The sequence below is a fragment of the Argentina silus genome (genome assembly GCF_951799395.1).
Source record: "Argentina silus genome assembly, chromosome: 3".
NCBI lineage: Eukaryota > Metazoa > Chordata > Actinopteri > Argentiniformes > Argentinidae > Argentina > Argentina silus.
The window spans coordinates 11848934-11919532 of record NC_139657.1 but is presented as its reverse complement, the minus strand read 5'-3'; the positions used below and the strand labels follow the sequence as shown (position 1 = coordinate 11919532).

The 70599-nt window shown below is 44.6% G+C and overlaps 7 protein-coding genes across 10 annotated transcripts in view; 6 read left to right on the top strand and 1 right to left on the bottom strand.

The window, feature by feature from the left end:
- Nucleotides 1-2375, top strand: part of ppcdc (phosphopantothenoylcysteine decarboxylase) — a 4696-nt gene extending 2321 nt beyond the window's left edge. The window contains exon 5 of the mRNA XM_083665869.1: nt 1-2375. This exon is cut by the window's left edge and continues 480 nt beyond it. The gene's annotated coding sequence lies outside the window, so the exon portion shown is untranslated.
- Nucleotides 2376-15177: 12802 nt separating this feature from the next.
- Nucleotides 15178-20361, top strand: cUnh15orf39 (chromosome Un C15orf39 homolog). Of its 2 annotated transcripts, XM_083666968.1 has the most exons (3): nt 15178-15227; nt 16673-16710; nt 18086-20361. In XM_083666968.1, the coding sequence occupies exon 3, from the start codon at nt 18094-18096 to the stop codon at nt 19225-19227; it is 1134 nt and encodes a 377-aa protein (XP_083523094.1). In that variant the 5' UTR covers nt 15178-15227; nt 16673-16710; nt 18086-18093; the 3' UTR covers nt 19228-20361. The 2 variants fall into 2 exon arrangements, with proteins under 2 accessions (XP_083523094.1, XP_083523095.1); XM_083666969.1 differs by lacking the exon at nt 15178-15227 and having other exon boundaries at nt 16588-16710.
- Nucleotides 20362-23488: 3127 nt separating this feature from the next.
- On the bottom strand, nt 23489-32787 carry arih1 (ariadne ubiquitin-conjugating enzyme E2 binding protein homolog 1). The gene is made up of 14 exons (XM_083665944.1): nt 32377-32787; nt 30619-30686; nt 30338-30482; nt 28910-29002; nt 28709-28764; nt 27448-27514; nt 27164-27270; nt 26479-26521; nt 25727-25798; nt 25469-25599; nt 25006-25063; nt 24485-24745; nt 24222-24334; nt 23489-24116 (listed from the first exon to the last, which is right to left on the bottom strand). Exons 1-14 carry the CDS (start codon nt 32659-32661, stop codon nt 24032-24034), a joined length of 1584 nt encoding a protein of 527 aa, XP_083522070.1. The 5' UTR covers nt 32662-32787; the 3' UTR covers nt 23489-24031.
- A 689-nt stretch (nt 32788-33476) lies between these two features.
- hexa (hexosaminidase A (alpha polypeptide)) lies at nt 33477-40323 on the top strand. Of its 3 annotated transcripts, XM_083666114.1 has the most exons (15): nt 33477-33491; nt 33765-33953; nt 35132-35248; nt 35830-35895; nt 36069-36115; nt 36261-36371; nt 36480-36581; nt 36712-36844; nt 37131-37311; nt 37442-37528; nt 37746-37818; nt 38826-39006; nt 39369-39459; nt 39586-39693; nt 39840-40323. In XM_083666114.1, the coding sequence occupies exons 2-15, from the start codon at nt 33794-33796 to the stop codon at nt 39901-39903; spliced, it is 1521 nt and encodes a 506-aa protein (XP_083522240.1). In that variant the 5' UTR covers nt 33477-33491; nt 33765-33793; the 3' UTR covers nt 39904-40323. The 3 variants fall into 3 exon arrangements, with proteins under 3 accessions (XP_083522240.1, XP_083522239.1, XP_083522241.1); XM_083666113.1 differs by lacking the exon at nt 33477-33491 and having other exon boundaries at nt 33623-33953; XM_083666115.1 differs by lacking the exon at nt 33477-33491 and having other exon boundaries at nt 33722-33953; nt 35170-35248.
- A 6013-nt stretch (nt 40324-46336) lies between these two features.
- LOC310802143 (photoreceptor-specific nuclear receptor-like) lies at nt 46337-48917 on the top strand (the record flags this gene model as incomplete). Its single annotated transcript, XM_083666434.1, has 8 exons — nt 46337-46427; nt 46726-46876; nt 47015-47118; nt 47278-47550; nt 47751-47938; nt 48156-48399; nt 48528-48633; nt 48785-48917. 8 exons carry the CDS (start codon nt 46337-46339, stop codon nt 48915-48917), a joined length of 1290 nt encoding a protein of 429 aa, XP_083522560.1.
- A 559-nt stretch (nt 48918-49476) lies between these two features.
- On the top strand, nt 49477-57932 carry stoml1 (stomatin (EPB72)-like 1). Its single transcript, XM_083667388.1, has 7 exons — nt 49477-49789; nt 50119-50225; nt 50367-50516; nt 50980-51183; nt 51491-51701; nt 51941-52144; nt 57250-57932. Exons 1-7 carry the CDS (start codon nt 49621-49623, stop codon nt 57441-57443), a joined length of 1239 nt encoding a protein of 412 aa, XP_083523514.1. The 5' UTR covers nt 49477-49620; the 3' UTR covers nt 57444-57932.
- A 1651-nt stretch (nt 57933-59583) lies between these two features.
- On the top strand, nt 59584-63634 carry cyp11a1.2 (cytochrome P450 family 11 subfamily A member 1, tandem duplicate 2; the record flags this gene model as incomplete). Its single annotated transcript, XM_083666139.1, has 9 exons — nt 59584-59861; nt 60449-60604; nt 60823-61022; nt 61183-61386; nt 61723-61883; nt 62086-62252; nt 62539-62617; nt 63199-63390; nt 63512-63634. 9 exons carry the CDS (start codon nt 59584-59586, stop codon nt 63632-63634), a joined length of 1560 nt encoding a protein of 519 aa, XP_083522265.1.
- Nucleotides 63635-70599: the final 6965 nt, after the last annotated feature.

Genomic DNA, 70599 nt, shown 5'->3' with positions numbered 1-70599 from the left:
TGTCCCAATAACAACATCTGGATCCTATCAGCCATCATTTATCAAGCAGGAATTAACATCGGCGATTTCTTAGAAAGGCTATCACTGTCACATCATTCTGGGAATTTCCACCAAACTGTAAATAGCTGTTGGCAGGTTACAACATTAACATTTGTGCCTGAGGTACAATTCTATCCTTGGCAATATGGATTTGCACAAGAGCTGCAATACAAAGAACAGTGTTGTGTTTTCCCATAAGGTCTTATGTAATGTCATCTTTTTAAAGGTTTAAACCCATTGAAGTTGTTTTTGGGGTGGTAATGCAAAATACCACAAACTCTAAGGGAAGCATGTGTCTTTGAGTCTGGAGAAGCCATCATGGTTCCCAAAGGGGTAATTAAGGCAGATAAAGCAGCGGAACATGTTTCTTACACAAGGGATTTTTTGACTGACTGGCTCAAGTGCGGCAATAGATACCATTGTAATAAAGCTGTCAGCCAAGGGAGCTGTTGACAGCCATGGTGTAGAACATCTCTGTGCCTCAGAGACCATTGTTGTCTGGTGTGTAGTGTATCCTTCCACCCCAGGTTATGCTTTTTGTGGATGTGTCTTGAACAATAAGAGAGTATTCCTCTTTAAAAAGGTCAATGTAGTGAAGATCACATCATTAGTTACCAGCTCTCTGACATGTTTGTGAAAAAGCTGGTGAGTTAAGTGCACTCTCAAAGCTTGTCAGGTCAACAGTCTCTAGTGAGCTTTTCCACATGGTTCTAAGTTTGAAGCTAATGCCTGACTGGTGTAACGTGTGTTTGATTCACCTCTTCTAACCCATTAACTGAGGAAGTTAATGGCATGTTTGCAGAGAGGAGAGTAGTTTGGAATGTCTCTGATACTTGTTGGCAGTCACCTGAACTTGTGATTTGCATGTTTTCAGCCAAGCCTATTGATTCACTCCAGGGGAGATTGGTGGAGGTAGAAATCAGAGAACGGGCTCATTGTAATGCATGGAATGGAATGAGGAATGGTGTTTGTTATCATTCCTCATTCCAACCCATGCATTACAATGAGCCAGTCCTCTGATTTCTACCTCCACCAGCCTCGCCTGACTCACTCACTCCAGGGAAAGTGCAGATGAACACAAGTCACTATTGGGCAAATTCCTAGTGCACATTACCTGATATTGAACCTTTAAATAAAGACATACTACAATATATAAAGATATACCACTTTTACTTATCAAGCACTCAAATGTACTGGACAGTTAATATAATTCTATGCGAAGTGAAGGTTGGGGAAAAGTGGTCATCGGTCAATTTAAGACTTTGGTGCCCCCGCAGCCAAGTAAATAACAGCCCAGACTAATCATACTATTGCTCTGTTTGCCATATTTTGCTTCAACAATGTAGTTAACTTTTGAGAATAGAACAGAGCCTCTTTGTCTGTGAGGGTGAAGTCATATGCAGGTGTCCAGCATTAATTAGAGAAGAGTTTTACTCCTTAATGTTATCTCGTGGGACCCGGAGAGTGTGTTGTCCACAGAGCCTGGCATAGGCCAAGATAAGATGGGGTGAAGACGTAGCTCATTATTTGGTCAAGGTCTCACGTCTGCACCCTGCAAGAAATTGATGTAAACAACTCATTGTTGATATGAAACCCAAACCCTTTTACAGCGGTCTTATATGTTAGGCTGATTTTGATTCCTCCCATAAGAAAAGACCCATCAGTGCAAAGCTAAATCTGATATAGAACCAGGTATAACTGTGAATTCACAGGAGAATTATACTTTGAGAAATGGCTGATCCTTTCTCCCAGGCATCTGTCTTGTCTGCTGCTTTTGTGCCTGTTTTGTCTGCACCTGTCTTGTGTGGACATCTTTTCCTCTTTTGCACACAACATTAGCATTGTAGAATCGTCCGCGTGCTTTAGCATGTGATATTTTTGATTAAAGGCAAAGTGAGGACGAGGAGTACAGATCTTGAAAATACTTAGAATCAGCTTATTAAAATGCTACTGAAAGGATTTGCATGTATAATTTGATGTTTGACCATATATTTGACTAAACGAGTATAGTTCCTAGTTCCAAATAAAATCATTGGTTCCTCTTTAGGTGAAGAGAAGTAGGATTAATGATTTGGCTTGCAAAGAGACTGGGGTATTATTACTGTTGAGATTATAGTGCGTGCTGCCTTGTGTTTGGTTCCCCTGAAGCAGAGCTTCCTGCCCTGGTTGTAACTTGTCCAGCTGCCATTGGCTGCTCAAGCTTCTGTTCTGAGGATAGAGCAACATTACATCAGCAAGATTGTGGTGGGGAGTGACATCATGGCCCTGATAGGGCTGTGGAGGAGTCTGCAGCCTGCAGGTGCATCAACAGGTAGAACGTTTGTCATGAAAAGGTCACATAGCCAGAGGGGAAGTGGGAGTATTTATTTATTTATTTTGCCAACTTAAAATGAACTACTGTACTTTGTCAACCAACTTTTACCCAAAAACACAAAAAAAAAAACTAAAAACATCTACCATTTGACAAACAATGCAAATAGATCTGTTAAACCTGGGGATGCAATCAAAAGAAGCATTTATTTTGTCTCACATAATGAAATACTTTTTGTACCTTATACAATATGGTAAAACATGTGAGGACATAATACAACTTCATAGCAATATATCACCTCTCAGTGTGTGATCACAATTCATAAGTAAATAATTCATAAAATAATTCTTGTGAAATTGAGAAACCAGTATGGTGCACACAAAGAACATGGCTTGTATAATGTTTAACTATAGCATATACATGGATTAATAAGGAGATATTATGGATATACAAGTATAGTGACACCATGGCATAAGGAAAAACATCCCCAGAGTAGACTAATGAAGTAGTAGACATTGACACCTCTGTAAATCATTAGGGGGTTTGTGTGTGTGTGTGTGTGTGTGTGTGTGTGTGTGTGTGTGTGTGTGTGTGTGTGTGTGTGTGTGTGTGTGTGTGTGTGTGTGTGTGTGTGTGTGTGTGTGTGTGTGTGTGTGTGTGTGTGTGTGTGTGTGTGTGTGTGTGTGTATGGCGAGGCGATGGCATGGCTGATGTAACTCTGGAGCAGTGTTAGTTCATGTCAGGCAGCTCCTGGCACCTGGGAGCATTTTGCTTTGGTTCAGAAACTACAGTATCCTGAGAGATCACCTGCTCAGCTCCTATGTCAACACAGCGTATCTAATTACCTCTCACTCTATTAAAGGTAGTAAACAGAAAAAATACAGCTGGGGAGTCAATCAAATTTCAATCAAATTTATTTGTATAGCACTTTTTACATAGACAAATGTCACAAAGTGCTTCACAGCAAAAACAATACTAGACAATATAAACAATAAATAGAATACAACCAATATGATCTAACACCAAACCATAGAAAAAAAAAGGTAAGCCAAGGAAAAAACTCCCCATAGGGCACAGTGGCAAGGAAAACCTCCCTGGGAGGAAGAAACCTTGAGAGGAACCAGACTCCAGAGGGGACCCATCCTACTCGGGCTGATCAGGTGCTGAACCGTAAACTAATGTGGAATGTGGTGTGGTGCAAGAGTTCAGGGGTCCATAGTGAAGGGCAGCTTTCTGGTGGGACCCGGGTGGGATGGCACCACATCCTCACGCACGCACGCACACACACACGCACGCACATGCACACACACAAATCAATTGAACACACCTTCCTTCTTGGCAATAAAAAAACAAACGGTGATAACTTATCTGGGAACAACACACCACCAGGTCATCTATCAAATAAAAAGCCTTTGAAGTGACAGAAGCTAGTCTATATACTACTGAGGGGCCAACACCAAACACCCAGGCCAAACCAGCCTCGACCCGTCCACCGGCACAGGGCACCCCCCACCCACAGACAATGACTGCAGCCAGACCCGGATAACACCTGGGGCAACCACCACCGCCCCCAATCTGTGTAGCCCATGCCACACACCTGCATGGAGACGGATGCAGCCCTTAAAAGTGTGTCCCTTAGAGTGTGTCTAAAAACAATTATTTTAAGGCATCTCTCTTTCTTGGTGGCTCCAACAGGCATCATCTCCTTTTGCATTACATTCTAATATTTCCTGTTGAATAACTCTGTAAAGGGATTAGGTATAATTGGATTGACAGCTCTGTGGCACTCCCCATTTCAAGAGAGTTTTGCAGCCTCCTAATTATAATGAATTTATTGTTTCCTTGACCATATATATATTTTTTTTTATCACAAATGAGAACCTCCCCTCAGGCAATAAATGACTGCTTTGGAAAATCCCACTCTCCTCATTATTAACCAGCTTCAAACACTACCTCTTATCTGCAATTCAAGGTTGTAACCTCACATGACTCAAAGACCAGACTACTCCCAGAAATGATTTTATAAAAATAGATTTATATTCTGTTTACTTTAGAGAATGTTAGCACATTCTCAGAGAAACCCCCCTATAGAGTATTCTATAGAGTAGGATCAGCATGTAAGGCAATATATCTGTTATGGTCAGAGCTAAAGAACCCAAGCGCAGGACACAGAGTCAGTACACGTATATAAAGGAACCAGGTTTTAATGAAGGAACGGGGGGAACAGGAGGAACAGGAAGGCAGGGTAAAATGATAAGCATGGCTGGGTGGCAGGGTAGGCAGGGCAGGCAGGCAAGGAAGACAGGCAGACAGGCAGGCAGACAGGCAGAAACCGGACAGTGGTAGTAAAGCACAGAAAGAGCACGGTTAGACAAAGGCTAGACACAGGAAACTTCTGAGAGACAATTGCTACTAAGCAGCTGAGAGCGAGACTGACATGTAAGAACAACAAACAATCTGGCGATGAGTGGATGGGAAGCCGGGGTTTAAATACAGCAAGTTGATGAGATGATGAACCACGGGTGTGTGGACCGAGCAGGTAGAGATGATGACGAAACTGGATAGCTGGAGCCTGGGCCACGCCCACACACAAACACACACAGACAGACAGACAGACAGACAGAGACAGACAGGGGAGAGAGAGACTGGCACAGGCTAGATGGAAGTGGAGGGCGTGGCAATATCACTGCAATATCACTGATCAGGAAACCATCTAAAAACACTGTATGTCTTTGTACCTGTAGATTTTAGTGTCTCTCACTTTGGAGAAAACATTGACACAAATAACTTCATGCTGTAATGTTGATACTTGTTGAAATGTGTATGGTGATGATGATATGATTCGGGCAGTAGAAGGCTTAACAAGAGACTTGTAATGGAGATATACTGTAAATAAAGGACATCTATGGATAAACAAGGATAAACAACAAGTATAATCAAGTTCTAGAATTAAAAAAGTGTGAATTTTAATGGGTGAGATACTGTACTGTATATCCCACATGTATCACATACATGTATGCTTCACTAAACTGGAATGAGGAGAAATATGACTTTGGACAAAATCGGCACATCACAACAACAATCAATATTTAAAATTACCCTGGCATCAAATGTTACCAGCAAATAGATATCGATCATAGTGTTTTAATCAGGAATGAGGAAAGAGGAGGTAATCATCATCTATAAGCCTTCATTGCTCTAAATCACTGTATTATTACCCTTCTTGAGGCTTTATACAACCATGCTCAAAGCATTTGCTTGTAATGACATCAATAAATAATTCAGTAATGTTGGGCTCTGACTTAAATACTTAGCCTTTTGGAAGAAAATGTTGTTGTCTCAGTAAATTGTGAAGACTATGACAATATAGGTGCATATGGGTTATATGTTACTGATGATGAAGATCTATCAATATCTCCTGATGGATTGACAATGATATTCAACGGCACTTTTGGCCCGTGAGTCTTTCGGTACAATACATCATGCTATACATATTTCTGTTCTTCCTTTCTGAGGTATTGTGGGGTTATACTGTAGGTTTAATATTGTGGCACACAGTGAATCCCTTGATGCATTGTGTTGGTTAGCCTTAGGATGGGATGCCATGGTAACTGGAAATGGATAAGACACAACGGCACACTTTTGGGAGCCAGCTTTCCAGTGTCATTCCTCAGTGTGTAGCCCCCCTTTACCCAGGGGGCCATAGGGATTGATGGAAAACTGCAACAATCCCTCTGGATAGACAATTAGCCAGCGCTAAGATGCACATTGACTAGCATGATGCAACAATGACAAGAAATTAACTCATTTGAGAGGGGTGTATCAAGCGACTACCAAGAGTGTAACCAGCTAAGCTTCTATTTCGTTGGTTTTAACACATAGCTCAATCTTATCAGAAAACACTATCAGCGTTCCGGATCACACTTTGTCCTTTTACAACTAGACAGCTGGTCACCTCCACATATTAAAGTTTGGACACCAGACATCTGAAACATTATATACAGTAAGAACAGTCCAGTATGATTTAACAGCCCCCAGCCTGACTCTGATCACCCCCATCAAGCCAGCCGGAGGAGGAGTTGTATTGCACCAGGCAGAAAAGATAGAGTTTGGTCCTCCTACCAAACCAGGAGTTTGGTCCTCATCCTCCTATTGGCCACCTCCTCCACAGTGTCACCGAGGACAGAACCAGCTTTCCTAATAAGCTTGTTCAGCTTCTTGGTTAGTTAACCCTAGTCCTCCTAAAGTCCACCACCATCTCTTTTGTCTTGCTGATATTGAGTAGCAGGTGGTTCTGCTCACACCACTCAACAAAACTGACAACCAGTCCTCTGTACTTGGTCTCCTGGCCTCCACTGACACATCCCACAATAGCAGAATCGTCCGAGAACTTCTGCAGATGGCAAGTATCTGTATTGTGAAGTCCGAGGTATAGAGGGTGAAGAGGAAGGGAGCCAGAACTGTCCCCTGGGGGGCGCCAGTGCTACTCACCACCCAGTCCAACGGTCATCCCTGCAGCCGTACAAACTGTGGCCTGTTGGTCAGGTAGTTTGTAATCCAGGAAACAATGGGGGAGTCCACCTGCATCCTCAGCAGCTTATCCGCAAGTAGTAAGGGCTGTATGGTGTTAAATGCACTGGAGAAGTCAAAGAACATGATCTTCACAGTGCTGCCAGCCTTATCTAAATGGGAGTGAGCTCTGTGTAGCAGGTAGATAATGGCATCATCCACACCAATGTCTGCCTGATAGGCAAACTGCAGGGGGTCCAAGGATGTCTTCACCAAGGGCCTCATGTGTGCTAGCACCAGTCTTTCCATGGTCTTCATGATATGGGATGTCAAGGCTGAAGTAATTTTTGAAGGAAGTAACTTATTTAAAAAAAAAAAAAAAAAATTCACTTCAGTTACATCTCAGCTCCAGAGTGCAAATGGGTGTGTATGTAATGTTTAGTATGTAATGTGATTGATTGTGTCTGTTTCTGTATTTGTTTGTAAAGAGTTCTAAGATGCCTATTATTTTTTTCTATTGAATGATGTGACCAAATTTTGGAGCAACCAAATTATGTGCTGATGCCACCAACTGAATTTACTATTACAAAACCATTTATTTTAATTATTTCTAGTAATAGTTACTGTGTGTAACAGTGCTTTTACTTCAGTACAGATGTCCAGTACTCTACCCACTTCTGTTGGATACCTGAACAGGCTGATACAGTTTATTAACAATGTTACTGATAGTGATATGCATCCTGCCCAGTCAACGTTTCCTCAAAGTCAACAGTGTGTGTTTATACAAGTGTACTTCAGTGAAGGCTGATGGAGGTAGATGTAATGCATGGAATGGAATGAGCTATGAGCTTCCACTGGTTTACTTAGTTACGATCAGAGTATAAATTATATAATTATACAAAGTATAAATGTACAACACACATAACTTACTTATCTAAGATCAGCAATATAGATCACATTTTTCTGCCCTCATATTCAGATCAATATATGGACATTGTTGCATGTTGTGTGCCATTCCACATCCCAGACTTACTTAAGCACCAGTACAGGACTCTGCTAATGAATGACCTGGTTCTAACTTTCCTCACCCACCATGGTCAACCATTAACTGAATTAGAATAGACGCACCAGATTAGCGTACTATAAGTACTATGACCTGCCAATACTAGCAGTGTGCTCAACTTTAGAGCTGGAGGTGGTGTGGAGGAAAAACCCTCCAAACTTGAGTTCTTCTTGGTTAGTCACAATCTAGCATACTACATATTCTGTAATCAAGAAACCAAAGTTAATTGTGAGCTCATTTTATTATGCCAAGTTGACAGGAACTTTTCAATACACCGAAATCATATGCATAGAGAGAGATGCTCTACACACGACACAGGGCAGACAAAAATTCCAAGATCTCCTCTGTAGGCAGCCTTCTTATTCCCAAATCACCTCTCTATTCGCAACTTTTCACCTCTTTTCACCTCAGATGTAACCTTTCGCCTCTCCATATACTCAGAGGATGTAACTTTTCACCTCTCCATATACAAATCATAGGTACCTTTCACCCCTACATATGCTCAGAAATGTGTTATTGCAGCAACAGTAGCCAGAAAAATTAGTCTTAAATCAAAAGTTCACTATACATATGTATGTATAAAATTCAAATGATCAGTATCCAATATATCCTATTATTAATTGATTTTATGAATATAGCATTAATAATCAGATGATCAATTATCACAATCTTCCACAGTGGAATCCAAATTTCTCTTCTGGTCAGTTTACTCAAACACAACATGGGAATACCTTGAGTCACATGATCAAGCTGAACATTACAGTATGAACATTAATCTTCTCATATCTTCTACAACCCCTCCACCTCAGTTAGGTTGGTACCTAGATAGCTGTTGTTGCTTTGCTTTTATAATGAATCATCTAAAAGTAAAAAGACTGGCAAGTCATGTGGAATTCTGATGCACTCTTTAGAGGCCCACCTCAACAGGGCAGGTCACTGCTCCCTTTCCATCTTGGTTCCTTCTTGTCAGCTTTATTACTTTATTGACCCTGTATTTACTATACAAGTGTAACATTCCACTTATTACCATGAGTAAATTACCTTCGTCTTCCTGTTTGTTTAAGGATACGTCATAAAAGTGTACTCTGGTCGATAAACATTCCATGGATTGTTTTTACCCCATAAGATGCTATATCTCAAAGATCTGAGACCAGCATTGGTGAGCTCAGGCTGATAGCCTGTGTCCCTACCTTCCTATATGCCTGTCTGTAGGAAGAACAATTCTTTCTGGACAGGGGTGAGATTATTATTTGAGTGTTTATGGTGTGTATGGTGCAAACAGTCTCCACCAATTCAATAGAACGTTTTGCCCTACATCTCTTCTTGTAATGTTGTAATCTTTTCTTGTAATGTTTTTTTTCCACAGGCCACTTTTGAAGTTTCCCAATCACATAATTTCTTACTTTAAGTATTGAACAACGAATGTATTGTACAAATAATGGATTAAATTATAACATATCGTAGCGTATTACAAAGCATATCATGTCATAACATAACAAATAAGTGCATAGAGGGCAGAATGTTCAGTGAAGTACATAATTTAAAGTTATTATCAAATAAACAAAGGCTACATAATTCAGCTTTTAACTCCGCCTATTGATCAAAGACCGTCCTCCTCCCTCCTGTCTTCACCCAATTGGTTGACTTCCCTCCAGCCTCAATGGACTTCGTGCAGGATGATGAAAACATTTTAAGGGATTTTGGCTCCCGAAAGTGCGCTCGATTTCCTCTCTGATGTGGCACGTGAATGACTTCATTTGAAAGCCCGCATTGGATTGTCTCGTGAAAAGTTTATTTAAATTGTATTTACAGTTTAATTGTCTTTCATGGATTCTTTGCGGAAACTCTGGATAGTGTTCAGAATACAGAGGTAAGTTTGAATATTTTGTAGTCAATGTTATGGAGATTTTTCAATTCGAATATTTTGGTATGAATGAATCATGTAATGCACTCGTAGTCACATTAAATCCGGATTTTGTTAATTTGTATGTGCTGTCACGAATTACTATTAGTATTGGTGTTCAAACAGCCACGTAAGAACGCGGTTACATTTATTTAACTCGGGAAGCGGTGAAAACACTGTCTCAAATCCGTTGACTTTAGATTAAGAAACAATTTAACTTGATTAATCACACTGTGCATGACCTCAGTATTATCATCATTTCATCACACGCAAATTAATGTCATAAAACATTAGAAATAGCCTACATCTCGCAAGGACACATTCTAGGCAACTTGTTCTAGTTTCCAGCACAAATTTGCTTTCCCGAACATGCATGGTTCATGGTAGGCTAGTGCATATCGTTTTTTTTTTTTGATTGAATCATAAACCTGTGAATACATTTCCATACTGAAATTTGCATGCATGCCTTAAGAGCATATTCATGCAAATTCATGCCTTTTTATCTGTGTCATGGTTGCCTACTTATTTGCAAATGTGTTTGAGTTGCATTCACTTTTTTGTTGTGCAGGCAAAGTTGTGCACGCTTTATGTTTGCAAAGGGCAACGCTTAAGTGACGTTTCAATGTGATTTGTCGTGTTGATCATTCAATGGTAAATTCTTGAATTAGTGGCCCAAATCCTATGAGACAACCATGATTCCTCCATCTTTGGTATGTTTACACCCACATTGGATTTATGTTTTATGAAGTATGTTTATTTCTTATTTATTAAACATGACCTCAATTCAGAGGACATTTCAATCAGGAATGTCTAATTGACACACATACTACAGTAAGCTCCTGAGATCACTGAAAAGTTGTATTGTCACAAATGGATGTCAATTGATGTATAACTACCTCTTCAGTAGATTCACAGTAATTTACATCTCTCTCACTCACTCACACACACACACCACACACACACACACACACACACACACACACACACACACACACACACACACACACAGAGCTCAGTTATACCTATGTGCATCTAACCACAAATGCAGTCCTCCCTTAGGTGTGCAGGAAAGATAAGCCAATGATCGGTTTTCAGCATCTTTATTTTCTACTGAAAGGTATAGACAGGATGACCTGATAACATCTGTGAACAAGGGACTTAAAGGCCAGGTTGTTGTAACTGAAACAGGCTTTGGTGTAAACAAGGCTTGTGAGATCTGGTCTACCAGTGTGTTTTGCACAAGGTCTTCCATGGTTCATACTAGGGGAGGCTGGTGGAGGTAGAAATCGGGGGACGGGCTCATTGTAATGCATTGAATGGAATGAGGAATGGTATCAAACAAGTGTTTGATGCCATTTCTCATTTGATACCATTTCTTCATTCCATTCCATGCATTACATTGAGCCCGTCCTCCGTTTTCCACCTCCATCAGCGTTCCTTATTTCATACAGGACACTCAGGAAGTGATACCCTTACCTCACAGTGAAGAACAAAAGTTGGGTGGTGTGCATGCCAGGCCTAAAAATATCATATGTATGTGATGGTTTGCATCTAGAGGGTATGTCTGTCCTTATAGTGTGCAGGCAACAACAATGGTTAGACCATTTGCATAAAGTTTACTACTGTAGAACTACCCCTGTGCAAAAAAACGAAAAACTAATAATCTGAGATAAAGCAAAATAGCCAACTTCCTTAGCTTTCTTGTGAAAGAGATGAAGGACAAATGCCAAATTCTGAATAAATATTTGAGATGTTTATCACTGTACTCAGATTACAGTTCTCTGGTATTTGATCATTTCATCATGTCCTTTAGTGCATAAAGCAATGATGACAGACAGTACACTCATACAACATTCCAATCTCACCACAGCAAATGACCTGCTATGTGGAATGAGTCATAAATGTTGCCTTATAAGGAGACAGCACACAAGGAGACAACCACAGGATGGGAATGGGTAGGAGGAATACAGTACCATTTAGAGATGCACAACACATGGAATTGTAGTTTAGTAGTCTACTGATTAAAGTACTATAAATTCACAGATTTCTCAATTATTGTCTTTTGGTGTATAACAGTGATGTGAGTAGATGGGAATGTGTGTATCATCCAGTATATCCCCTATAGTTTTCCTTAGACAGACAAAATAAGGGAGGATTGGGGGCTAATTAGTACTGTATGTATCCTCTTTTTGTAGAACTGAGTGACACCAAGGTTGATACATATTTGTTTCATTTGTTACAGATCTAGCTTTATAATATTGGATCACCACAAAACCAACACATGATGAGTAGCAAAGGGGTTCAGAGCTTCGTTGACCCAGTGACTCAAAGCAAGATGCCGAGGCTTGAGAGGACCATTGGGAGCATGGCACCCGCAGAGCTCTCAAAACCAGGAAACCTGCCTAAATACCCCCATAACCAGGCTCTACAATACAGCGGGGCCTACTTCACCTATGATCTCAGAGGGCAAGATGGATCAGACCTTCCACCACCATGGAGTCCCACAAAAAACGCTTTGCTAAATGGCAGGAATCTGGTGATCCACCCCTCAAGTGCAGAGGGGTCCTTACGAAACCACATAGTTTACAAGCCAGAAAACATGGCATTCTCTGCTGAGGCTAGCCCTTCCTCTGCAGCAATGAAACTTACTGAAAAGCAGGGCTTCACATACTACCATAGGAGTCCAGGAATGGGCACTCCTAAGGCGCCAGGGATTGCTACGCCGGTGGAAGTTAGAAGTAACACTGTTGGAGGCATGAGCATATCTCCCCCATCAGAGAACTCTGTTTGTTTGGCTATTCCCAAACCAGTTTATGGGCATAGCCCTTGCTGCAGTGAGCTTGGCTGTACTGTAGGGCACAGATACAGTATGGATCGTGGAACACAGAAGATGCACCCCAATGTCTATGATCATGATGAATGGATGTATAGTCCCCATTATAGTCACCGCTCACTCATGCAAGGAAAGGTACCTCAGGCATTCATGAAGCAGAGAGCTATGCAGCTTGAGCACACTGCAGAGAGATTACCTCTGAAGGATATGATGGTAGAGGAATACCATGGTTTGAGCCCAAATAGAGCAGGGAGATTACCTGCTTTCATTGAGCCAAACTATAGCGGTTACTCCTGTACCCCTGCTCGCTCACTATTAGTCCCCTCCACTGAGCAGTGCCAACGTTTACAGATTCCCTCCAAATGCTATCATGGCCTGTACCCCTCCCATCCTCCCACATATGAGCACATGACCTCAGCGCACCATGGAATTCCATCACAAGTTTATCATGACCGTGCTCCCATGTCCAAATATGGTCAGCTAACACAGCGGCCTATATTTTACTACCCTCAGGCAAATGTGGAGTTAGAGAGCGGTGCAACATATAAAGATGTGGATCACAGGGAAGATGCTGTTCCCACTGTTCACAAACATACTCCTCCTGCACCCCCAGGACATTACCTTGTCTCCCCGCCTTTGTTTAGTGATGTTCCAATTCACAGCCCCGTGGCTGCACCAAGCCATCAATTCCTGAGGAGTTTTGACCACCCATCTTATCCACTTTACAGAATGCATCTGAATGCTGTCCAAATTAGTTCCCCCCCAGAAAGGCCTTGTGCCCCCCCACCCAGCCTGCACCCTGACAGACCGCTGGACTACTCTCAGCACAGACCTGAGGTGATGTCTCCAAGGCAGCCTCGGGCCCACTCTGACACCCCAGGGGCCTCACCCATCTCACCAACTGACTATGTGAGCCACAACCACACAACTGCAGCCAAATGCACTGTCACTGCTCCCTATCTGGGAATTACTAGCTCTCCTGGCTTGACTAGTAAAGAGTGCTCTGCCCTTCTGCCTAATGTAGATGTTACTGATAGTAAAGGAATTAAGAGATGCAAATCTGACAGAACCCTCAATGCTGAGTCACCATCCTCAAAGCATAAAGAGGATAGTAGAGATGCTGAAGTTGAAATCGAGACATTTAAGAAACGACCAAAGAGGGAAATGGACCATGAAAGAGCATATAGCTATCAGTCTTCTCCCTCCCCTCCACTGCCAGTCATCAACAGTGTCTTTAGCTTGGCCCCTTACAAAGCCTACCTGGAGGCTGCAGGAATGTTCCCTCCTCCAGGAAGGCCTCAGAGGACTGAACAGCCCTTTGAATATTGTGTGGTCAAATCTGAGCCTCAATTGTGTGGGCAAAGTCCAAAACCAGATAGAGATAAGCCTGTTGTCTTCCCCGTAGAGAAGAGGCATGTAGTCCTATCAGACACTCATAAGGAGAAGCCTGCTGTGGAAATGTTAGAACCCAGGAAAGTAAAAATTGAGAAGTTTGAACCAGAGGATACAGAGACTGCTTTAGAAAGTCATGAGAGTAATTTGAAGGAAGTGAAGCTTGAGGACAGCATTGAGACAAGTGTCAAGGAGGAGGTGGCAGAGACCGGTTCATCTGACAATGGACTCATGTTGGTGGTTAAGATATGTGAACCTGATGAATTAGGAAGCAAACCTTTAACATTAGCTAAAGACATATCCTCGTTGGAATGTAAAGCAGACCCACTGACAGCACATGTGATGGTGGGATCTTTGACTCTCAATAGTATCTATCAGCACTATGAACAGACAGCCATTCCATGCCCCAAAACAGCAACTCTACCACAACCACCTGAGGGCAAAATTTACCTCCAAAAGATCCCTCCCCAATGTCTTAAACTGTCGACCTACAAAATCAACCTCCCAGATGTGCTCCGGGTTCCTCCTCCCCATCCCCCACCTCCAACCCCTCCCCTTCCCCGCACCACAGAGGTGCCACAGCAGCCTGTTGAGGCCGAGGCCAAGCTTAGTGATGTGGTCCTCAGACCGGCCCGCCAACACTTCATGGAGCTACACCAGTCCCTGTGCATGCTGATCTCCAGCTGTGTGTCCCGGTCCCCTAAGCAGGAACTCAGAGCCTGGCTGTCACAGCTGGAGCTGCCTGAGCCTCCCTCCCCTTCTACCAAAGCCCTGAAAGTGTCATGTCTGCTGGGCACCAAGGCCAGGGAGGTGTGGCTGAGCGGGGAGGGGACAAGCACTGCGCTCCGTAAGATTTTGCAAAGGTTGAGTGAGTACGAGTCCCTGCACCACTGTCCTTTTCCTCATGTGATGCGAACGGGGGCGGTCTTCATCCCCATGTTGGTGGTGAAGGAGATCCTGTTCCCTCAGGTTCAGGGTCCCTATGTTGACCAGGTGCTGCAGGAGCACAAGGTGCAGCTGCGGCCCACCACCCTCTCTGAGGAGAGGCACCTGACCGAGCTGCAGAGACGCCCCTTTTCCTCCAAGCATAGGAGACTCATGTCACTCAAACATCTGCCAGACATCTACGCTGATGTGCTCAACCTGTTCTACCACACCTGTGTCTGCAAGCACCTGGGTGAGTTAACCTCTGACATAGGCTTATCTGAATCACTGATGGGCTGTAGAACAGTGGGCTGTAGAACAATAGTGTCTTTTTACTGACGCACAACCCAAGAATGCTTTAAGTGGTGGAAATGTCATTTGACCTAGTTATCCTTTCCTAACAGGGTTTTTTAAATTTGTTTTTAAACATTTTGCATTGGACCATAATGACTAGCAGGAAAATAACAGCTTTTGGCTACTTTACTGACCAAATACACTCCAGCCCATGTCAACTGTGGCCTGCTGCTAGCATTTTATTTTAACCAGAGTGAAAGCAGAAGTGAGTGACTTTGTATAATGTTGCCATGGGACAACCATATCACACCACCAACTTTCTTACATTGAGCAATAGCAAGGGAGAGAGAAAACACACTCAACTGTTTTGTATGTGAACAAAAGATGTATTTCTCAAAAACCAAAAAACCTTGCAGGGGAACTGTGTAATAAAAGTAATGGCAATATGAAAAAGGAGTGTTTCACAAAAGTGGTGTGCATGAGAGTTTATCTGCTGTTTGCTCATTCTTCCTGTTTGGCAACAGACATAACATTTTCAGTTCAATGAGTGCAATGTCCCCAAAGTTTGTGTGCAATGTCCCCAACACCCCTCAGGATATATGAGGATTAAAGGACAGTTTTTGAAAATCGGGGGGAAAAAACAGCTTTATGATTGTCCATTTGATTAGCCCACATTTGTTAGTTGAGAAACATGTTTTTATGTAGTGACTGGATGGAATGTCATGTTCCTCAGGAGGATCATACTCAGCACTCTGTCTAGACTGAGATCAATAATTATGTCATTTCAAACCACCCTCTTGAAAACAAAATTCTGATTGGTTTAGAAAAGTTGAATACATAGTGCTGTTATTCCGGTGAAATCTATGATCTTGGTCCACCTCTTTGTTGAATATTCACAAATCACTCCACTGTTGAATTAGGCCTACATTAAAGAATTTGTGAAAGAACTTCACATTAGGGTGTGAGTCATTTTAAAGGGATTGTGCTATGAGTGTTACAATATGATGGTCCCCACCTGACATGTGCTCCTGTCAAAGGAACATGAAGTAGACTTATTCACAGTTCCAGTGATTATGTTGCTGCACTCTCACCATGTCACCCTAGCAATTGGCAGATTTTTGGAAATCTCCTCTTTTAAGCTGTACTGACTTCTTCCCTTACAATGAGAACAGATCCATTATGTTGAATGTACAGTATACCTGTCCTCATTCCTATCAAATGTTTGGCATGTAACAATCTCACAGATTTTAGGATGGTAACCATGTCACATAGTCATAGGAGACAAACTAATACAACGTTTGATGAATAATCTTATTTTCCATCCCCTTTCCCTATTTCTTTTAGCATTTTCTCTGATCATATGTAACAATAATTTATTATTTGAAATCCATTTATTTTTTACAGAATCGACATCACCTGATGGGGCCAAATAGAGAGTCCAGGTATCTGCTTTTTGCTATTGCCCCTTAACTTCAACCCCTCAACACTATTTGTAATCACTATTTGTGAACATTTCAAACAACACTCATCAATCACTAATGCTAATTGAGTATGACACTTAAGGAATGTAGCCTATTTTCCTGGACCTTTAACTCCTCCTTTAGGACGTAAGACCAATAAAGCAGCAGAATGTGTTTGGAAGCCAGGCTGTAACTGTTGGATTGTGTCACAGACTTCCTGTGCAGGAAGGAAATGGCAACTCACACAGGGGGCACTGAGGGGGCCTGTGCACCCTGGATCATTCAGTGCCCTCTGGGTTAGTCACAAGCTTGTGCTTTGACTTGATGATGACCCTGCTATGTATGAGCCTTTCTTCCATTCCGAACATCCATTTGGCTTTTCAAATAGCTTAACTAGATTTGGAAAAATAACTTTCAGATTGATTCTATAAGCAGTCCAATTGACCCTTCAAACTATATTAATTTCACTGTCATTTGACATTTTGAGCTAAACAAAAAAAAAAGGGGTAATGATTATACGCCACAGACTGTCACTACTGACTACTTATTAAATATGTAAATGTGGACATTTTCTTATTTTCTGTTTAACCCACTTCAACATCTCTGGTTGATTTGATCTACGTCAATATTTCACTAACTGATTTAAGTAACTGAATTGGGCTAATCAAGTTGTTATTTCTGTACGCTGCTGATGTTGTTTCAGTTCACATGGTTTGGGGAGCTTGACTTTCTATCTAAACCCTTTTCCTTTCGTATTGTTGCCTTACTGCCGTTTGCCTGACTGATGGCATCAATTATAGCAGCTGACTGTTTTCCCATCCATGGTGCCTAGTTCTTCTAGTACTTGCTATTCCATTACGTCACTCCTCAGTGGTGCTTCAGAGTGAGAAGGTCAAGACTGTCCAATCGTCATGGCTGCTGATTATTAATAGAAGAACACTATGTTTTTTAGTCTTTAAGCTAAATACGGTGTCATGGATTTATCAACTGTGTGTGTGGGAGTGTGAAGACTATGGATTTGGTGGCTTGCAGCTTTCTCTTTAGTCTCTTTGTCCACGTCTTAGTTTCCCTTTAGAAAGACGTTGCAGCATCAAAACTGCCGTAGGACAATGTTTTACACTTAGTTTCAGCATGTTGTACATTGATTTCACTTTATACCTTTCTATCCTCTGTTTAACTTGGAACCATGTGTCCTTCTGTTTCACTTGTTATTTACACACCATTTCTTATCTCAAAGAAAGCCTGAGAACAATCACAACATTTGTATTTTGAGATGATTGCACATTACAGTACATTTCCAACCTAGATGCAAGCAAAGTGTTGTCAGTTTCTAATGGCTATATTTCCTGTGTTCCAGGTGTAGCAATGGACGAGTCTGTCAGGAGAGGGCAAGTGGAGAGCTCAGAAGAGGCTGACAGCTGTAAGATTGGGCCATGTTCACAAACTCCCACCACACCAACCCCCAGTCAGGACTTACCCAAACGCTGTCTGAAGGACCTGAAAGAAAGGTTGCACTTCAAGAAGCACAAAAGGAAAGACCGGAAAAAGGGCAGGACAAAGCGAAGGTTTTTAGGCAAGAGCACTTTGTCACAGGGGGAAGAGGTGGGATACACAGAGCACTCTGGAAACTGGAGCATAGTGAACAATTTTAATCAGGAGGACTGGGATGGCTGCCCAGTTGGCAGCAGCGAGGATGGAGGGAGTGACCATACGGAGGTGGAGAAGGATCTGTCAGTCACAACCCAGCAGCAGGAGGAGCCTGAGAACTCATGGGTGTGCCCTCTGACCTCAGACGAGCTCTCCTCGTCTCCTAGTGACATTGAGACAGAGAAGGCCTCCACTCTGTCATGTGAGAGCTGGTCTTCAGGCGTAGCCAATCAGGACTCTCCCAAAAGTCATTCGGGGATGATTCTCAAACTGAGGAGGGTGCTGTTTAGCAAGGGCCGCAATGGCAGAGAGACCCAGTACCAAGCAGTCTCAGACCCTGAGCTGCACAGCCAGCCTCTCCTCTCAGAGGCTAAGAATGGGGAGAGAAGGGAGGCCAGAGATAGGGGCTTCTTCAGAGGCATGTCACCCAAGGTTCCCCAGAGAAGACAGAGAGTGGGGGGCTTCTCCCACACCATGCGAACCATTAGCAGCTCCTCTCAAAGACTGTGTCTGCGCAGATCCCTCATGAAGATCAAATACTGCCCCTACCTCTCTGCATGCCACAGTGCTGAGCACAGGAGACGCTGGGTCCTACGCTCCGCCGTTCAGAGGGCCCGGCGGGCGATGAAAATCTACTACCCAGACCTGGTGGGGAAGAGGATCTGCCATCTGTATGAGGAGAATGACAAAACGGAGGTGTGGTACAGAGGGGTGGTGGTGCGTATCCATGAGCCCCACCCGAACCCCCTCAAGACTGTGTTTGAGGTCAAGTATGACAGTGAGCCAGAGTGGCAGTACTACCTGGAGCTGCTGATAGACTACAAAAAAGGCTGGCTCAAAGTCGAGGACTGACCTGTCATGGAAACGTTCCTTTTTGCGTGTGCCTCTGTCTGTCTTTTGTCCTTTTGTTGGTTTTTTGAACTAATGAATATTTGTGTTATGGTGCTTTTCATTTTGTGTTCCCTTTGTACACTACCTTTTGTTGATTTCAAACAGGTGAGTTTGTCCCAATTCCAGATGACAAATTAATCAAAACACTCACTTAAAATTAGAACAGAACAAGGACAAGTCCTGCCCCAAGGTTTATCATGGGACTGCTAAAGTTTAAATCAAACACACCTGTTATTAGCTTTACCACAGGGAAGGCACATTTGTATGTGCAGTCTGTTGTCTAGCTCCTTATCTGTGACACAACCTTCAAAACATTTACCTGATTTCTGAGAACTCTCATGTGGTTGCACAATATATGAAGGTGTGGTTTTGACATGAGAAAATGTTTCATTATAATCGGTTATTTATTTATTTTTACATTAGCTCAGCACTCAAGTAACAATTTCAAAAGGTTTGTTTTGATTGACATTGTTATTGCCAGAGTGTTGCAGGGCACACTGTCACACATGATGTAAAATGAACATACGGCTTCCATCACTGACTGTATGCCCCTTTCTCAGGTCAGATCTGCCCCTTTTTGTTTTTGGTTGATGAACAGAAATTGTTGAAATGAGCCTAGGAGGCCATGTCTGTTTGTCAGCGTTGTGGTGGTTGTTGTACAATTTATATTAAACTATTTGAGATATCTGGAGTATGTTTGTCTTGGAGGTTTGGCTGTGGCTGAGTGAAGTACAGCTGTAGATGTTTAGGTTACATTTGATTCATTACTGAACCCCCACTTTGGCCTTTACACAATATGATCATATATTATGCATTTTACACACTGAGAATGATACTGTTGTGATGTGTGAATTAAGCCTAACTGGCTCAACTGTACCTCTGAACTGTGCTGCTGAAAAATGTCTCCTTGCTAAGAGGCTCCTGTATCAGGGTATTTGTACTGTGAATCTATGTAATGAATCTTAATTTTCATCGTCTTACTGTAAAGACTTTTGTATGGATTATACACTAATGTCCTGTGACATTAATAAGTAGTTGCAAAGACATACCTCTTTGAAAGTAGTATGATTGGATTTGCTTTGATGTGTAATGTGTCCCAAATAAAAGTTTGTAATACTTTACAAGTCACTTTGGCCAAAGACCGTTAATGCCTTGTCTTTGAACTTCCTGACACTTCTTAAAATTCTATTCATTGTGCCTATCTCCCCCTGGTGGCCAAAATGATAAGCTGTGAGCTGCTCTCATGTCAAGAGCTGAAATTAGAAATGTTATGGTTGCGCGAAGCCTTCCCTTCAGTGTTCTTTTGACTGTGGGATTAAATAGTGGTTCATTCAGCAATTACAGTAAACCTTTTAACAAAAGCACTGGAGAGAATGCTCACAAGAGGCTGGTGGAGGTGGAAATCGGAGGACAGGCACATTGTAATGCATAGAATATGTTGTGGAATTCTATGCTAAAATACTTTGAAATAAAATGCTAAAGACTAGAGCTGATGGTTTCTCCAGAGACTTTTATTACAAGTAACAAAGCCGAGGTGGTCCGCGGAGCATCCTGCCGTTTGCCCCTCAGCACCATATTTATGCAGTTTCCAATCCATATCAAATTTAGTTTCCATCCCTCATATGTAAATCATTTACACTTTCTGGCTGTTCGCCACCAATATCTTTTACCTGGTTCCTATATCTCGTCACGGTTTGGTTTCCCCTCCCATTTCTAAAGTCAGTTATGAGGTTGTAACAATATCGGTGGGAGCCCATCTAAAAAAAATATTACATCACCCCCTGGTACTTCTTGGTACTATTCCTGCTCTTATCCTCTGGGTACCTCTTGGTACTACTACCTCCATACATCAACATGTTTCTTATGGAATGTTTATAATTGGTTCTCAATTCCTCATAACTCACTCTTGGCCTCTTTGTCCTGTCCTTACTTGTTATGTTCTTTCTTTATTTGCTATGGAAATTTACCATAGGAACAGAATAAGGAATGGTATCAAATATGTTTGATTCCATGCATTACAATGAGCCCATCCTCCGATTTCTGCCTCCACTAGCCTCACCTGTACTAGACTGTTGACTGATTGTTCCTGTCCTTCTCAAGGTGTCCAATAATGAGGTTTTACCAGTCATAATAAACAGTAACTGTTACCAGCTGGGATTAGTAGTGGTTACATGCAGAAAATGACAAGAGAACAAAGAATCACCAATACAAAAACGATGTTTGCAACATTTTGCACTTTAATATTTGTTTTCTCCAAAACGAACAACTAATTTCTTCCACATTTTTACACTATGTAAATAAGAAATAAAACACTTTTAATAGCATAAAGAAAGATATATGTAGAAAAGTATTAAAAGTTTTTGGATGCTTCAACCAAATGAAAGTAGTTGCTTCCATTACTTCGAATGTTAAATTGAAATGTTCATGAACAACTTGCGGACATGATGAAGACAGAAAATGAGCCCTGGAGAGCATATTGGCCTCATGGTCACAGCCTTAGCAGAAGTGCTGCAACTGCAAAACAAACTAAAGAAAATTGCACATCTTTGTAAATATCTATTCAACTCGAATTATTTGTTTGTCACTTGGGTAGATTAACACAAAATGACACCCCGCATGAAAGTCACAACTAAATCGGTGCAACGAGGTTTCACTTTTGCCCAATGAAAAAAAAAAATGAAGAAAAGAAATCAATAAATCAGCAAATTCAATTATTTCACCCCTTTTTTGGAAGACAATCACAGCTCTGTGCCATGGTTCATAGATTAATACATGTATAGGAGCATACTGGTACAGCTGTACATTTGGGTAATTCATATCCTATTCTAATGACTCACACAATACTCCCAGTAAGGAGATTATTCATGACATCTATTCAAATAGAACAGTTACATTTTTTTGTTTTTGCTTTCTTAAAATAGTTATTTAAACACATAAGCATTTGGGTGAAAACTTCTAATTCCCCAAACATCTCAAACTGGGGCAAAAAAGGATTTGTTTGAAAGATGGCTGACACTTTGGTGTCATCTTCTGTTCTGACTTAGTTGCCTGCAGCTGCTGCACTAGCTCAAAATGTGCATGTCCCCTCCCAGCAGTCTTATGAAGACTTAGAGTTCAAAAACACAGGCCAGCATGAACAAGCAGACAGGCTCAAATCCAGAGATACTACACAGACATTAGCAGTACTAGCTGGTCACCTTTTCAACATTAATGTGTAAACAAAGTCTGCACAGATGCTAAAGCATAATATCATATAGGCTAAACAACAATCCTACTATCCAGAGGTGGACTCGGAGGTTTGCTATGTATCCCTCTTCTGTCCACTGAGGCTCTTGTGAGCCCATCTGCAGAGCTTGGTTTAAAGCAATGTTCAGTTTCACTGCAAAATTAAAAAATATATATATATATTTAAAAGCACCACCGTTATCAGCCCCAGACAGCATCCTGTAATCTCAGCCAGAGTGATACAAATGCCTGACCCTGTTTGACAGCGATCTGCTCCAACGACCAGCAACAGAAAGGTGTGTTGTCATTCCATTAACCTCATATACTATCTATACCCAAGGTGCATGCTGGGCTTAAGGAGAACAACCTCAAGCCAGGTCTGGGAAGAGCAAGTTAACAGAAAAAAAAGATGAGTGAATGTCACTCAATTTGGCTCTCGTAAATAATTAGTAGTGTCATTCTTAAATGTTAAAGATCTCTACTCAGGGTTGAACAGAGAGACAGAGGATTAGCTTAGGAGGAGACTGGGCTAGTGCCTTCAGCCTCTAGATGTCAGTTTCTGTTTCCTCTTGTTTACTAAACGTTTTGTGCCGTTTTACGGAGGCCTCAGTCTAAGGACATGGCGAGTAAGAATTATGCCTTCATCTGCTCCCCTTTCAGTTGGGTTTATCTGCCTGGTGCAGCATCTGCACTGCTCAATCTCTGGAGAGCTCTGGGGTGATGGAGGATGATGAAGGGGTTGCCTTACTGCCAACAATCTATCCTCCAAACACACACACTCCACTGTAGGGATGTTAGGGAGATATACTCAATCTACACAGCAAATATACAGATTTTTTGAATATTGGTAAAGAATAAATATTTCTAAATTTAAAAATTATGCAAACACGTGCCACTCTTGCTCTTTAACGTCCATGCATATGCGTTATTTACAAATTGAAAAATACCGATTTGATTTTCCCCCTCCCCCCATTCTTTTTTTGGCTTTTCTTTCTTCTTCTTTTTTTTTTTTTTTTTACCAAACTGTTTTGCCCCTTACAATCGGCCACTCAACATTCAGCAACCCAGACAGGGATCTAACCATGTACAGCAGACATGGCCAGGACAATTAAAGCTGTGTTGAAAACAAGTCCATCTCTCACACAATAGAGAATATAAAATAAGGTCAAAATCAAAATGGAAAACATCCACGAGAATAAAAAAAACAGATATAACTAGGCGAAAATAAGATATTTGAAAGGAGATGTTACAATACAAGCCAAGAGAGGATGTATTTGTTTTAGTTGAGTTTTCTGTCTTCGCACACTCCACTCTGTTGCTAACAATACTGTAGTACACTTAATATTTTTTTAATATTCTACCTTTTTATTTAAATATCATTTACTTTTGAAGTTTCCATTAAACAAAATCAGGGAAAAGGATGCAATAGTGGGTGGTGTGCCAGTAGGGGAGCGGCAGTGCTGCCCTGTTTCATTGCATCAGCGCTCTAGTCGGTAGAGATAGATACTCTCAGAGTCCGTGGTGTGGGGGGGACGTGTCCTCAATCCTCAATATACTCCCACAGGTCCTTCTCATAGCCTTCATGCACGTGCTGTAGCAGCACTCTTCGTCGGCTCTCACAGTATCTAGACGCAGAGGAGATACAAGTGCTTTAGGGACCGGGACCTCTCCTGACTTGTCATCACTGTACAATGAGGGGGAAAAGTACTTGTCCTCTGGCTATGACTCACCTGTATTTATCTTGTACTTTCTGCTTAATATCCTGCAGTGAGTCCTGGGAGATGTCCCGCTCCAGGTACCCAGACAGCGTCTCAGTGGCGTTCTCCAGGTCCGCCTGGTTATTCTGAGAAGATCACATGAAACAAGTCGCGCGTTGCTTCCTCAGCCTTGATTACTTACCCACATCGCACCGAGCCATCTTATGCTACAAACAGACACACAGACAGACAGACATAGCAGTGTCCATCCAGGACACACACTCGCTGTACTGTACCTCAAAGATAATGGACTGGTTATTCTTCTTGAGGTAGAAGGCAAAGACGTAAGTGAACATGAGCGTGGAGCGACACTGGCACAGCACGTCCACCGCCTTCTTCAGGAACTGCACCTCGATCCACGACATGTTGTGCTGCTGCATCTCCTCCATCTTCTGCTTGACCTGAGCGTAGAGCTTGTGCTCAAAGCGCAGGCTCTGCATGTGGTTCATGTAGCGGTTGCAGTAGAACAGGTACCTCTGCAAGGCCGCCCTGGAGCGCTGCAGAGCACACGCCTGGCTTTAATTACAGCGGAAATGGAGCCAGCTGCCCTCCAGGGGTGCATTGTCTGCATAATGTCTACATTGACAACTATACATTAAAGGTCCTCATGATGAATGCATGGAAACTATAACCGTTGAATTATAACAAAACAAAAATAAAAAGTACATATTTCTCAATAATAAAATGAGTGGAAGACCTAGGAAACATTGGAGACACCACATGTTGACCTCAGGTTATTAACCATCTATATAATTACCTCCTGCGCGTCCCTGGCTGCTTTTGCATCATCTTCATTGTAGCGATTGCAATTGTACCTGCAAGACAAAATTGTGGCTCCGTTAGAAATCAAATCACTCTTCGTACTGACTACGAACTGTGTTGCTTCATCATATTTCGTGAAAAGGACAGGTAACTAAGATTGGAGCTTTATGTTGCCCTTTAATAAAGACTGATCCATCAAATCTGAACGCTTGTCTGATACAAAATGAAATACAGCTGGTCTAACTTGTTAATCAAGTTCGATCGGGTTGGTGTAACTTGTTGTTCAGCCCTGAAGCAAAAGGCATAATTCACCTGGCATCTGACAATATTGTCAGGCAATTAAATTACGTTCTGCAACTTTTTGTCTGGCACTGAGAGCAGCTCTGTGTTGACTCAGGCAGTTCCACTGTCATCCAGGATGTTGGGAAAGACCTGAGCAGAGCATGTACAGTACTCACCAAGCTGACCCATGGGGCTCCCACGGACCCAGGCAGACCCAACAGAACTCAGCTTTGCAGTTCTGGTTCCGACACACCATGTGATTGCAGCCACCATCCTTCTCAATGGTCACGTGGCATTTTGGACATTCCTGTCAAGGAGCAGGAAGGAGTAGGTGCTGAGTAGCTCGGCAGCAAACAACCACAAACAGAGAGTGACCGTGGTATGAAACACTGATGTTGACATGTGAAAAAGTCCCCCATGGAGTTCCAACATACCTTGGTATTTGCTGCAATCCAGTTTGATGTTTCACTGTCGTCGTCACATTTTTTAATCCACTTCCTCAGCCACTGCAAGATAGTTGATCGAGAGTTGAACAAGAATAAGGGCTGAACATGCCCTGCTTGTGACCCTCCTCATTGTGCAGACTGGGTAAATCTACTGACAAGATGATTTTTGCTGCCTTATTTTATGAAAGATTGACGAAATCTAGGCCATGTTGCTGATGTGATTGCTCCATTGAGGTAGGTTAGTAATTCCAGTGAAAATGACACAGGAGATCAGAGGCATGCTTTGTTGCTGCCAGGGCTGCCTCTGGAATAACAAGACAGGTCTCCTGAGAGTCTCCCAGCAAAGTGAGCGGGAAGGTGGCAGTCTGCTCTCAGGCTCTTTTCTCAGACAAAAACACATGCTTCTACAAAATGTGACTCAGAGTCACTGTTTCAAATCCATGAGCTATTCTGTAAAAAAAGCAAGTCTAAATATGAATTACCTGATTTATTTATTGTGAAAGGCTGACATTCCCATTGGGGATTAAAGAACTTGTCGGTAACAACTCATTCAAGTTTCCCAAGTCAATAAATAAACAGCGATTGTGCCATGAGTACAAGTAAATACAATACAATCAAAGGGAAAATATATACTTGGGTAGTATACAGTACGCTGATGCATATTCATATGACCAGACATTTATTTTTCTTGGTATAAACTCATGCAGAAGAACAGCTATTGATCCTTGACTTTAACATACCTTACACTTGACAGGGTCATGCCAGTTCTCTCCACAGTTGAAGCTACAATAAAATAATATATTAGCATTATTGTTTCTTGAATATACCACATTTAACATCTGTTGCCCTAGATTTTCTAATAAGCCCCAACATTCAGAGATCTTGGCCTATAAACATGATTGTACATATTCTACCTGAGCTCTTATATAAAAGAGCTGGTGGTTTGCATTCTTCGTTTTGCAAAGAACACTATGACCCCCTAAAATATTAACTCTAAAAACCAGCTACTGAACAGAACAGAAGCTTTCATTTTATTTTGTTCTGGAAATATGCCAACAAACAGCAAGAAGTTAGAGTTGAGCACACCCAAATCAACTTTTTACACAATAAAGAGATTTATTGAGCGTCAATGTTGAGGTGACTCAATGTAATCTGTTTTAAGACTCCCTCATGTTCTAGTTGCAGGGATTAGGTAAGAGCTGCCAACAGGATACAGTGATCCCAGAGGAGCCTGCTGTGACTGGGCCCCAGAGGGGAGTGGTGGGTGCAGTAGCTTGGCAGGGAAACCCCAGGGCTGGCTCACATGCCAACTCTGTTGTGCTCTTGGTTGGCAAAGGAGCCAGGGGAGTTTCAGGAGCAGACTCTGTAATCTGTAATATGATATTGAGAAGAGGCTGAGTGAGATCACTTAAGGAGTTCTCTTACCAGAACTGCCGGCCACACTTGCACCTCACAGGCTTGGCATCTGGGTACTGGACTTTGACAACGTGATGGCAGTCAGGTGCAGGACACCACTTTAACAGTCGATTGCACTAAAGGAGACAAGGCCATGTTTATGAAACCCAATGCAGGGATGCAGTCACTGATGTGTTGTATATCAAGTTCAAAATACCTCAATTCATTTCCTCTTTATTTATTTTTTTACATTACAGACATTAATAATAATATTAAATAACTGGCAGTCATAAATAACAGATATACAAGCTTACCTCTACAAAACTATTGGTAATTAAGTGTTGGTACTTCAACTTCACTTTTGAATCTGTTATGAGTCGCCTGGAGGGGAAAATTCAAACCAAACCTATATTACAATCCACAGAATCATAGTAGTTGGTGCATTAGATCATATAACACCAACAACGACAAGCATCACCAGTAAAGCTACTGACTATTGATGCTGTGTTTGGTTGGTACACTGTAATTCATGATTATTTTGGCAGAGTATGAAGATGACTGAAGAAACTAATGAAGCGAACATCCTTCTAGTAACACATGGCTAGTTCGTTTGACAGGTGAAAGCTGATGGTTAGCCTATTCTGTAAGGACTGTTCCAACAACGACTGCTTCTTTAGTTTCCGACACATCTCCTAAGTGCTGGTCATGCTAGTCTTCCACATGTGCAGCGGCCTACAGTACTGGACTCTCCAGTCAAACCTAACGGCACATCAACAACCATTCCACAGATCAGAATGTAGGTTAAGACAATTACTGTTAGCTTTAGCGCTGGGTCAAGAGGCAAGGCAAGAGATTAGCATTGATGTCCTCAATATGGGTGCAAATTCCATTCAATAGTGTGTGCCGTGCTGTAAATCCCTCCAGTGCTATTCATGGAATAAAATGTCAGTTTATCTTCATGAATAACCCCTGGACTGTTGGCTGAGCGTTTAACCATGTGCTGGGTAGTGTTAGACGACCTCTGTTGTGGTTAGGATTTAGGTGTGTGATTGTATGTATGTGGAAGAGGAAGCATGTGTGCTCCATTGTTTTGTTGAATAATACAATAAAATGATGAATTCAAGAATGAAAATACAAATGTTTAACCCTCTATAAAAAGGGGGGAATTCAAGCTAGCCCCCCCCCCCCCCCCCCGACACATTCGTACATCTGCACATGAAGCAAGGTCTTCTGACAACCACTGCTCTAAGATTCGGTTCAGCTCAGGGTGACCCACTTCTGCTTCACAGCAGACACGCTGTCAGCTGAAACGTGACTGATACAAATTATGAAAGTTTAGTCACACCTTCATAAGACCGCTCTTTCTCCAGACAGACGTTTCCAAGCGATAACATCTGTTAAGCTTTCAAGCGACTACGGACCTCACCCCTAGTGAACCATACAGTAAGCTTATATCAAGCAGGAAGGGCGATGTCACCGTGACAAGAGCTCTCAGCGTATTAACCTTCACTTCATATCTATAGCTATTAGGTTTCATATTTTAAAATACAAAAAAAAAAAGACCAATATACTTACATGACGGTGTTGTCATCAACCAAAATATCACAACTATGGGCAGGACAGGATATAGTCTGAAAGGACACCACAGTAAGGAAACCAGTTAAAGAGTAAAGTCCAATAATTAGAAAAATGTATGCTTATGTTCTTTTGTTATGAAAATCATTCAAATGTGATCACTCACAGGCTTCTGAGTGATAATGGAGAATGCTTCAGTACCTGTCCCATTCCCTCCTCTATGATCTTGGTGGTAAGGTAATCCCCCCAGCACTGCATGCAGAACTTGTGTCCGCACTCCAGGCCAGTGAAATACTGTGGAAAAAAAATAGGAAGCACATTATTTTTTAGGTGAAACAAAACACCACATAAAACAGCCTCCGATCACAAACAAAATACCAAAAAGAGGGCAGAGCACATTGTTGATGTCAGAGCGTCAGACCCCAAATGCCCTTGGTGCGGAAGCCATGGATAACATGCGACAGATGTGCCAGAGCTTTTTAAGCTTCTTTTTTTCCCCCCTAACAGACCAATTAAAACAATCCCTTGGTGTGTTTTCAGAATGTCTATCACATGGCATCATCTGGCTGGCTGAAGTTGCCGTTTCCTGACTAGGACAGGACTTATCATGGCGACTTTTGGAAAAATAAATCAACACAGGAATCTGACACAGTTAGATACAGATCCCCCTTGGATTTCTATTTAACATCTCATCATCAGCCTTTCAGGGTATTTGAAGCCTTATGCCCTAACGTTGAACCAAATCTCAAGCCACTGATATTGGCATCTTCACTAAATCGACATCATTATCAAACCTTCAAACACAGCTGTGAACCACATCTGTATAGTAAGCACTACAAATATGACTTAAGTAGGGTCATAGTGCCTCTGAGCTTCAGACTGAAGAGAAATCCATTATGAACATCATTCTGGCCCAGTTAGGCTACTCATCAGTGATGGCGCATGAGCTCATCAAAGGAAAACAGAGGGCTACAGGGTTTCACGGGTTTCAGTGAGCAACTGTGCCACACAACATTATCATATGCTAATTCACATGAAAAGACAATATTTGATGAGCCCACACTGATCCCCGGCACTGGCTTGGCTTCACCAGTCGTCTCACGTGATGCAGTAGATCACAAGCATACTTTGACACAGCCTATGTCTGGCCTTTCACAAGCAAATATTCTACGAACTTCCAGTCTGAAATACTTGCCTATTCTTCAGCTCTGCTGCTTTGTATACAAATGTAGTAATCCGGTGAAGAGATTAGTGGTGAAAGCAGCTCATTAGAAATCCTTCCTGATGGCCCAGACTATGGTGTTGCATGTAGCAGCTTAGGCACAATCTCAAATGTCAAATTAATGGAACACAGCCTCTGCCCACCTCCCGCTCCCCATCATTTGTCAGCAGGGGTATGCTCTAAACAAGCCTTGACTTTGCAGCTAAGCTGCTCCATTGACCTATTATTCAACAGCTTGGAAAAGCGTTGGCTGTTATTGACCTAGTCACGGATAGCACTGGGGTATTGAGTGCTGAGGTGCAAGCTCAAGCGAGGTAATTGAGTGGATCTGACAGTACTGTACTCTCTTAATGTTAATTAGCTAGACATCGGAAATTCAAAAACCATCTCCAGTCGAGGGAACTGACCGTGTTAGGGTAGTTTAGATAGCAGATCTGACATGGCGGGTCCTGTGCCGATGATCTTGTGTTCATTGGCCGCGACCGAGATTTCTTACTGGGGTTGATGACATGACATTCTGAGAACAGCTTGTCCAGGTTACCATCAAAGTACCTAGAGAAAACAAAGAGAGAGAAACATATACATATATATATATTTTTTAGACAAGCTTTGACAAGGGCCTCATATCTTATGTTCATATCTTACGCATTAAAAGAGAACCGCAAATGTTTATACGAAGAATACATGCCTTTCCATCAGCTTCTCTTTATCCCAGTTGAAGTGACTAAGAAGCATTCTTGTGATAGTTGCAGGATTCTAGTGGAGAGAGAGATTGTTTGTTGTTATAGGCCTACACCGGGGTTGAAGGAAGAAGAAATGGCATGACTGAAAATGATGCCTTATCAATTGTGTCAACGGCCCTTACACAGTAAGTAACCAAGGATATGACTCAGTGACTGAAAACGTCAACTCAATCTTACATTGCCAAATTTAGTAACGTACATGCTTCACCCACAATAGCGTATGCAGTAGCATTACAATTACAACATCATATCATTGGAACCCAATATAGGTGCAAAGACTGAAGGCTTTGTGCCGTATTCCTTTCACCTGCTGAATGACTGAACCAGCACAAAGGCCAACACTACACCTGACCACTGACACTGGCACATTTGACTGCTGATAATACAGCCAGTATTGCTCATAGTTATTCTGGGTAGTACAATCAAGAAGGGATATGTATGGTGTCTCCACTTAACTTCCCCCTTTGTGGTTAAGACAACCAGAATTATCTTTATTGGAAGGGTTAGGGTTTGCTAATGCAAGAACACATTTATTGTTGTTTACTTTAATTGTAAAGCTTTGCCGGACATTACTTTTGCATTGCATACTACATTACAATTCTGGTGATGAACTCGGCCTACTATTTATAGATGAGAGGCTTAACACCATGCCATGCCATGCCAGTGTCTCTACACAGTGTGCCAACCAGGCTCAAATAAAACTTTATTTCTTGATCTGAAATTCAATCACCTCAGACGCTGCTTATTAACTAGGTTTAAGCCATCGCCAATGTCGCTTATGAGATGACACTACTCAACAGGGAAGGCCTCAAATGGGGTCAGATCAGCAGCTTCGTTTTCCCTCTTGATTGCTCGCTACAGTATGGGAGCTAATAAAGGCCCGACTAATAAGGATAACATGTAGCCAGCTAATCTAGCTAACGTTTAGACAGCTGACAGTTGCAGGGGAATTCCACACAGGCTCATCTTAAACTTAAAGTGCACGACATCTGTAGACATTGGTAGTTAGCTTACTAACACTGCATTAAAATCCATCCACAAGATGTAAGGCATCAGTAGGTACCGCAATGATAGCTAGTTATCAGCTACGGCCAACTGGAATACCTAGATGCTGCTCGCTATTTCATTGCTTCGTCTTAGCTGGCTCACAAAATTCGCAAGCTAGGAGAATACTGGCTAGCCAACTAGCATTGTTAACCTGCTAGCTGGCTAACGGTACCTGAAGTTGTCAGCCCTGATGATGCTAAGAGATGAGGCCCCTTCCTTGGCCCCGAGAGTTAGAGCTAGCTGGCTAGCCAACAATAACTTCATGTTGAGTTGGTTTAGCAAACATTATCCATTTGAGGAAAGTGAAGGAAGCTAGCTAGCTGCATGGGTTCGTCTAATTGCTGGAATGGAATGGAACGGAATCAGTCCTTACCTATGTCTCTCTATCTATGTTTAATTAAACACTATCAATAAAAAAAATTGCGCGTCCATGAAATGCATTTATTTTGATCAATTAATTAATTAAAGATTCACTGACAAACCTGTCATGAAATCAGCTAGCTAATACATCATTGAAAACATGGAACGTTTTCGTTCCAGGAATTAGTCTAACCCATCTGTATCAGGATATAGCTAAAGTAGCGCCAGTGCAGTGGCCTGTCAACTTTCCACCGTCCCCGATCTTTCCTGCAGCTGACATCCCTCATAATACCTACCTGGATGACCTCGTTGACCTCCCTGATGCACTCCACCATATGCTGGAGGATCTGCTCGGCAGTAAGCACTTCGAAGCGGTAGTCCTCCTCATCTTGACCAGGTCCGTGGCCACTTCCCCCGGTCTCTCCACAGTCGTCTCGCTCACCGCCAGCCACGGCAGGATCGACCAACTCCACCTCTCCGAGCTCCAGGGTGTCGTCTTCGGATTCCTCTTTAGCGCTGTCTTCGCTGCATTCCTCTTCCTCGTCGTCAAATTCATAATTATAACCCTCATCTGAGTCCATTACTATGTTCTTATCAACTTGTGACAAGGAGACGTAAAGACTTGGGATGGGTAAATTGCTTGACAAAACCAAAAACTCAACAGTTCGGGGGCTTCTATTTTTCAGCTGCAGCGAAAATAACAACAAAACGTCGCCGCCGCTACCGAGCCAACAAAGAGACGCGGCGTCATGAACTGACGGCGACCCTACGTCATATGCATGACTCGGAAAAAAATAAAGGTTAAATTCATTGAATTATAATTATTTTATGGTCAAATTATTTTTGCTATAAGTAGGTTAGCTAGGAATAATCGATTGAAATAAGTTAATCACGACTCCGTCATATGGTGAAACATAAAGCATCTACGCTTATTTTCTACCTCATCTTCATCATTGATCTAAAATCCAAATTGCAATTGAACAATTTTGCATTTCATATATATTAGGTGACTGTATTTCTACTTGTCACAATCATAACATAATCATTTGGATACATTGTGCAGTAGGTCACTTGGTGTTTTCACACTGCTTTGTTGAACATATATTTCATATTGTATAATATGATATATTGTATAATAACTATTGTATCATAAATAATAATGATTTGTTGTTTTTAACCTCTTCTCATATGATGAATTGGTGTCATGTGACCTACGTGTTTTGGATCCCACCTGTCATATGACTAAAGAGACCATTCTTCAACTTTTCGGCTGTTAACAATTTCTCTTCGGCTTCCCCATACGAATAAACCACAATAACCCATTTAAGAACCACAAGGATCACTTGATGAAACGACGATGTCGAGCGTCCATTTAAGCCATTATTTTAGTCACCAGAGGCTTTGTTTTCTGGTTTGGATTATTTTCTTTGATGTTTTCTTTGATTATTTTCATGAATTGGTTGAGCACGCCCAACACGTGGTCACGTGACCTACGTGTTTTGGCTCCCATCTGTCATATGACCAGAGAGACCATTCTTCAACTTTTCGGCTGTTGACAATTTCCCTTCGCGGCTTCCCCATACGAATAAACCATTTACGATAGAGATGTCGAGCGTCAATTTAAGCCATTGTTTTGGCAACCAGGTGCTTTGTTTTCTGGTTTTGATTATTTTCTTTGATGTAGGCCTGCCTACTGTAGAAGGAGTATGGCCGATGCCACAGACAGTAAGCATCTCTATGGAACGATACTCATTAAATCCACAGGAATTCACTTTCCAGTATGCGAGGGACTCATCTGCTCAAACGGGCTGTTCTGTTTTGGATGCGGCTTTCAAGAGATATTTCTCTCTCATCTTTCCAGATTACAGTGCAGGTAGGTCAAACAATGTTATACAAAAATGTAACAATAAGTTAAAACTTAGGAGGAACTAATAACTATCCAATTTCATTATATGACACCGATTATAATGATCATAATATAGTGTATGAGAATGGGACATGGAGTTGTGTACCATATGTGTAACTGTAAAAGAGTAGTATTTCGAATAGGGCATTGTAGATCAAAACAATTGTTTGCCCTGCCCATTCTGTATGGCATGTTGGCTTCGTTTGTTAAAGATCAATGGTCGTTGTATAGCCATAGAACTGGACTGTCAGCCAAAGCAAAGGGAAGCACATACCTGCCACAATGACTTAGCAAACGATCTTAAATTCAAAGTGGCAAATGATGAATCAGTGTCGTGTATGCAATTCCTTTTCCCCAAATGTGTGTGCATTGTTTGTGACTCAATGAACATTTAAATTAAAACATTTTCATGATTGAGTTCGCATAATGCCTGCCAAATTGAAAAAGGAAAAGCAGAGTCTATTTAACTTTAAATTGTCATTGTACTATGCGGTACAATACTGCAACATTGAAAAATGTAATGCAAACGCTAAATGACAGTTACATAATATACAATTGACAATACTTTTCCATACTCGGATACGTATAAGACAAAAACATTTAAATGCTAAATAAAATTGGATTGCCCCATTTTCTCATAGCCATGCAAAACATTGCAAGGGAGTGCATGACTATCACAACAAGGAAATCAAATTACAAACATGAATAAGCATTTGCATTTATTTTTTCAATATGGCAGTGTTGTACCAGATAATACTACGAAAATGAAAAATCAAACAGACTTTGCTTTTTGTTTTCAATTTGGCAGGCATCATGGATACTCATGAACATAATAATGCAATATAGAGTTTTGAATCTAAATGTTCATAATGTTACAAATGCATACACATTTAGGAAAATGAATTTTGAATTTTGCCACTTTGAATTTAGGATTATATTATAAAGATGCTATGCAAAACAGAGCTAACAAGCTATATATTTTCAAGAGACTAAATAACTCAAATAATTGCAATATTGTGAATAGCATAATTAGATAATAGTATGTCATTTGTATCTTATTATTACAACATCACTATGCACAGTTATGAGACTTAACACAGAAACATTGCCTTTCAGTGAGTGAGATCTTTATCTGTTTGATTCAGGACCAAGAGAGAATCATGTGCTGTTTCCTTTCTATGAGGCAAAACCATTTACGGTTGTTGTTCGTGTGGAACAAGCAGGCTGTGAGGGCTATCCAAACGCAGACTCGTCTGAAAGCTGTAAGTGTTGAAACACCCCTCATCTCGGTTCCCTGTCAAGTGAAAGCCAACTGATTGGGCCAATTGATCAGTCAGCCTCTTTCCCAGCATGTATTGTGCCATATCACTGTCATTACTAGACAAAGCAGACAGCTTGGGTCTGTGTCAAATCAAATCAAATCAAATCAAATCAAATTTTATTTGTCACTTATATCGCATACAGTTGTAATTGACACAGTGAAATGTTTTGGGACCTTGCTCCACGCTCAACAACAGCAGTCAGCAAACAATCAACAATTAAATCATAAAAAGTGACAATAAAGTGACAATAGTACTAGTAGGGGCAGTCATCTGCTGCCCTTGGTGACACAAATAATATGGAGGGAGCTTCTCACACGACTGTTGTCACTGACTGACTTCCACCTGAGCTTTACAAAATGCTCATGCTTAGAATATTATGAGTAGTGTGTTCCCAAAGGTGTTGTTCTATTGGTAATATTGGGCAAAGCTGAGATGTGATGTATGGGCCTGCATGGTATTGAGTGTTATGAATCCTGAAAGTGTTGGGATATATTGTAACATTCCCCTTTATTGTGCTATAGACAAGCTGAGTGTATCTACAGACCAAGCAGCCCTGGGAGCAGAGACCGTGTGGGGGGCTCTCAGAGGTAATGAGCTACACCAGGGGAGGCTCCATGCATTGCAATGAGCTCATTCTCCGATTTCTATCTCCACCAGCCTCTCCTGTGCTACACTAATTCTTGTCTTGTCATAGTGGTCATATTGTTTATTCTCCACAAAAAAGTCCTCTGGTAACGCACATTTCCTCTGATAAATACAGGTCTGGAATCATTCAGTCAGCTGGTGCACCAAGATGACTTTGGAGCAGTATGTAGTAGATTTATTTATTTAATAAATTTATTTTTTAAATCAATAATAGCTGCAAATGACTGCAGTTACAGGTGATTGGTGTATTTATATAATAAGGGATGGAGGAATGCTACTATCTGCTGCTCTTTCATTTCTTTTTCAGTATTTTGTGAATAAGACTGAAATAGAGGACTTTCCACGCTTTAAATTCAGAGGGATTTTGTTGGACACTTCACGTCACTTTTTGCCACTAGAAGCCATTCTAAAGACACTGGTAATCATTCAAAAGTACATTTCGGTTTCACCTGTATCAGACTCTCTCATGGTTCATATGCAAGTGAATGCAAATGGTATTTACTTCATAATTATTATTTGTTGTCAGGATGCCATGGCCTACAGCAAGTTCAATGTGTTTCACTGGCACATTGTTGATGATCCCTCCTTTCCCTACCAGAGTCGTACCTTTCCTAACCTCAGTAATAAGGTGAGATGAGTAGACCTGTCTAACCTGTGTGTGTGTGTGGGTGGAATGACTATTGTGGGACCATTGAGTCATGAATTGCTGAAAGCACTTGGTAGCACAGTGTTCAGCCCTTGACTTTTGTTTGTTGCAGGGGGCTTTCCACCCGATGACTCATGTGTACACCCAGACGGACGTGAGGAGAGTGATTGCACACGCTAGGCTACGGGGCATCCGAGTGCTGCCTGAATTTGACTCGCCAGGCCACACCAAGTCATGGGGCAAAGGTACTATAAAGCACTGAGAAATGTGTGGACACTGCTCTAAGCAATCAGCTCACTCAGCATGTTCGATTTACTACATAAAGCGTTAATCCACTCTGCTGACTCATATTCCCAAGAGACTTGTGTGGAAGTATGTTACTGAGGGTGATTCACACAATGTCTTTTAGAGTGTAATTTATCCCCAGTACCACAGAAGAAAGACACAAAGGAATGTGAATGACTTGAGCTTGATTCTGTTTCATCCCACCACCCCCCCCCTCTCCCCCCTCCCCCCCTCTCCCCGCCTCAGGCCAGCCGGGCCTGTTGACTCCATGCTACAAGGGGTCCGTTCCCTCAGGAACCTTTGGCCCTGTGAACCCAACCGTAAACTCCAGCTACCAGTTCATGACCCGCCTGTTTAAGGAAGTGACCTCTGTGTTTCCTGATACCTACATTCACTTAGGAGGGGATGAGGTTGACTTCACCTGCTGGTATGTTACAGTTCCACAATCAGAATATCAGTACACGGGATGCCCTTGAAATATGTCAGGGATCATTGTGGTTTGAGATAATTAGGAAAGTTATATGGTTTCGGTGTTATAAAGCTGTGGCTTCTCGCAGGAAATCTAACCCTGATGTCCGTGCCTTCATGCAGAAGATGGGATTTGGAAGTGATTACACCAAACTTGAATCACTCTACATGGAGAAGTAAGTGGTCGAGAAGACATGACAGATACGATGAACCAATGTAGAGCACTTATCATCAGGATAAGTGTGTACGGCAAGAAATGAGTCAAACGTAGGCACTTTTGTGGCACCTAACTTTGAAAAATACTGTTTGATTAGAATAATAGATTTAGTTAAACGGGGAAGACAAAATGCATACCGATTCTAAGTGCTCTGTGTATGTCTTTGTGTCTTCCAGCATTGTGAACATCACTTCAGCCCTCAATAGGACATCCATAGTTTGGCAGGATGTGTTTGACTACCATGAAAGAGTAAGTATATGCTGTGATCTAGACAACACGTGTTCTATATCAGTCATCCTCATAGGCTCAATCACTTTCTCATTACCTGTGCAATAAAATACCATCCAGGTCTATTGACACACTATCAGATAAAAAAAAATAAAAAAAACCTCTCTTATCAAATGAAAGCTACACTGAGGACATTGTCTTTAGCCTATGCAACTCCTCTGATGAGTTGGAGGCCTGTGTTTCAGCGTAGCTCCCTGTCTGTAGTGGAGGTGTGGAAAGGGGGGTGTTACCTGTGTGAGGTGCGCAAGGTGACTAAGGCGGGGCTGAAAGTCATCCTGGCCTCCCCCTGGTACCTGGACCAGCCTGGACCCTCACATGACTGGGCCCGCTACTACACTGTGTATCCCCTCGCTTTCAAGGGTCAGAACCTGTGTGCAGTGAATGCAGTGAACAGTGTGTTGTGAGAGAAGCAGCTTTTATGTGTGCTATTGATACCTTGGTTTCCCCGTTTTAAAGCCTCACTGCACTCAAAGGGGTAGAAAGATGTGGTTACCTGAAGACGGAGGGTCAAAAATATAAGGAGAGCAGTGATTTGTAGAACCATTGTCCTACTATGATGTCGGTAAACAGTGGCCCCAATATATTCTCTGGCAATTATCCTTCACACCTTGTCACCTTGAAGCATTTGCAATTTAGTGCCTCTCGTTGTAGGAAGCATTGAAGTAACTTATGCTTGATATGCTTCCTTCGGAACATGGACCTAATACCTCGTTTTCCCAATTCATTGCAGTGCAGCACTTGTGTAACCCTTTGTTTATACCACTGGGTGGCACTAAAGGGTAAATTATTCCTACATTCGTATTACTGTATACTGCAAACTGAAAGCTGTGGAGTGACAAAGACCTGGCAGGCAGAGCAAAAGGCAGACAGACAGACTGACCAAACCCAAACCAGGTGTAATGCAGAAGTGGAGGGCAACGTGTGTTGTGTGACAAACTGCCGAGCCTGCTGTTTGTCACCCTACTCAGATCCCCAAGGACACTGTACTGCACATCTGGAAGGGCACCCCTGCCCAATACCAGGGCGAGCTGAGCAGGATCACCAAGGCTGGGCACAGGGTCCTGCTAGCTGCACCCTGGTACATCAACCACATCAGCTACGGCCAGGACTGGCACAATTACTACACCGTGCAGCCACAGAACTTCCCTGGTGTGTGTGCGTGCGTGCGTGTGTGTCTGTGTGGGGGGGCCATACGGTACTGTTGGCTAGTGGCCTGTTTCTGCTTCCTGCTGGTGCTGGGTGTCAGGGGTGCCCCACTTGCTGTACACATGGATAGTTATTGCATACTATGTTTGATGCTTTGATGCGGCCTGCCTGGTGACAATGTTAGAATATAGGCCTTTGCAGCCTTCCGATGTTACAAAAACATTTACAGAGTTAAGCTGTTGTATTTGTGAGTGAGTTGTATAGCTGTGCTGTGCTGCATTGTGCTGTGCTGCATTGTGCTGTGCTAGGGGTGTGAAGGTGTGTGTTGCTCATCTTCAGGTTGTGTTTACTTCCCCCCCTCACAGGAACAGATGAACAGAAGGATCTGGTGATTGGTGGAGAGGTCTGCATGTGGGGGGAGTATGTTGATGCCACCAACCTCTCTCCACGCCTGTGGTAAGAAAGAGAGAGAGAGGTTACGACAGTACAACAGCTTATAAAACTACATGTGGTACAAACAAGTATCCATATACAGTAGTAAGCTGTCAGTGACAGTAACATCTGTCCTGGTTCTGGGTGCAGGCCCAGAGCGAGTGCAGCTGCAGAGAGGCTCTGGAGCGATGAGAAGAAGACTGCCAATGTGTCTCAGGCTTTCCCTCGCTTGGAGGAGTTCCGCTGCAGGCTAGTGAGGTTGGGTTACTCTTCCGAGTATACTGTATTTATCAAAAGGCACAATCCACTTTTTTTTAACACTAATCACTAAATACATTAGATTGAGATTGGGAATAAAGTTTAATTTGTATGCATCTCTCTCTCTCCTTCTCTCTCTCTCAAAGGCGAGGGATCCAAGCTGAGCCTCTCTTTGTGGGCCACTGCAAGCATGAGTACAAGGGTGTGTGAAATCTCACAAGTTGAGCACGTGCGGAACAGGAGTAAACTGTGAAATAGTTATCTCTCAGGGATCCAACTGAAGCCAAGCTTCCACCTCATTATCGTATCTCTTTAATACATATTTTGAGTGATGCACTGATTTGATTTTACATTTTGCTGATTTTAGTTAATTCAGGACATCCTACTTCATGTATACACACATACTGTTTAAAGTATGCTGCTCAATCATTTTAAATGATTTGTTTAACACATTGTATGATCACATTTTTAAGGGGAATTTATTCTGACATCTGTCACATTTCTATGAGCACTTCTGGACTATGACCTGTGTTTGAACATGTGCAGGCAGACCACACTGTAACTTGAAGTAAAAGCTGTAAAAATCTTAAAAAATGTGTTACCTGAAATAAAAGCTATGCAGGTCAATACAGACTACTACATTTCGTAATGTAATGATTATGTGTCTGTTCTCAGATCTATGCTAGGGCCATGTTGACGGTTTTTACATCAGTTTGCATTGAATTGACAAAGACCTTCATTTCATTCGCTTGTTTATTGCAATCAAACTTTAGGGGTTAGGTATTATTATTATTCCCTTAGACTGTGAAAAACTGACACGATACAATTTTAATTAAGTTTCATAGATTCATAGGTTTATCTTTCCATCATGAATCTGTTACTGAAAGCATGTGTGTGTATTGTTATGTGTGTGTGTCTGTGCGTATTGTTGTTTTGCTAACCAAAGGTCTTGGGGACATACAGTACTCCCATGATAAGCTTCCCAATTCCTTGGTCAGCAGTAACGCAGTCTTTATGTTAAGTCTCCCTAATGTTTAATTTACTTATTGAATAGAGCTGACATGCCTTTGATATGGACTGAGACAATTGATTTTCTCATTGTGTGGATTATGGTAGTGGCAGCAGATGGCAGGGTGGGGTAATCCCTGGTGGCCATAGTGCTGACGCCCCAATCCTGCCCATCCGCTTCATCTGACTGAGGGGGTCCATGGGATCAACAACAAACCCCCAGAGGTATCATGGAGGCCACGGCAGCAATCAGGACGTGCAACAGGAGGGCATTCAAAGTTACCAGTGAACAGGCTGAGGGAGGAGGCCTAGGGTGTATTCACTTGTGGCGGAATCCTAACTTGAATTCAATTGATCACCCATTGACAGCAGTGCATCCTATCATTTTATAAGTTCAAGTTAGGCATGCATATCCTTAACGGAGTAGCTGTGCTTATTCTGAGAAGTGTCGGGGTCCCGCCCGTCTGTACTCTGATTTGACTTAGAGTGGATCATCAGTCGGTTGAACAACCAACTAATTATATCTAGCTTGTGACTTATTTAGTCACAGCCTGCCTGACCCCTTACAAAAAGGGCATTTCTGATGTCATGAGATGAGGTTAGCACAATACAACACAGGGCAGCATTTTTCCAACGTTAGATAATCTAATCCTCAAAAGCACAGATGAATTATGAATTATTCATCTGTGCTGTGCTTGCAAACCGTTGAGCTGAAACTATATGGTAACCATCTGCTTTAGTTTAATTAGACCCTATGATTCAGTCTCTTCATTGAATTTGGTTGGATTCTCTGCCTTTTGTTTTTTGGTCAACAAACAAATGACTAGTTATGACAAACAGATTGTATTCCAATGTAATAGAATATGCAGTGACATTGTTGTTTGTCTGCACCTAGATACCACTACAGTATGCTAGGATGAAATACACTTCCAGGTCAATCACCTTTGCCAACATCCCATTTTATGTAAACAGGTAATGCCCTGTTAACCTGAGGCTACTAGTTACCCAGCCAGGTGCAACAGGGACACACAACCTCTTAAAAAGTTAATCTCACTCTTTGACAATAGCTGACATTCAAAGAGATTATAAATAAAGCAGCTTATGCTGATGCGATGCATGGAGTTGTGAACTTGTGCCTTCAAGGACATCCACTGAAGGACTGGCAGAAAATATGCCCTTAAGTATGTCAGTAAGCTTCAGTACGTGATATGTAGCACACTTTAAATGTACATGACCTCCCCAAATATTATCATAATCATTTAAGGATTCTCAAACACAGGCAATTAGCAGACTGTAAAACAGAAGTAACATTTGTGAGATTGTTTCACATTTTGAATTAACTGACATGCTGTTTGAACACTGATATGATGTTTATTTTCCTGAGAGACCCTTGGAATGTTGCCTTACCACAAAAGGTACCCCGGCCCCATGCTCTCAGGTGGCACAGGCCAGACTCATTGGTGCCTTGCCCTAACTGATGTGAACCATATGTCCTGGTTTCCTGTTTACTACCTACTATAAAAATTTAATGCCAGCTCTTTGTGGGTGCCCCTGCCCTGTTACCCATTCTCCTGGACAGTAGTCTAGTGTCCCAGATATCTGACTAATAAATTTTATTTATTCAACTTTCAATTTGACTATCCACTTTCTTCCACGCATCATTGCATAATTACTCTTCAATATCAGAAACATCATCATTACAAATGCCTCCATAATCCCTGTTATTGCTTGCAGAAAATGGATCTTAGGCAATGTCTTACCATCAGCAGTACGTTTATTGAGCAGGACTTGACTTTAACTATTATTATATAATGTATATGTTATATACATTATCATTATTTGTCAATAAACACTGGTCTTCACATGCAAAAGCTATGGCCAAATCAAAAAATGAATTAATTGACTGCAGCAATTATTAAAATGACAAAAAAGCAACTGTCAAAAGATGTCACTTCATTTATGAACAGTTGGCGGGTCGGGCACACTCTCACACATGCAGTGCAGCTTGGATGATAACCAACAGGCACGTGGCCGGTCGCCTATGGTCTGATGTCACTGGAAATATTTCTCCTCAACACAGCAGTACGTCCTAATCACTGGGGCCGGGCTCATGGCAGTTGGCTGTTTAAGTGCTGCTGGCTTTGCTAAACAACCTGAGGACCTCTGAGCCACATCACCGTGCTCAGGAGAGGACCAATCTGACACTGATCCCTCCCCAGCCTCCTAACCCCACAACAGCATTCTGCTGATGGCAGCATCACCGCCCCGCTCCCTGCCACGCGCCACCCAGCAGCTGGACTCTGTCAGAGATCTGGGTCAAGACATGGTGGGGGGGGCAGGGGTTAGGGGACATCCTGGGGATCTTGCTAGTGTGGAAAATTGTTACCCATACTTCATCCTCACCACACATTGTTTGCAACAGCTCCTCACTCCCTGGTCCCTCTTTCACACCAATCTGAGTCGCTTGCTTTTGACACAGGTGCTGTGAGCCTCATTGTACATTTTAACCCCAACCTACGGGGAGCTCGAACTAACTGACGCAGATTCTAACCGGCTACTATCACAATAAACACAATTGAAAAATTCTGTAATGCTGAATTTATAAGTCACACTAACACATGAAAACTGAAAACATCCATTCATGTGAAAGCTGTGTTGACTGGGTGCAGTTTAAGCTCTGGTGTGGGGACAAGAATGATCAGCTTTCCCCTTACGTGCAGGTAAGAGGCTAATAAAGTTCCAAACTGTCAGGCCAGGGCAAGCTTTAACACCTGGGTTATGTAACACCGCAGAATGGGGATTGCAGATCGCCACCCTCAGCACTCACCAGATCAGACTAATGCTTGTATTCACACTAGGCATGCTTTCATTAACTACAGTGTTGAACAGGGGAGGCTGGTGGAGGTAGAAATCGGAGGACGGGCTCATTGTAATGCATGGAATGGAATGAGGAATGGTATCGAACCCCATTCCCTAGTACATTCCATGAATTACAATGAGCTCATCTTCCGATCTCTACCTCCACCAGCCTCCCCTGGTATGGAAGTGCAATGTCATGTGACCATTAAGATGTACATATTGTTCACCCCCTGGATTCAACAGCACAACAGGTTGCTGGTGATGATGATGGGAAAGATGGTCTGGTTTTGAATTTGGTTAAAGTTACTACAGTACATGGAACTATCAACCTCGGGGGAAGCTCTTGAGCTAAGTGGGTCCTGTAAATAGACAGAAATATTGTCAAGAAATGACCTGATTGGACAGACAGGGACACAACTCCCCACACCCATGAGTAAAAGCTTATTTTGTAAAGGTTTGTTAAACTAAGGAGTGTGTAATCTGATGATATAATCAATCGATTAACATGACACCATAAACCATACAGTCAACATGCTAGCCAAAATTTGATGAAAAAAAGATTAGTGACAAAAGTTCTGTAATGCATCTTTAATTTCAGCTGCCAATTTAACTTGTGTGTGACTCAGTTACTTAGTGTGTGTGTGTGTGTGTGTGTGTGTGTGTGTGTGTGTGTGTGTGTGTGTGTGTGTGTGTGTGTGTGTGTAAAACTAGATGTGGGGGATGGGTTAATGTTGGGGGTCTTGAGAAGGTAAGCTCAGGTCCTTGGGCCGTCTCTCAGGTTATTGAGCTAATACAGAAAAACAGTTCAGAGTTCAAATGGCTCTGTCTGGTACGACAGACAAACCCCCTCCTATTCGGGGCCTCTAATCTTTTTACACACTAGTTTAGTCTAACAGAGAGGGGTCTGTTTGGGGAACAAAGTGGCCCTCCTAAAATTAAGAGTGAATTAATAGGGATTTTAAACATGAAAGAAGTTGACCTGTGGACACCACAGCTTTTGATGTTGGTCAGTTCATTATTTGTATTTAGACGTGACTCTCTCAAATTGGGAGAGTCCCTTTGTTCAGAACTTAATAGAATGGTATAAAACCTTTAGGCTATAGCATAAATAGCAATCATCATCATCATAAAAAAATAAAAAAGGAGCTAAATATTAGGTTTGTGATGAAAATTAACCATATTGTAACATTCCATGTAACAATGGTGGTGAGCGCTGACAGACTATTGTGCTTAAAAGGTAGTGACTGCAGACTCTATTGACGTTGCTAAATCATCAGATTCAGAGGTCTGTGGATAGGATAGAGAAGGCATGTGTCGTTGTCTGGCTTTTCTCTGTGACCCCGCACTGTGTAAGTCCTTAATAAGATAAATCCACGAATCAAAGAAAAAAGCAAATCACTGACTTCAGCACTCTAATTACCAGTAAATCACGCAGGGGTCACTAATTAGGCAGACCGGGATCCAGAGAGCAGCCACCATATGGCAGAAGAATGGACTTAAGGGTCAGCTCTTTACTGCTCTTTCAATCTCACAGCTAATTGTTTTTCTTCCCCAAAGCCCCCTCGCAGGACCTTTCTCAGCACAACAGAACACGTTTCATGGTAGTCTAAGCTACTTAGTTGATTTAGGATGGTTCTATTTTTCAGTGGCTGCATGGCAAGTGTAATGCTAGGTGTCATGAGCAGGACTAAATCTAGAAACAATAAAAACATACTACAAAATGAATATTAGGATATACATATTTATCAAGCTAGAGAATAACAAAATGGGAGAATAGTGCCCAATAAGCAACTCAAAAAACACTCTCAGAGGGAGATAAGAAAAGATGATCATTTGGAGAGTAAGTACTACAGTATAGATACTCAGGCTGGCATGTATCTATATAGCCGGTCCCATCTACAGTTGATTAGCTTACTGTACATGACTCACACACTGACTCACCCGCAAAGATGCTTAAATACGGTACATAAGATGGAAAAACAAACATGTGATGGAGATTATAAGGCAACCTCACCAATACAGATCATAATTATGAATTCCGATCCAATAACTTGCAAACACTCAGAAATGTCATGTTATCAACGACCGAAGTGACTCTGAAGGCAGATTCACAGAGAAGATACACAGCAGTCATATACAGTATTGCAAGTGTAGATCAAAGATTTAGAGACACTGATGGAAAAAGCCCTGATTTAACATGAAACAAATTCTATGTTTCATTTTCACACTTGTTGAGCATGTTCCTCATTGTAAGTGGTGTGACTGATTGATCCACCCTTAGATGGACAGTAAAGATTAAGAGGATGACAAATAAGCATTTGCTTACACAGCGCCTGGTGCTAATCTCCTTGTCTTCCTTTAGGGAGCCCCAGGAGGACAGAGACTCATAGGCTCAGTCTCACACAGACAGATGGACATAAGAAGAGGTGGCTGACTTCATCTCTCGCGACGACTGTGACACCCAGGAGCCCCAGGAGCCCGTCCCACAGCCCAAGGTATCAGCACAGAGCTGGGAAGGAAGAGAGGGCAAACACAGGAACTCTCAAAGGATCTTGGAAGAAACTAGACATCTCCCAGTGACTAGACGGGTCTGCCTTGGTCAACATACAGCTGTTAATCCTGTTTAAAGAGGCATCTCCACGTGTCAAGACAGTTCTGGACCAGTGTTTTGAAGGATCTCAGCAAACTCTGGGATAGAATTCCACATTTTGGATAAAAAAATCTCAAACTGTGGGATCCACATATTTGGACAGGATACATCTATCTGGCCAAGAGGATGGAAGACCACCTGTCCAAGATCACCATGCTGCCATCTGCCGACCCCAAGGACCCCGCACGGCTACACACTATAGATGACCCCCAAGCAGGTGAGCCACCCACTACAGAACAGCCTGTATAAAATAACATATATAGCACATGGGGGCCTGCATCTGATAAACATGGAATGATGTTCACCGGCTCTGATTCATCAGTTCTGATGAACTGTATGCCACCAAAGGGTAGAAAAGTTGGCCAGTTTACACTTCGGCGGTTTCAAGTTGGGTGGTATAAAGTTAGGCAGTTGCATTCATAAGTGCATGTCCATCAGATGATATTGTAGTTGTACTGAAATTCATCAAACAGAACAGTATCAATAAAAGTCACCATGCTCTTTGTGTCCTGCAGCTAAAAGCCCAATTCCAGGGAAAGCCCTGAGCCCGGGGACGCTGTGTAGAGTGTGTGCTGACACAAGCAGTGGCAAACACTACGGCATCTATGCCTGCAATGGCTGCAGTGGCTTCTTCAAGCGCAGTGTGAGGCGAAGGCTTATCTACAGGTAAAGAGGAGGCAAAAAACCCCACATATTTTATGATTAAATGATTTTATTTCTATTCTTTTTTTAACAATCTCTACGCTGGTGTCACTCTAGCAATTGCATATTAAAACAGTCAGTGTGTATGGTCGCATTCCATAGGTGTCAGGCTGGTACCGGCATGTGCCCTGTTGACAAGGCTCATCGTAACCAGTGCCAAGCCTGTCGACTGAAGAGATGCCTCCAAGCTGGCATGAACAAGGACGGTGAGTGAGTGGTGTGAAAAATCAACCACTGAACTGGCTTACAAAATAGCAGATATGAACAGCATGTGATACATGTCATTCATTCTCACACAAACTTGACAAAACCAATGCTATCTCCTCTCTTGGTGACTCTGTTCTCGGTTCCTGTCTCTCCCACAGCCGTGCAGAATGAACGTCAGCCCCGCAGCACAGCCCAGGTCAGACTGGACAACATGGACCTGGACACGGACAAGGAGCACCTGACCACCACGAGGGAGCCCGCTTCCTCCTCCACCTACTCCGTCATCAGCAGATCCCCCATCAGCTCCTCTGTCACCCCTCCAGCCCCAGCCCCCGTCCCCACACAGCGCTGTAGCAGCCCCAAGAACAACCACCGCTTCATGGCCAGCCTGATGACGGCAGAGACCTGCGCCAAGCTGGAGCCAGAGGATGGTGAGGAGCTGAGGAAGAGCAGTTGTAGAAGTGGGAACATTGGGCAGATAGATCTGAATATGTACCCTTTTAGCAAGACATTGAACTATGTCTATAGTAGCATTTCCATGTATCTGACTCTCTCTCTCTCTGTCTGTCTGTGTCTCTGTGTGTGTCTCTCTGTCTGTCTCTGTCTGTCTGTCTCTCTCTCTCTCTCTCAGTGGATGAGAATATTGACGTGACTAGTAACGAGCCAGAGAGGGAGAGGAGCCCCTCTGATTTCCACTCATCCCCTTATAACTCCAGCAGCCAGGAGAGTGTTTATGAGACGTCTGCCCGCCTGCTCTTCATGTCAGTCAAGTGGGCCAAGAACCTGCCCGTCTTCTCTCACCTACCATTCAGGGATCAGGTGAGACACATTACCATCTTTCTCTACTCATTCAAATGAGCCATACGGTTATAGTATGTTCAGCACTGTAAATGGGATACGTTATGCTTAAAAAACACCTGTTAGAGAAATGATATAAAATGAATAAATGAAAAAAAGAAATTCTACCATTTGGATGGATATCTATGGATAATCTAGGGATTGAGAGGAGACTGATGTTATTTCTGTGACCCCCTAGGTAATTCTGCTGGAAGAGGCATGGAGTGAGCTCTTCCTCCTGTGTGCCATCCAGTGGTCCCTGCCCCTGGACAGCTGCCCTCTGCTCTCCCTACCTGATTTCTCACCCACACAGCAGGGCAAGAGCAGCCTCCCAACAGGAGGCCACCTACGATCACTGGAGGAGGTCTTTAATCGCTTCAAGGCCCTGGCTGTGGACCCCACTGAGTTTGCCTGTCTAAAGGCCATCGTACTGTTCAAGCCAGGTGGGACATCCTACTCATATCTGCTCACCTTACAACCCATTGACTTGTTGACTGTCGGTCTCAATATTGGGTCTCAGTGTGTGGCCACTGTGACTGATGTCTGCTATGTCTCTCTCTCCCTGGAGCAGAGACTCGTGGTCTGAAGGACCCTGAGCAGGTGGAGAATCTACAGGACCAGTCTCAGGTGATGCTTGGCCAGCACATCCACTCCATCTACCCCAGCCAGAGCGCCAGGTGAGACATTTCACTATATGAAGCACCATTGTAATAAGCTGAAATGTGTTATAGCCTAGTTATAACTTATTGTATTGAAACATGCACAGGGGCACACAACAGCACATGCACAGATAATGTCAATCAATCAATGTTGTTCTTATTTGTTCAGGTTTGGCAAACTTCTGCTGCTTCTGCCTTCTCTACACTTCGTGAGCTCAGAGAGGATTGAGCAGCTGTTCTTCCAAAGGACCATTGGCAACACGCCCATGGAGAAGCTACTTTGTGACATGTTCAAAAACTAGAGGAGCTGTAGCTAGAACAAATTGAAAGCTCAATCTGCCCAGTAAAACAAGACACTTAGTATCTTGCTCTATTTTTGCATCAGAGATATGGCATATTTTCAATGACTCAACAGAGGCTGTTGTTGTAAATGAGTCCAAAATGAAGCTACCTGCTTAAAATACAGTACATCTCAGAAATGATATTTGAAATGTTTGGTGGTCCTTCCTTGCTTTTTTCTACAACATGGGATCGTGTAGATAGTTTATTGTACACCATTTATAAGTTTATATTTATATACAAAGTTTGTTATTGAGGCTGAACAACAATAAAATTGTGATGTTTGTGAAAAACTAAATAAAAACATATTTTATTTGATGTGTCTATCCAATAGACCTATTTATTACGGTCTACCCAATGTCATTATGAGAAACAGTGGAGTGTCCAACATAATAAGGACCAAATCAGGGATCCATTAGATTTTTCAAGTCACCACATCTGTCCACTAGAGGGGGATGTGCTCTAGCTCCTCTACCTTTGCTCCATTTTTCACCAGACACCAGAAGAGGAGCAACAGGCAAACACGGAAGTACTGACTTGTCTGCGAGCAGATGAAAACAAATGTCCTTAGATCTCGCCCAGAACTAATTTACCTGTATAATGCCATGTTTTTGGTTGACAACTTAACAGACAGTTAAGTTATTTAGCGAGGTGGTTTCTAAGACAATGTTTAGTAAATCGTCTGGATATCAATACCAGTCTCTTCCCCAGAGAGACTCGATTCCTGCTAGTCCTGGGTTGTTTGTGGCTACAGAAAGCTTTGTGCAAACACAGTTCCAGCACAAAGGACATTCGTTTGACTACATACCCAAAGTCGCTGACAACGATTTCACTGGTATGTATTGGTTCGAATCAAGTCTAACTAGTCTACCATACCATGCATAGCTGGAACGCTTCCTCTTCCTCGACCCATCTGATCTGTGGTCAGTGGATCTGACAGCTGACTAAACCATGCAAACAAACCGAGCCACAGACTCGTACAAAACCAATGACATGGCCCCTCATATAGTAGCAAGTAGCTATGCCAAACTGTCTGACAGGAAATTAAATGTAACAATGTTCAACATACATTATATTAATTCTGACTGATTAGACTTACAGTAGTCTATTACTGTAGAATAGCTCCATGATCAAACCTAACGATCACATTTTCGATCTCCCAAGACGTCTCTCAAGGATGGGTGTCCTGGATTTGCAACCTGATCGTCACGTTCCTGGTGTATGTGGTCACCTTCATCACCTTCCCTATATCAGGATGGTTTGTCCTGAAAGTAAGTCGACTCCATTCTGAAATCTCAGTGATCTCAGTGAATTTGCCTACACGCATACACTAGTACTGACTGTGGTTATATGAACTCTGATTGATTGATGAGGAGGATGATGATGAGGATGATGATGATGATGCGTGATAGGTTGTGACAAACTACCAGAGGATTGTGGTGTTCCGCCTGGGTCGAGTTCGTCCTCCGAAGGGCCCTGGGGTGGTCCTAGTGCTGCCCCTCATAGACCAGTGGCAGAGAGTAGACCTGCGCACCCGCGCTTTCAACATCCCTCCCTGTCAGGTAAACCCAACACATTTGTGTGCCGTCATGACACTGTCAACCCCATCCAACATCACGGCGGCCATCTCTACATCAGTAAGGAGGACAGTGGAGATATCTCTTCGAAACCAGTGCACATTAACTATTCCTGATGCTCCAAAGTTGAATTCCCATGCTGCTCATGGTCGATTTCAACCCTCGACTCACACATCCATTTCCTTCATTAACTTACTACCTTGCACCGCCACAGCGTAGGGGGATCTGTTGTGTTTCCTGTTATGGTATTTTCTGCTGTGCTAGGTGACATTTACATTTATATTTATGGCATTTAGCAGAAGCCTTTATCCAAAGCAACTTACAACAAATACATTTTGTTTAAGTAAGTGAATCATCTATCCATCAGTCATCAGAAGATAAAGTAAACTAACTTACTTAGACTGGAAAACAGGCTTCACCACTCACCTCCATCCCAAATGTATTCTAGGTGAACACTAGGGATGGCGGCCTGGTGTCAGTGGGGGCAGACATCCAGTTCCGGATCTGGAGCCCCGTCATGTCTGTGGTGTCGGTCCAGGACCTGAACGCCTCGACCCGCCTCACAGCTCATAAAGCCATGACCCACTGCCTGGGCAAGAAGACCGTCAAGGAGATCGAGACAGAGAGGGTCAAACTGGGAGAGCATCTCGGGGTGAGTGACACAATCATGACCCGGCCACTTAGCAGTAGGGAACCATGACCTTTCACATATCTCTTGCACGATGGAAGTAAAGATATGCTGCCTGTGTCCCATTTCTCCACCCTTCTCCTGAAGTGTGCACTTGTGCACTTTTCCACTTTTCCACATGGATTTAACAGCAGAAGATTGGTTTAAGCATGGGCTTTTATGCCAGTCCAGTCCCATTCAAATCAATGTGGAGGAGTGCAGACACGTGCAATGAAGTGGTGGAGAAATGGGAACGCAGCAATAGTGTCTTAACTCATGCCCTTGACTTCAGATGGACATCAATGAGATGACTCGCCCCTGGGGGCTGGAGGTGGACAGAGTAGAGCTGACGGTGGCCTCTGTGCTGAAGGGACCAGACCACTGCTCCCCTGGAACCCTCATCATGCCACCCTCTGTGCCTGGCCTGGAGGGCCTCACTGGCCCCATTCAACAGCTGGCCATGCACTTCCTAGGGAACAGTGGAATTCCCCAGCCCAGGAAAGGTAACACACAACACCCCACACTATGTTATGTTTGGTAGGGCTACAACATAGCAACATGTTTAGGAGGAGGTACAATTTGAACTTGTCCAATGAGAATACAAATGTTGCGAAACGCCTTACTATGTTGTGCGACTATGTTGTGCGACTGAACAACAACCCTGTTCTCTGGTCATATCTTCTTTGTTGTGTCTCCCTGGCCTAGTCTGTGTTGTTAATTGTGTGTGTGTGTGTGTCCTCAGAGGATAGCGTGAGCTTCACAGATGAGCAGAGCTGTGCTCCTCAGGCAGAGAGTAGGAGCAGGCCCAGCTCGGTGGAGGAGCTCGTAGGGGTGGTGAAGCTGCTCCTGTCCGAGACGCTGGTTAGACAGGTGGGGGCCTGCTTCCAGTTCCACATCAGCTCCACAGACGGACAGCACAGCAGCTACTACGTGGATCTGAGCCAAGGTGAGCTGCACATATTTAGAAACAGGAGACAAATACAGAGTGTATTTGTAACAATGTCCGATGTACACAGAGGCAGACGCCGTATTTTAGTGAGGGATTTGGTCCCGTTTATTTGCACACTCATATACAGGTTTGGCTTTTCAGCCCGTCTTAAAGTTCTATCGACTTTCCAGCCGTCAGTGTCGGAAAACCTCCGTCGTTCCCAGCCCACCTCTCCTCCTGAAATGGCAGAAGCACACCCATCTTAAACATTCGCCGGCGAGACTTAATTCGCAGCAGGTGTGCAACAAAAGTCTCGCCGACACAACCCCGGCCACGGTCCTGTAGCTCCCTCTACAGGCCGAACGCTGCATGTCCCCCCACATACCCCCACCGCCCGACACAGGCCGGGGACCCGACGGCCGACGACCTACTCCCCCCCCCCTGCACGGGAGAGGAAGTCTGCCACGACCATCTGCGCCCCCGGTCTGTGCACGACGGAAAAGTTGAAGGGCTGCAACGCGAGGTACCACCGGGTGATCCTCGCGTTTACATCCTTCATGCGGTGGAGCCACTGGAGGGGGGCATGGTCGGAGTAGAGGGTGAAGGCGCGACCCAGCAGGTAGTAGCGGAGGGTGCCGACCGCCCACTTGATGGCCAGGCACTCCTTCTCCACAGTGCTGTACCGGCCCTCCCTCTCCGACAGCTTGCGGCTCAGGTACAGCACCGGCCGGTCGGCCCCCTCCACGCACTGGGTCAGCACTGCTCCCAGCCCTCTATCCGACGCGTCCGTCTGTAGGGAGAAAGGGAGGTTAAAATCAGGCGCATACAAGACCGTTTCTCCACAAAGAGCCCCCTTAAGGGCCTCGAACGACCCCTGGCACTGGCCCGACCATTGGACCGGATCCGGGGCACCCTTCCGGGTGAGGTCCGTCAAGGGACTGGCCAGCTCTGAAAACCCAGGTACGAACTGGCGGTAATATCCCGCCAGCCCCAGGAAGGCCCTCACCTCCTTCTTTGTCTTGGGCCGGGGAGAGGCGGCGATGGCCGCAGTCTTTTCAATCTGCGGTCGCACCTCCCCCCGTCCCAAGTGGTACCCCAGATACCGGATCTCCCTCCGCCCGATCACGCACTTTTTCGGGTTGGCCGTTAGCCCCGCCTGCCTCAGGGACCGCAGAACAGCAGCCACACTCCGCACATGCTGCGGCCAGGTGTCACTGTGGATGACAATGTCATCTAGGTAGGCCGCAGCATAGGCGGCGTGCGGCCGCAGAATACGGTCCATGAGGCGCTGAAAAGTGGCTGGGGCTCCGAACAACCCGAAAGGGAGCACGGTGAACTGGAATAACCCGAGCGGAGTGGAGAATGCCGTTTTCTCCCGGGACACCGGCGAGAGTGGAATCTGCCAGTATCCCTTCGTGCAATCCAATGTCGTGAAGTACCTGGCCGTACCAAGCCGGTCCAAGAGCTCGTCGACCCGGGGCATCGGATATGCATCGAACTTGGAGACCGCATTAACCCGTCTATAATCCACACAGAACCGTATAGTCCCATCTGGCTTGTTGACAAGCACGATGGGGCTACACCAATCACTGCGGGACTCCTCGACCACACCCAGCTCCAGCATGGCTTCCAACTCCCGGCACACAACGTCTCGTTTGTGCACCGGCAACCTATAGGGACGCGTGCGCACCGTTAAACCCGGCTGCGTTTCTATATGGTGGTCGATGAGCGTAGTCCGACCGGGCAGGGGAGAGAACACGTCGGCGAACTTAAGCTGCAAATCTGCAACGTCCGCGGCCTGGCTAGCAGAGAGATGGTTATCAATATCGACCGGAGTGCTACCTTTCGATTTTGGGACTTCCGGACCGAACTCCTCTCTCTCTGGAACTATCGTAGCCAGAGCAACAGTGACCACGTCGTTCCATTTTTTTAGGAGATTGACGTGATACACCTGCAAGCTATCCCCCCGGTCCGAGCGTATAACCTCATAATCCACGTCCCCCATGCGACGTGTGACCACAAACGGCCCTTGCCACTTCGCTAGTAATTTCGTGCTGGAGGTGGGTAACAGTACGAGCACCTTGTCTCCCGGTGTAAACTCTCGTAGGGTAGCCCCCCTGTCATACAGGCGTTTCTGACGCTCCTGGGCTTGCAGCAAATGCTCACGTGAGATAGCCCCTAGGGCGTGGAGCTTTGTGCGCAAGTCGAGGACGTACTGGATCTCACTCTTACTGTCGCTAGACCCTTCCTCCCAATTTTCTTTAAACAGGTCTAGGACACCCCGGGGCTTACGCCCGTAGAGTAATTCAAACGGGGAAAACCCGGTGGAAGCTTGGGGAACTTCCCGCACCGCAAACAACAGGGGATCTAGCCATTTATGCCAATTCCGACTATCCTCGTGGACAAACTTCCGGATCATTGACTTCAAGGTCCGATTGAACCGCTCACAAAGGCCGTCAGTGGCCGGGTGGTAAACACTGGTTCGAATCGCCTTGATGTTCAACAAGCCATACAGTTCCTTGAGGGTGCGTGACATAAAATTAGTGCCCTGATCGGTGAGAATCTCTTTCGGGATTCCCACGCGGGAGATGACTTGAAACAATGCTTGCGCTACACTCCTGGCAGAGATATTGCGCAGAGGTATTGCCTCGGGGTATCGGGTGGCGTAATCTATCAAGACCAACACAAATCGATAACCCTGTGTGCTCCGCTCAAATGGCCCGATAATATCCATCGCAATGCGGTCGAACGGGTTCTCGACCAATGGTAAGGGCTGCAAGGGGGCCCGTGGAATGGCCGGGGGATTTACTAACTGACATTCCCGACAGGACGCGCACCACCTACGCACCTCTGCCCGAATCCCCGGCCAATAAAATCGAGCCATTATACGGTGCAGTGTTTTGTCATACCCTAGATGGCCCGCCATGGGGTTGAAATGAGCCGCCTGGAAGACCATTTCGCGGCGGCTGCGGGGAACCAGCAACTGGGTTACTTCCTCCTGACTATGTGAGTCACGACTTACTCGATATAACCTGTCGCTGATAATCGCAAAATAGGGGTGGGCGCGCACTGTGTCTGGCCGTATCAAAGTACCATCAATTGCTATCACTTGGTCAAAGGCTGATCTGAGGGTCTCATCACGAGACTGCTCGAGGGGGAAGTCGCCTAGCAGCGGATAGTTCGGCGAGGAAGTCTCGGGGTGAGGCGCCCCCGCCGGCTCCGGCTCCCCGGCAGTGTCGCGAGGCGCCGCCTCGGCACAGAGCACATTACACGCCACACACCTCCCTAGCTGTCGTGCACGCATCCCGGTAGCCCTCTTTACCGCTTGAGGAAACCCCTCCCAATCCACACCTAGAATCAGGGGATGCGTGAGGCGTGGGCTAACCGCCGCCTGTACACTATGGTTTTTCCCCTCAAAATGAATTTCGATAGCGACCAGCGGATATTCGTGAATGTCCCCATGCACACACCTCACCCGCACCCTCGATGCCTTCAACAGTGCCCCCGGCCGAACCAGGCGCTCCTGGATCATGGACTGCATACAGCCCGAATCCAAGAACGCCTGGTGCGTATCACGTTGTATCCTTACCGGAATACGATACGCCGCTCCTGGTCCGGGGGGAGGGCCCGGTATGTCGCCGATGCGGACGACCTGCCCCACGTCCATCGCCCGACACTCGGCCTGCACGTGGCCCGGCCGTCCGCACCGCCAACACACCCCCCCTGTCGCTCGAGGTGCTCTCTGCGGGGCCGGGGTTGGTTCCGGATCGGCGCGCTCCTGCCATCTCGTTCTCGGGGCGGGCGCCGGCCTCCCTCCTTCTGCTCCCCCGGCTCCTCCTGGGCGTTGGCCTCCCCCCCCTTGCCGCGGGGCCGGGGTTGGTCGTTGTGGCCCCCGCGGTGGGAGGGAGAGATGGTCCTCGGCCAGACCCACGGCGGTCTTTAGGTCCTGGGGGCGGTGGTACTGGACCCAGGCGGCGGTGCGGGCCGGGAGCCCCGCGAGGAACTGCTCCATTACCACCCGGTTCCCGACCTCCACCGCCGAGTTGTTTTCGGGGTCCAGCCACCGCCATGCGCTGTCCCCCAGCCGCTGGGCGAAGGCGAAGGGCCGGCACCCCTCCTCCATGGCCATGGCCCGGAACCGGCGCCGGTGTTCCTCCGGTGTCAGGCCCAGGCGGTCCCTGGGCCTGACACGCGTCGGATAGAGGCGGGCCAGGGACTGGTAGTCCCGTTGGGCGGCCGCCGGCAAACTGTGGGCCGCGAGCTGCGCCTCCCCTGACAGGAGGGGCAGCAGATGGTAGGCCCACTCTCGGTCCGGCCACCCCGAGATCCTCGCCGTCCCCTCGAACACCGCGAGGAACGCCTCTGGGTCGTCCAGGTCCCCCATCTTCTGCAGCTGGACCTTAGGGGGACCTGGTGCCGCTCCGGTCCCCGGCGCCGGCCCGCCGGCCCTGGGGAAGTCCTGGCGGAGGGCCCTGTCCGCGACCCTCGCCGCCGTCAGCTCCTCCAGTGTCGCCTGCTGGGTCTGCTGCAGGGCCGTCTGTTGCTCAAGGACGAGCGTTATCCTTGATATTGCTGCTGTTAGCGCGTCCATCTTGCCTTCTTCTGTGTCCCAGGTTGGGCACCAATGTAACAATGTCCGATGTACACAGAGGCAGACGCCGTATTTTAGTGAGGGATTTGGTCCCGTTTATTTGCACACTCATATACAGGTTTGGCTTTTCAGCCCGTCTTAAAGTTCTATCGACTTTCCAGCCGTCAGTGTCGGAAAACCTCCGTCGTTCCCAGCCCACCTCTCCTCCTGAAATGGCAGAAGCACACCCATCTTAAACATTCGCCGGCGAGACTTAATTCGCAGCAGGTGTGCAACAAAAGTCTCGCCGACACAACCCCGGCCACGGTCCTGTAGCTCCCTCTACAGGCCGAACGCTGCATGTCCCCCCACAGTATTGTTTTGTGTTGGATGTAAATGTGTTTAGTAAGTACTCTCAGTGGCAGAAAATCCAAGTTGGATCTCAGCGGATCCCATAGGCAAAGGCATTTTTCTGTAATTGACCATCTGTCTTGTAACAGTCTTGTTACTTGTTAACTTGTTAACAGTGTCTTTGTCTCCTCCCCGTCTGCAGGTAGTGGTGATGCTGGGGCAGGCTCACCAGGACAGGAGCCAGACGTCACTCTGAGTATGAGTGACGGGGACCTGTTGGCCATGTTCGAGGGCAGCCTACGTCCGTTTGCAGCCTATACCAGCGGGAGACTGAAAGTCCAGGGGGACCTGAAGACTGCCATGAAGCTAGAGGAACTCATCAAACTGCTCAAGTAATAATGAGCCCCTGCCTCTGTACAAACATGTCTCGTTCCAGACAGTCACCTGACATGTCTCGTTCCAGACAGTCACCTGACATGTCTCGTTCCAGACAGTCACCTGACATGTCTCATTTCAGACAGTCACCTGACAAAGGCGGAGCTGAGCACTGAAAAGGAAATGTACATCTTTTAAGATATGAGAAGAACACATTGACCCAGGCAGTCGGTTTGGGTCAGACTAGACTAGCTAAAGTTGGTGGTTTTATGATTGTTGCTGTGCTATATTGATTCATTTATGTCAAATAATGACAATGTTGTGGTCTACTTGAAGATTTTTATGAATCATTTTACTATTATGTAAAATGTATGTATTATGTTTAGTGATACTGTACTTGTGCAATTATTCATTGCTGTGTTGTTATTTGTGACATATATTTGTGACGTATATTTTACAATGTGAATAGTGCACTTTCTGCTGCATTTCAATAAAACATACATGACCTTCCTCATCCCGTCCCTACATGTTTTAATAATGAAACAGAATTATTTAATTTGTCTGCTTTGCGTGGTGTTTGGGTCCTTGTCGTATTTATCTTTGTGGATCCATTCCAAGACATGAATGTCAACAGCCCTAGAGCTGTGTGTTTCTGTCGCTGACCTATGACCCTCTCCGCAGTGGCCTTCCCTTCCCCAACAGCTGTTTAGAAAGAAAACATTCTTACTCAAGGTCTGAGTATTTAACACGATGTAATGATCAAAAAGATAAAACTACCCTGACGTGTGGGTGATATGAGAATTCAAATGCTTCTGCCTTAGGCATCTACATTTAAGAAAGGCTAATTTAACTGTTTTGAAGATAGTTGAAAAAAAAAAAATACATATATATATCAGTCTAAGAATATGAACACAGCTTTGAAGACAGGCTGACTAGTAAACTCCTCTGAAAATATGATGACAGTCGTGACCACTATATTCTATTTACATGTGTTTACATGTGAATTACTCTTTGTGTTTGTGAGCCAAAGGGAATACCTTGATCAACTGCTATCACTTTACAAGTGTTTTGGGTTCATTGTATCACAGAAGAATGGGCACACCTAGCAGACATCCTGTCTGCCATTAAATCGATACACCCCTTTTTCTCTATTATGACATGAATGTTTCATAGATGGGTGTATAGTCATATTTGATCTTATTTTAACATGTATTTTATGAGTAGTATTTTGATGTCATTTCCATTATTTTGATGTGTATCTTTGATAACGTTCCACAGAGGTTCAGCCAAATGGTCACAATATGGTTAAGGTGTCCGTTGGGCGTGTGAGGCATTGTGATTTCAGCAATTAGAATCTTATCTCATCAATTAGGAGAGTTACTCTTGACATATAACATGTGAGTAGAGATCTCTTATTAATTGGTTATTTGTATAATTGATTCCCGACTAACATGACATTAAGAGTCTAGTGAGGTGCTCTTGTTTGTGTTCATTACATTTGGCGAGACTAGCAAGTAGGGAGCCTCTGAATCATCCTTTGTTTGAAAGGATTTAAATCAAACTTGTACACTAACTATTCTACATTCACTGTATGATTTACCATATGAACAGCGGTGATCTCTGAGGGAGTGATAGGAGAGAGCAATAGTGGGGGGACAGGCGCATCCTGTCGATAGGTGTGAAATGTTGAACGGCGATTAATCAATAAGAAAGTCTCCCCATTGTTCATTCTCTCCCGCCCTTTCTCACGTAAGCACAGGCCCATCAGCCGATAGCCTTGGCGGCGCCTGTATTATGTTTAAACTGTATAAAAGACGAACCTGATCATTGTCTCTTTAGACTTGTGCTGAACGAACCCCGGTTCTACGCTGGGCTGCTGTTACGCTCTTGTCTCTTGTTTGCAAGCAATAAATACCGGACTCAGATATTGTGGCGACTCAGGACTTGTTTCTTGATTCTTACCTCCGAAGAGCTAAAGTACAGAGTGGTAAATCCTAGACTTCCACCACACCAGCCAGGACTTACCTAACATACGAGTCTGGGTGAGGAGGAGAGCCTTGACTCAGGGCAGGGAGGGGGGCTGAATATAAACAGCACGCCAGCTGTCCCTGGGAGACACAGAGGAGGAGTGAGAGGTTGAGGGAGAGACAGAGGTTTTATGATGGCAAGGTGGAGCAGTCTGTGGCGCAGCCCTGGGGCACTGCCTCTGTCCTGGCCAGGTGGACCGAGCATGCCCAGGGCCTGCCACAGCAGCAGTATGCCAGTGGTCAAACAGGCAGTGTACCCAGACAGCGGCCCCACCATACGGCCCTTCAATGACATCCCTGGGCTCTGGAGGTACAGTCTGGCCAACCTCTACAGCTTCTGGAAGCTGGACGGCTTCAGGAACATCCACAGAGTTATGGTGCACAACTTCAACACCTTCGGACCCATTTACAGGTAGGCTACATTAGGAGAGAGAGACGTTACGTTGCGAAAAAAATAAGGGAAAGAAAAGTCTGAATTATGACATCGTCCATATATGCTGAAGCTTTGAATACCAGTGCTGTATTCACAACTAAAAAGTTACATTTACATTTATGCCATTTAGCAGACGCCTTTATCCAAAGCGACTTACAACAAATATATTTGTTTAAGTAAGTGAATCATCTATCCATCAGTCATCATAAGAAAAAGTAATCAATGCTCGGACCAGGGGCCATTGGCAGTCACAATGCTAGAAGAAGAAAAATTACTTTATTTTTTTTATTTTTTAACAGTAGAGAAACTTGCACAGGGGGGTAGTGGGGATGAAGAGGTCTTTAGGAGGGACCGTTAAGATGTAGCCTTAGCATTTCAACATTTATGCTGCAGACAAAACATTTCATTCTGACCTTGAAATACGTTCTCTCCAAATACAAACACGCTTCTTAAAACATGGCAACAAACCAAGACTCCTATAATAACAAATAGAAAATAATGTGAATTATACAACCCAAAATCTTCATCGTAACATCAGAGTTATGTTCTCCTTCATTCTGCTGCAGGGAGAAAATAGGGTACTATGAGAGTGTGAACATCATCAACCCAGAGGATGCAGCAATCCTGTTCAAAGCAGAGGGCCACTACCCCAAGAGGCTTAACGTAGAGCCATGGACCGCATACAGAGACTACAGGAACCGCAAATATGGAGTCTTACTGAAGTAGGTGTTCTGACACACCTATCCTGCAGTTGTTTCTCATGCCTTTACTTTTCAAAAATCTATGTAAACCTGCTATGGTAGGCAGGGGCAGAACCCTCCTCTGTGATGTTTTGAGAAGAGATTAATACACCTGACACCAGTTATAGCCTTTCTGATAAAGTAGTCCAACCAGGGAGGTCTATCCAGAACAATAAGGTTGGGCCAACTTGTCTCCACAGGAATGGAGAGGACTGGCGATCCAACAGGGTGGTTCTAAACAGGGAGGTGATCTCCCCTAAGGTCCTGGGGAACTTTGTACCTCTTCTGGATGAGGTGGGCCAGGACTTTGTGGCCCGTGTCCATAGGAAGATAGAGAGAAGTGGGCAGAACAAATGGACCACAGATCTCTCTCATGAACTCTTCAAATATGCGCTGGAATGTAAGGTTTGGCTTTATCTCATCTCTCCACATTGTAGGCTAAAAAAATGGGAATCCTTTATTGCGTGGGCATATTGAGCTAGAAACAAATCTATAATCTCTCTTATTGAGTCTAACCCTACTGGCTCTTTCATGTCTCACCTGTGCTCTGACCCGTGAAGCTGTGGGCTCGGTGCTGTACGGAGAGCGTCTGGGGCTGCTGTTGGACTACATTGACCCTGAGGCCCAGCATTTCATCGACTGTATCTCCGTCATGTTCAAGACCACCTCGCCCATGCTGTACATCCCCCCAAGCCTGCTGAGGAGGGTGGGGGCCAAGGTGTGGAGGGACCATGTGGCTGCCTGGGACGGCATCTTCAACCAGGGTAGGGCTACACCAGGGAGAGGAAATACAGCTAAGAAGACTAAGGAAAGATAAACAGTTAAAGATTGTGCTCTTAACTGTATATCAAAACTATCAATTGTCTTAGAAGTGAACACACAATCTAACACACAATTAATTCAGCAGTGAAGAACAAATTAGGTGCACGCACGTACACATGCACACACACGCACGTACACACACACACACACACACACACACACACACATACACATACACAGTGTGAAGTTGTTAAGTGGGATTTATGCAGTGGGACACACCTGCATAAATAAAGGTTTAATAATCAGTGTTATTGTGTTCTGGTGTTGTGGCTCCCCAGCGGACCGCTGCATACAAAACATCTACAGAGAGCTGCGCCAGGAACCTGGCCGCCAGGGGAAATACCCTGGAGTTCTAGCCAGCCTGCTGATGCTCGACAAGCTCTCCATCGAGGACATAAAGGCCAGCGTCACCGAGCTGATGGCGGGAGGGGTCGACACGGTAAAGCACATGAGCTCTACTCCATACGACAAGAACCACGCCGTATCCATAATAATACGAGTCGTGTTGATACCGTACTGTATGTTCTGTTCATATTAATGTGATTATTGTTGCCTGTATTGATAATATCCTTCTAATTACCCAATTCAATGAGACTGGAGCTGGTTGACAGTGTAGAGGCCTGTTGTTGGGTGTATTTCAGACATCTATAACTCTGCTGTGGACGCTGTATGAACTGGCCAGACACCCAGACCTGCAGGAGGAGCTGAGGACGGAGGTGGCTGCTGCCAGGGCTGCCACCCAGGGAGACATGATAGAGATGTTAAAGAAGGTGCCTCTGCTCAAAGGAGCCCTGAAGGAAACACTGAGGTGAGAAACAGCAAAAGCACAGAATCATAGAGAATAATGACCAGACACCATATCAACAATGGTGCCAACATCCAACCTCAACATCCAAATAAGTATCATGTCATTACTGATCATGGAATTTTACAATTTCCAATGAATGTTCGGAATGGTGCCATCTTGTGGCTACCGGCATTAAGGGTCAAGGCTACCTCTCACTTTCCGGTTTCCAATTTCTGTTTCCTGAGAGAGCACTTCTGTTCTGCCATCAATGCTAATCAGATTTCCTGACTTTCCTTTGCACCCTCAGGTTGCATCCCGTGGCCGTGAGCTTGCAGAGATACATAACAGAGGACATTGTTATTCAAAACTACCAGATACCGTCTGGGGTAAGAGGCTATGGAGGACACACTGGTCCTTACTTTATCAGACGCTCTGGGTATTGTTTTGGAGAGCAGAGTATTGTTTTATTGCTGTGTGTTGGAATGGGGTCCTCTGAGAGCCTGGCCGTATATACATCATAGGGAGAAGAATGAGAACAGAGGAGAGGGAGGAAGCTTGAGCAGAGTGGAGGGCCTCCGTGACAGCAAGGAGAGCAGTCTCAGTAGAGTGCCCAGCCTTAAAGCCGGATTGGTGAGGGTCAAGGAGGTTGTTCTGAAGGAGACAGTGAGACAGTTGGTTAGAGACAGCACATTCAAGGGTGTTAGATAAGAAGGAGAGAACGGATACTAGTCTGTAGTTATGGACAGCTGATGGGTCAAGAGTTGGTTTCTTATGTGTGTGTGTGTGTTCGTGTGTGTGTGTGTGTTTGTGTGTGTGCGTGATCATGTGTTTGTGTGTGTGTGTGTGTGTGTGTGTGTGTGTTTGTGATCATGTGTTTGTGTGTGTGTGTGTGTGTGTGTGTGTGTGTGTGTGTGTGTGTGTGTGTGTGTGTGTGTGTGTGTGTGTGTGTTCGTGTGTGTGTGTTCAGACTCTGGTCCAGCTGGGCCTGTACGCTATGGGCAGAGACCCCGGAGTGTTCCCCCGGCCTGAGCAGTACCTGCCGTCTCGATGGCTCAGGACAGAGAGCCACTACTTCAGGAGCCTGGGGTTCGGCTTCGGCCCGCGCCAGTGTCTGGGCCGCAGGATCGCTGAGACAGAGATGCAGCTCTTCCTCATCCATGTGAGATATAGAGTCACTACTTTGCCACAGTCGAATGTGATGAGACAGAATGACGGCCTGTTAACGTATCATACAGTACTGTATCTCTGATCGCATCCTCCCTGTGGTCCTGTCATGACAGATGCTTGAGAACTTCCGGGTTGAGAAACAACGGCAGGTGGAGGTGCGGAGTACCTTTGAGCTGATCCTGCTGCCAGAGAAGCCTATCGTGTTGACCTTGAAGCCTTTACACAATAGTCGGTGACAGAGCTGTTCAGAGGAGACGGTGGCGGCATCAGGTGAAGGGATTACCTCAAACACTGTCAAGTTGATAACCAACACCAAAACACTGCTGGACAATGCTATGAAATGCCTTCCAAAGTCTACAAAACTGGAACAATTGTAACTAATAAGCTGTATTCGTAGTATAGTATCGGTACAACTGTAGTAACCAGTGTCTGTATTGCCTTCCACAATGTGAGGTCGTCAATTATGGGTCAAAAATAACATTATCTTTTTTCCAATTAGTCGTATTGTTGTTCCTTGTTCATATGGAAATAAGACAGTTTTTTTGTTTTTGTGAATGATTTATTATGCCTAAATATCTACTAAAATACAAGTTCTCTGATTCATATGAAGTATGACATGATCGTGTCCTGGGAGAGCCGGGTGTTAGGTTAGGTCTAGTCAGTGGTAAGGTGGGGGTCACTTCGGAGGCTTCAGCTGCCTGCGTCTGCTACGGCCCTGCAAGGAGTCACACACACACTCAGACTCACTTATACGTTACAAACAATTACATAGACAGATGTTGTGTAAATACATAATGCCAGGCATTGCAGGAACGTAATACTGCACTGACCGGGGAAACATCATGCAGGATTGTAGTTGATGTTCGTGCAAAGCCATAGTTCTGTTCACTTAGTCTGGTCAACATCTCCTGTTTCTGTCTTCCCCATCGCTTTGAGTTTTCTTCCAACTGAAAAGCACACACACACACACACACACACACACACACACACACACACACACACACACACACAGTATTTTACTTTATCTGGCCTAGTGTAGTGTGTTTATTACAGATGTGTGTGTGTGTGTGTGTGTGTGTGTGTGTGTGTGTGTGTGTGTGTACTGATCTCTTTATCGGTATACCTGAGTCTCCAGTGTGCGTATTCTTGCCTCAGCCTTCTCCTGCTTACTCAACAGACTCAGCCTCTCTTTGTCAGGGAAGACCTCCCGTGTCTGAGAGGAGAACCACAATCAGAGAACCTCAGCACTGAGCACCATGTTTATCCAGTGGCTATATGTGTGTATGTGTGTGTGTGTGTGTGTGTGTGCGTGCGTGCGCGTGTGTGTCTTTGTGTACTGGAGGGTTGCTGAACCTGTACGTTCTGTGTGTAACATTCACCTGTGTTGGCTGTTGGATGATGATCGGGGCAGGCTGGTGGCGTAACTTGTCCAGCTCTCCTCTGAGGCGAGAGTTCTCTGCGGCCAGGGCAGACTCCATCTCTGCCTTTCTGTTGTCGTCCTCACCCACTGTGGGCACATGGGTCAGAGCGGAGGCTAAGCGACCAGGTGTCCGAGTACCTCGTCGTGATGACCGCACGAGAAAGCTAACTGGCGTGAAAACAACAAAGAGCACACACTCTCACACACTCTCACACACTCTCACCCGTCTGCTTTTTCAACAACTTCTTTCTCTCCGCATTCTCCTTGTTTTTCTCTGTCAGTTTCTTATCCAGAACTTTCTCCATCTTCTCAATGACCTATACATCAAAAGCACAGAATTGACAAAGTTCTGGTCATCAGAGAGAAAGGGGGGGGGGGGGATGAACATACTCTCCACACTAGAGACGGTAGCTGGGATGACACAACGAAAGGCCGAACTAGGGTTCAAGTAAGACACGCTGCCAGTAGAGGCTGAGCTGCATTGTTCCAGGTGAGAGAGCAGACAGGTAAACTAGTCTAGTGTCAGTAGAAGGAGCCGTGGTGGATCACCTTCTCCTGCTGTTTGACTGTGGCCTCCAGGCCTCCCATCTTGGCCATGCGGCTCTGGTAGCGCTGCAGGGTGGCCTGCTGCTGCTGGTGGGCCTTCTGTAGTCTCAGCAACTCCTTCTCACTGTCGTTCTTCTGAGAGAGGACCACACACACACACACACACACACACACACACACACACACACACACACACACACACACACACACACACACACACACACACACACACACACACACACAGGCATATAGCCTATATAACGCAGAACATACAGGATCTATGTGACATTTGGAATTATCTCTAATGTATGCAAGAGCTGGATAGGTCAAGCGCTGTGGATAGGTCAAGCGCTATGTAGATGTGTGTGTGTGTGTGTGTGTGTGTGTGCATGTGTGTGTGTGTGTGTGTGTGTGTGTGCGGGAGTGCACGTGGGTGGGTGGGTGGGTGTGTGTACGTGTGCGCGTGCATGTGGGTGGGCTTGGCTGCTCACCCTGATCAGGTCGTTCTGCAGCTGTTGGATCTTATCCCTCTGAGACACAGCCTTACTGGACTCACTAGCCAGCTTGAACGTCAGAGAGCCTGTCACCACACACAGGACAACCAAGACAGTCAGCAGAACTCACCTGCGTGACAAATGACCCCACACTGTTGTGATTAGTGCTGCATGTGACGTATGTGTGTATAAACACTGAGACAGAATCAGACCTACAAACCATGTTAGACGTAGATTGGTTTGTCAGCTGGATTTAGTCCAAGACAAGAGTCTGGGCTGTTCTCATATATATATTGTATTAATAGTTACAATACTATTTACATAGTACAGTATGATGAGTCTTTACCATTTGAATCGAAAATACCAGAACTGGTGTCATATCTGAGACTCTTCAGATTGGCTGTTTGATCTAAAGTATCACTGACAGCTTCAAAGTCTTCATGAAGTTGGAAAGATTTAACAAATGTCAGCTGCTGAGCCACACAGACATCTTACTACTAATAATAATGAATAAATCCAACCATTATCTAAGCCTGTGAAACTGAACAAATGAATTCCTGATTAAGAAGGCATTAAATCTGGTGTTTCTTGCTTTGATGGCCTCAAACACGCTTTTAAAACCTTTTAAAAATCCTTTCAGTGAGGGTCACAAACTGTCCTTCAGGAGATAAGGGATGCCACAGCCACACAGCTTATCAGGGCCTGTGGCCTAAATGAGCTGCCTTATCACAGCATGGCACAGACCGCCGGGGAAGAGACACCCACAAGGATTAGCTACAGCACACAGAGGATCAGTTTACACCTCATAACAAAAAATCCAGAACAACCTTTGAAAAGTTTGACTCCTGTCAGCAGGGAGACACAACTTTCCTGGCAGTCGAACGGTCGTATACATGGGAAGATTTATTTATTTATTTTTTACATCTTTGCTAAATTCAAAAATTCATGGGAAAAAACGATATCTCTATTAGAATACTTATGCAATGCTTTTCTTGTTTTCAGAAAAGTGTACTTTCATTCAAAAATGCTCAAGGGATATCACTAACTTGTTTCCTCAGAGAAGTAAAAAATATATTATTGAGCCATTGTGCTGCGGTAGTTGAAGAGGAACGGAATGGTGTTAAGATATTAGATGTTCGTGACATTGGACAGACAGGGATCTACTGAGGAAGGGTGGGGCTGCAGCTGTACCTATCCTGTCGGCGATCTCGGCCTTGGTCATGACGTCGATGTCGGTGTCGTCCAGCAGGTTGCGTCCCAGGTCCTGGTGCAGAGTCAGGTCACTGCGTAGACGGCTGTTGTCTGACTCCAGACTGACCACCTGGGCCCGCAGGGCGATGATGTCCTCTGCCATCTTACGCATGGCCGTGCGGTAGTTCTCCACCTCCTGGCGGGGAACAGAGATGTTAGCACCGATCCGCCATCCTTATCACTCAGATTACATGCCCAGATACTCATGTTGCGTACGTCAAGTCGAATAGAAAACCCCCTTTACCCACCCGTAACTAACCCTAACTAACTAACTCTAACTAACTAACCCTAACCCTAGGAAAAAACTAATATCCTCTCCTATAAACATCATAGTCGTCTCCTGCATACTGTCCCTCAGTGCTAGTCTACTCTCTCCTGCTTGGCCCTGCACTGGGTGGAACACAGAGGGTCCCTGGCCCTGTCTGGCATCCAGCTATACATGAGGACCAGTGGAGGCTAGTGGAGGTAGAAATTGGAGGATGGGCTCATTGTAATGCATGGAATGGAGTAAGGAACAGTATCAAACACGTGTTTGATACCATTCCTCATTCCATTCCATGCATTACAATAAGCCCATCCTCCGATTTCTACCTCTACGCGCCTCCCCTCGTATGGACCATTAACCCTAGGAGCTCCACCTGCCTGAGGACAGCCTTTAAAAGGCCAAATCCTCAACAAGACCTTCACAAAAAGCCACTGTCGACACTGACCACCAAAAAGCTGATGCGATTCCTGTTCAAACAGAGCTGTTGAATGACATTAGTATGAATATGTTTTATGATAAAACCTTCTGACGTGTGTCATAACATAGTGGTTATACCTCATCTCCACCACTAGGTGTCTCTTCAGTGCCATCATGCGTAGCCTGACTACACCAGGACTCTCACCACAGGACAAGTCTCACTGCGCCAAACAGGATTAGCTGACAGCCATCTCAGCTTCAGCTAAACATGTCTGACAATTTGTCACAAGGCTCAATGTCTGCATAATTAATACTCATATCATCAGGTTTCCTTTCATGTTTTTCACGTGAGGAATGGTTATTAGGACGTAAGAGAATGCCAGGACCAGGGGATGTGTGTTAAATGCCATCCTGGTGGATGTGCCTGTAATCGATTGTCCATGGCTGGGTGACAATGTAATCGTCCTTCTGCACCTCGGCTCCAGGGGGACGATAAGACTGTGTCCTGTCTGGGCCTTTTGGCACGGGGGGGTGGGGGGGTGGGGGGGTGGGGGGGGGGGTGGGGACTTTATCCAGGGATTTGGGGATAAACCCTCCCGGTGCATGCATGGAGCCTCCCCCTTTCAGAAATCCCATTTAGGAAACAAGCAGGCACATTCATACACTTGAGCAGAGTGGACTGACAGTCAAGGATGACCTCCCATTTTAGTTATTTTAATCCACAGTCAATTCTTTTTCATTATACGTAAGACAATTCACATTCCTTTTGGGTTATACAGTCCTATAAAAAAAAAAAAAAAACAGAGTCACATATTTTCTTTCCCTTTTCTTTTCTCTGCTCATGTGAAATGCGTATCCAGCTGGCTCCCTCATTGGCGACAGTACAATGAGGCGCTGGCCTCGGCCGGATGGCAATTACCGCTGTGCCATTGTTGGCCTCTCCCCATCGTGGCGTTTCTCTGTGTGAGGTATGTGCCTGTTGTGTAGCTGCACACAGGTGCCTTGTTCCTTCTCTGTCACATGCTCCCCTCCATCAGACTGTGGGTCAGAGTGTGTGTGAAGAGCTGAATGGGGGGGTGGGGGGGTGCTGAGAGTAGGGTCCGGGTATGGGGGGGGGTGGAGGGAGGAGGAGGAGGAGGAATCACCGATTAGGAGATTCCAATCTATGGCGGTGGTGTGGTTGGTGGCTCCCCTGAGACCTTGGGATGAAATTGAGCGTCTAATTGAAAGGGCAGGCACAAGGTGAGAATCATGACTGCAGATGAGACGGGAGACGGGGGGCTCTGCTGAGAGGGCCGGGGGGCATGATGGCGGGGAGGGAGGGAGGGAGGGAGGGTGGGAGGGAGGGGCTCCATATGATGAGACTGGAAGGCCCAATCATCTGGGTCAAATAATGGGGGTCCTCTCTGTCTCTCTCTGTGAATTCAGAGGGGGGGCCACCGCACACTGTGCTTTGAAGACACATGAAGGGCCCAGACGCCACACTTACTGTCGCTCTAGGACAATTACATCACAAACAGATGGCAGCCCCATCCCTGGAAAGCATTGTGATGAAAGGGTGTGTGTGTGTGTGTGTGTGTGTGTGTGTGTGTGTGTGTGGGTGGGTGGGTGTGGGTGGGTGTGTGTTGGTATGAGCAACGGGGGCTGTGAAAGACAATATATTCTTTTCAGCCCATTATCACCATGACTGAAGTATATAAATACATGCAGGGTCACCTTGAAATGGCCTCACTAGAGTTCAGAGCTCTTTGTTTTGATGAAATGGTAAACACGCAAACATACTGTAGCACACTATACACTCCCTGATTACTTTATTAGGAACACTATACTAATACTGGGTAGGGCCTCCCTTTATTAGGAACACTATACTAATACTGGGTAGTGCCTCCCTTTGCTCTCAAAACAGCCTCAATTCTTTGTGGGCATTGATTCCAAAAGATGTTAGAAACATTCCTGATATTCCTGAGATTCTGATCCATAATGACATGATTGCATCATGCAATTCCTGCAGATTATTCAGGTGCACTTTCAAGCTGTGAATCTCCCGTTCTACCACATCCCAAAGGTGTTCTATTGGATTCAGATCCGGTGACTGGGAAGGCCACTGAAGAACACTGAACTCATTGTCATGTTCATGAAACCAGTTTAAGACGACCTTTGTTTGTGACATGGAGCATTATCATGCTGGAAGTAGCCATTAGAATAGGGGTACATTGTGACCATGAAGGGATGCACATGGTCAGCAACAACTCAAATATGCTGTGGCATTCAAGCGATGATTGATTGGTGTCAACGGGCCCAAAGTGTGCCAAGAAAACATTTCCCACTAAAGTGCTTGGTGAGTGTATATCAAAGTGAAAAACACCAAATTTAAGAATGTGTTTTTGTTTGAACAATGCCTCTATAGCCGCATGACAGGAAATCCTCTGTAAGTGGCGGGAAGGTCAGGCAGTGACAATGTGGCCAACAAGATTGCAACCGGATGCATATGGACGCCCTCCAATAACACAGGAATCCATGCCTCATCAGCACAGTTGTGTTTGGAGTCCCTTCGACAGAGAGAAATATGAATCTATTCCTTCATCCTGGGTGTTAAGAGTGGAGGAACTGAGGAGCAGCCAGTCCTGTGAGAGACCTCAGGGAGTCTCAGAGCCACAGGAGTCAGAGCTGGCCAGGCAGACTGACGTGCCTCTCGCAGGTCAGAGCAACGCAGGACTGACCATGCGCTCCCTGATTGGCTCTTGCATAACTAACCCGCATACGCCAACCAACACAGGCTGGGTCTCCAGGCAGCTGGCCTGGGTGGCA

Bases quoted from the DNA above. Each gene is read 5' to 3' on its own strand.
- hexa (XM_083666113.1), top strand. From the start codon at position 33,686: ATGTCGAGCGTCAATTTAAGCCATTGTTTTGGCAACCAGGTGCTTTGT. The intron at 36,582-36,711 runs GTGAGATGAGTA...TGTTTGTTGCAG, and splicing joins TTCCTAACCTCAGTAATAAG to GGGGCTTTCCACCCGATGAC. The intron at 39,460-39,585 runs GTAAGAAAGAGA...TTCTGGGTGCAG, and splicing joins AACCTCTCTCCACGCCTGTG to GCCCAGAGCGAGTGCAGCTG.
- stoml1 (XM_083667388.1), top strand. From the start codon at position 49,621: ATGTTTAGTAAATCGTCTGGATATCAATACCAGTCTCTTCCCCAGAGA. The intron at 49,790-50,118 runs GTATGTATTGGT...CGATCTCCCAAG, and splicing joins CGCTGACAACGATTTCACTG to ACGTCTCTCAAGGATGGGTG. The intron at 51,702-51,940 runs GTAACACACAAC...GTGTGTCCTCAG, and splicing joins AATTCCCCAGCCCAGGAAAG to AGGATAGCGTGAGCTTCACA.
- cUnh15orf39 (XM_083666968.1), top strand. From the start codon at position 18,094: ATGGACGAGTCTGTCAGGAGAGGGCAAGTGGAGAGCTCAGAAGAGGCT.
- arih1 (XM_083665944.1), bottom strand. From the start codon at position 32,661: ATGGACTCAGATGAGGGTTATAATTATGAATTTGACGACGAGGAAGAG. The intron at 29,003-30,337 runs GTCAGTTCCCTC...TTTTTTCCACAG, and splicing joins ATCTAAACTACCCTAACACG to TATTTCACTGGCCTGGAGTG. The intron at 28,765-28,909 runs GTACTGAAGCAT...GTGTCCTTTCAG, and splicing joins TAGAGGAGGGAATGGGACAG to ACTATATCCTGTCCTGCCCA.